General features: G+C 44.9%; 1 protein-coding gene across 3 annotated transcripts; it reads right to left on the bottom strand.

Moving 5' to 3' along the window:
• Window positions 1–6,077: 6,077 nt before the first annotated feature.
• Window positions 6,078–35,939, bottom strand: NR4A3 (nuclear receptor subfamily 4 group A member 3). Of its 3 annotated transcripts, XM_050890738.1 has the most exons (8): window positions 35,599–35,939; window positions 32,815–32,994; window positions 29,291–30,177; window positions 26,939–27,068; window positions 25,803–25,975; window positions 20,256–20,455; window positions 18,878–19,056; window positions 6,078–9,161 (listed from the first exon to the last, which is right to left on the bottom strand). In XM_050890738.1, the coding sequence occupies exons 3-8, from the start codon at window positions 30,173–30,175 to the stop codon at window positions 8,899–8,901; spliced, it is 1,830 nt and encodes a 609-aa protein (XP_050746695.1). In that variant the 5' UTR covers window positions 30,176–30,177; window positions 32,815–32,994; window positions 35,599–35,939; the 3' UTR covers window positions 6,078–8,898. The 3 variants fall into 3 exon arrangements, with proteins under 3 accessions (XP_050746695.1, XP_050746696.1, XP_050746697.1); XM_050890739.1 differs by lacking the exon at window positions 35,599–35,939 and having other exon boundaries at window positions 32,815–33,035; XM_050890740.1 differs by lacking the exons at window positions 6,078–9,161; window positions 20,256–20,455 and having other exon boundaries at window positions 18,994–19,056.
• Between the last annotated feature and the right edge of the window lie 25,009 nt (window positions 35,940–60,948).

The raw sequence follows: 60,948 nt of genomic DNA, 5'->3' as shown, positions 1-60,948 counted from the left end.
CAGGGATGGGGCATCCACAACTTCTTTGGGCAACCTGTTCCAGTGTCTCACCACCCTCACAGTAAAGAATTTCTTCCTAATGTCTGATATAAATTTACCCTCTTTCAGTTTAAAACCGTTACCCCTTATCCTATCACTACACACCCTGACAAAGAGTCCTTCCCCATCTTTCCTGTAGGCCCCCTTTAAGTACTGGAAGGACACAATAAGGTCTCCCCGGAGCCTTCTCTTCTCTAGGCTAAACAACCTCAACTCTCTCAGCCTGTCCTCATAGGGGAGGTACTCCAGCCCCCTGATCATCTTTGTGGCCTTCCTCTGGAACTGCTTGAGCAGGCCGATGTCTTTCTTATGCTGGAGGCCCCAGGCTGAATGCAGTACTCCAGGTGGGGCCTCACAAGAGCAGAGAGGCAGAATCACCTCCCTCAGCCTGCTGGCCACGCTTCTTTTGATGCAGCCCAGGATACAATTGCCTTTCTGGGCTGTGAGCACACATTGCCAGCTCATATTCAGTTTTTCATCCACCAATACCGCCAAGTCCTTCTCCATAGGGCTGCTCTCAATCAACTCATCGCCCAGCTTGTATCCATGTTTGGGATTGCCCTGACCCAGGTGCAAGACCTTGCACTCGGCCTTGTTGAACTTCATGAGATTCACACGGGTCCACCTCTCCATATTATTACATAGTAAATTAAATGTCTATAAATGATCTTGATATACTTGAATTAAAATATTTTGCATGATCTTTGGACGTTCACAGAACTTAAGCTTCTGCGAACAGAAGGCTTGTACTCCACCTTGAGCAAGATATAGCATCTATCTTTAAAAGTACCTTGACTGGGAAGATGCAGCTAAGCCTCCGTACCTTTCCTTACTACTTTTGCACATGCTGGTGTAGAAACCAGCTGGTTGTATTGAAACTTGGATTAATCTGAAGTGTAAGAAGTGGAGCTTAACACAAATGCGGGTAGGGACTGCAGTTACTTCTTAACCGGCTGTGTGCAGAGGTGTAAGAAAGGTGGCTGTAGATCAGAGAAGGTACTAACTGAATCCTGAGGACATGGGGGAAAAACCTGTATACATACTGAAGAAGTCAATTGTTGAAGTAAGATATAATGACAAATGGATAAAAGCGGGAACATTATATGGGACTGCACTGAAAACATTCCAAGTTGCCAACCCTAATTAGTGTTTGTGAAATCCCTGACTGTTGCCATGGCAATAAATGTGATACCACAAATGCAGCATTCTGACTTCTTCACAGGATCAAGCGAAGTTGGAAAGGAGCAAATCCCTGTGTAAACATCAATATCGTCAATTAATTAGGAAACACAGCAAGATAAATAATAAGACCCCATGAAAGGTAAATTAATTTCTGTTTTCTGTCTGCTACATTTGAAAGTTTCCCCAGTATCAAGCCATCTCTGTAATTCACTTTTGTTCTACAGTAGTGCTTAATCACAGACCACAGTGGAAGTTATTGTGGAGGGAGTTTTTTAATACATTACTGCCATGGTTTAACCCCAGCCAGCAACTAAGCACCCCACAGCCACTCACTCACTCCCCCCTGGTGGGATGGGGGAGAGAATCAGAAGAGGAAAAGTGAGAAAACTTGTGGGTTGAGATAAAGACAGTTTAATAGGGAAAGCAAAAGCCACACACGCAAGCAAAGGAAAACACGGAATTCATTCACCACTTCCCATCGGCAGGCAGGTGTTCAGCCATCTCCAGGAAAGCAGGGCTCTGTCATGCGTAACAGTTACTTGGGAAGACAAACACCATCACTCCGCACGTCCCCCCCTTCCTTCTTCTTCCCCCAGCTTTATATGCTGAGCATGACTCCATATGGTATGGAATATCCCTTTGGTCAGTTGGGGTCAGCTGTCCCGGCTGTGTCCCCTCCCAACTTCTTGTGCCCCTCCAGCCTACTCACTGGTGGGGTGGTGTGAGAAGCAGAAAAAGCCTTGACTCTATGTAAGTACTGCTCAGCAATAACGAAAACATCTCTGCATCAATCCAAAACATAGCCCCATACTAGCTACTATGAAGAAAATTAACTCTATCCTAGCCAAAACCAGCACAATTACTTAGCAAGTTAAAGACTTTGGGTTAATTGAGATATTTCAGCTACTTAAACACGTTTCTTTCTTTAAATGTCACTTAGCTTCTTTGTTTGTTTGTTTGTTTGAGATAAAATTCCATCTGAACAAGCCCAGAGTGCTCTGTTCTTTTAAGAAAAATTAATAAACAATCTGAAATGGAGCAGATCATCTTGAGTGCCATCACATGGCACGTACAGGACAACCAGGTGATCAGGCCCAGTCAGCATGGATTTATGAAAGGCAGCTCCTGCTTGACTAACCTGATCTCCTTCTATGACAAGGTGACCTGCTTAGTAGTTGAGGGAAAGGCTGTGGATGTTGTTTACCTGGACTTTATAAAGCCTTTGACACTGTTTCCCACAGCATTCTCCTGGAGAAACTGGCTGCTCATGGCTTGGACAGGCGTACTCTTCGCTGGGTAAAAAACTGGCTGGATGGCCAGGCCCAAAGAGTTGTGGTGAATGGAGTTAAATCCAGTTGGCGGCCGGTCACAAGTGGTGTTCCCCAGGGCTCAGTATTGGGGCCAGTTCTGTTTAATATCTTTAGCAATGATCTGGCCGAGGGGATCGAGTGCACCCTCAGTAAGTTTGCAGACGACACCGAGTTGGGCAGGAGTGTTGATCTGCTTGAGGGTAGGAAGGCTCCACAGAGGGATCTGGACAGGCTGGATTGATGGGCCAAGGCCAATTGTATGAGATTCAACAAGGCTAAGTGCCAGGTCCTGCACTTGGGTCACAACAACCCCATGCAACACTACAGGCTTGGGGAAGGGTGGCTGGAAAGCTGCCCGGCGGAAAAAGACCTGGGGGTATTGGTCGATAGCCAGCTGAATATGAGCCAGCAGTGTGCCCAGGTGGCCAAGGTGGCCAATACATCCTGGCTTGTATCAGAAATTGTGTGGCCAGCAGGACTAGGGAAGTGATCGTCCCCTGTACTTGGCACTGGTGAGGCCGCACCTCGAATACTGTGTGCAGTTTTGGGCCCCTCACTACAAGAAAGACATTGAGGTGCTGGAGCGTGTCCAAAGAAGGGCAATGAAGCTGGTGAAAGGTCTACAGCACAAGTCTTATGAGGAGCGGCTGAGGGAACTGGGGTTGTTTAGCCTGGAGAAAAGGAGGCTCAGGGGAGACCTTATGGCTCTCTACAACTACCTGAAAGGAGGTTGTAGCAAGGTGGGTGTCCGTCTCTTCTCCCAAGTAACAAGCAATAGGACGAGAGGAAACAGCCTCAAGTTGCGCTGGGGCAGGTTTAGATTGGATATTAGGAAAAATGTCTTCACCAAAAGGGTTATCAAGCGTTAGAACAGGCTGCCCAGGGAAGTGGTTGAGTCACCATCCCTGGAGGTATTTAAAAGCCATGTAGGTGTGGTGCTTAGGGACATGGCTTAGTGGTGGACTTGGCAGTGTTAGGTTAACCGTTGGACTCGATGATCTTAAAGGTCTATTCCAACCTAAATGATTCTATGATTCTATGAAAATATTAAACAATGAGAAAAAATGGCATTTTTTTGCCATGGTCTTGTCTCTTGCATGACTTCAGAATCTTGTACTTGACACTAAAGTAGTTCCATTATACACACATAAGTATCTTGCCATATACATAATATCTATTTACAGCTGGAATGCCACCCTTCTTTTTAAAGAAAATCCTTGCTTTTGTGAGTTTACGTCAGAATCATGATCTCGTCCGACTTTCACAGCCATGTCACAACTTCATGTATGCAAACTTCTTCTGTAACCAAATGCAGCCAGAATATCCCATATTATGAATATTAGAGTAAAGGTGTCTAACGTTAAAAAAGAAAACAGAAGAAAAATTGCTAAAAATGTTTCCATATGGTAAACAAGTTTCTTTTTCTTTTATTTGACAAATCACTGTAATTCTCACAAACATAGGTCTGGAATAGAGTTCTAAAATATGTCTTCTGCTGCTAAGAATTTGATTAATTGACTCCCCATTTATTCAATTACTGCATCAATATTTTGTCATTTTTAAAAGTTAATCTTTTTTATCCATTAGTAATTATTGTTTAATCCATATCTTGCAATATTCATAATGGTTGGTTTCATTAATTTTAATAAAGAACAGCTAAATATCTCTTTTCTAAATACTATCTAGTTTGTATCACAGCTTAGCTCCAAACGTGTGATTGACCAGGATTTTGATGACATGGATGACTTATATATGCAGGGTAAACAAGATCAGTTTGAATATGTGGGTTATTTTGAATTTTTCAATGCTTTTATCATGTTTGCATAAAATTCGATACAGTGGCAGCATAAATTGCCCAGGGAAAGAAAAGGAAAACAAAACAACAGCATTCACTGGACGCTAGCTCAGTAAACAAAAGTTTTTATTCCCAACTCTGTGACTGAAATGCTGTATGCCCTTGCGCATGGCAATCTACTCCCTTCTTCCTGTGTTGCTCTTCTTTCTTTTTCTTTTGTCTATTTGGACTGGAGCTTCTCCTGGGTGGGTACTGGAGGTGCTAATTAGAGTAGCTAGCAAAACGGGGTCCTGAGCTCTGTTGTGGCCTCTAGGTGTTGCTATAATACAAATAATTAATCAAAATACATGTTTCATAGTGTCCGTAGAGGGAGTTGCCAATTTTTGTCAGAGCCAGGCTTAATTTTATACAATTAAACATCTCTCTCACTCTCCCCTCTCTGCAACATAACTGAAATTTTAGCTTTGTATATTGGACAAATGAACCTGAATGTGAAAAGTAAAAGTAGGAAAGCTGTAGAAAGAGGTTTGACTCACCTCTAGTTAAAGCTGCTCATTTTGAGGTGCCTTGGTGCCAGCCTCCTGTCCAAGGATGGTCTCTACTAGAGGAACCTGCTATTATATTCCTGACTCAGCCCAACCTTCCACTGCCAGAGTCAGTCATTGGGCATCACATCCCTTTGCGAGGACTCTGCCACTGATGTGGTTTAGGAGTATAAGCACATAAGGCACACATAAGGACACAAGTGCAGGTGATCTACATCAGGACACAGTTCTGTTCTCATGTCTAAGGACACAACTTATGGCCCCTGAAGTAATTACAAATTGAGATGCTTGTGAGTTTAGTGAGGATAAGCTTTGTCTTGTAGGGTGAAAATTCAGACCCTGGTGCGGGTTGGTCACAAGAACTGCATGTTTTGCCTAACAGGGCACTATTATGCAAAACTCATTGCCATTATCATTAACAATTTTAAGATTCGTAGTTTAATTTTAAAAATAAGGCATAGGAAAAAAGCAACAAATAATTTGGAAGAGTTTGAGCAACCTTTTGTTTTGTCACATTTCCAAAGAAGGATCTGCCGATCCTGCAGCCCGCCACAGCACATCATTTGATGTAACCTCCAGCCGAGCAGTTCCTGCAGAAGAACAGCTCTCGTGGAGGTGTGCCGGAGCCATCAGTACTTATGGTGATACCCAGAATAGTGGCAGATGCCTCTCAAAACTGCATTTGTTGAAAATGCATTTGTAGCCAAATAGTTTTGTCTGGCAGGGGATAAGCGATCCCTCCTGCAAAGCAAGGGCACAGTAAGGAAAGAAATTGGATGCACATTTAAAGAAAATACTGCAGGTGCCCACTGGAGTGATGTCTTACCGGGATTTACTGACACAAAGGGGCAGAAGATGGGACCAGAGCTCTGTCTTCTTTCTAGCCAGACATAGGTGCTACCGGACCACGAGCCCTATAGCCATCCCCTCCCTCCCTTGTGGCCGTCATCATCTGTGAGTTAATTACAATCCCTTCCTGGCATGGAGGAGAAGTACAGTGAGGTGCAGGTAGTCTCTCTGCTCTGGTCCGTATGTAGTTCAATGTCTGGGACAACCACGGTCTAGCTCTCAATATCTAATTGAGATTGCATAACCAAATACTGCAGGTCTTATTGTATTTATAGAAAAGCTATTTTAATCAAAAGACTAGCCATTAAATTGCCAGTGTTCTTAAGCATGCTTCACCAATTTTTCCACTTTTAAGACTCAAGTAGACAATTTTTTTAATGTTTTATAAATGATAAAAAATTCACATCAGATTTTAACAGAATTAAGCATACTTATTCAACACACATCGGGCCTCTGAAAAAAATGTTATTCAATTTAATAATTTTAATTTACATTGTATATGTACAAGAGCATTTCTTTCAACCCACAGGTTAACACCACAAAAAAAGAAAAAAAAGGAAGAAAAAAGAAAAAGAAAAAAAGTACTGCGGTTAGCGGAGTGAAGAAACTCTTGAAACACTGTTGTTTGAAATAAAAGCAAGGCACTCTCCCTTAACACCTGATATATTCCTGAATTCTGCCTAGACATAGGCATGTTCACACTGAGAGAGCTTTAAGAAAAGTAGTAGATTTATTCTGCGTTAACTCTTTCTTTTACCACTGTGACCTGTCACTGGTTGTACTCTAGGATGAATCTGTGTATTGAAGGTGACATGAAGGACAATTCCACAAATGACGGGATTTGGGAGAGTATCACAGTTAAGACTATCTATGGAAGACTGGAGGACACTGGCTACGTGAAATCTCACACGGGGCTCTGGACCTGCTACCTCCCACTCACATTCCACTTAATAAATAAACCTTGCTCAACAAAAAAGCAATTTTACTGTACTATGCTGATTCGCCTGAAAATTCTTTGTAAGGGCCCACTTGCAAGAAGCGCCTGCAAGCCCTCATCTGGCTGGTGCTCAGCACCTGGCAGGATTTGTCCCTAGATAAAAGTCATTTCTCAAGGGACCTTGTGTCTTACACAAGGAGATAAAAGTAAACATACTTTTGGATTTTGTGTGTGTATGTTTTTGTATGCGCACATGTGTGTGAGTGTATATATATATACGTGTATATATATATATTTAGTATATACAAAAGCAAATTCAGTCAAAATATATTTGTCTTGCTGGTCAGGCTTGTTACAGCAACCTACAAGAAACATTAGCTTCTCTGATATTTAATTACGCTATTATGTTTGCACATAAGCTTAAAAGTCAATACAAAAAGCAATACTTTTCCAAATATTATCTGCAGGTAAACCGGAAATATTAACTATAGTGATTAGAAGTCTGTTTCCCTATTGACACTACTATAAATCTTGATATAAGAATAATTTTTTCATAAAAGCACATCCAAACATAGTAAGTGATAAAATACCAGATTACTATTTGAAAACCATACAGTGACTCGATATCTGGGTTATCCTTTGCAGCAATTAGGCAATTCATTTGGCATCTGTTTGATTGTATAATTTAATTTCCATATAAACAGCATAGTTTAAAAAAAGACAAAAGCTAGAATGTTTAAAGCTAACAAAAGATACAGTGACATCAGGTTGACATTCAAAAATTTCCTTAGCAAAATGACCAACAAAATTTTGACTTAATACAGTGCATATAAAGTTTTTTAGAACTAAACTTTTTAAATATTATTTGAATTTAGCAAAACATGAGCAAGATTTTAATATCAAAGTGCTAAACAGTACTGCCTTAGAAGTCACTGCAAATAAACTGTAAAATAACTCTGCTTGTGATTTGACAGATATTTTATATACAAATGGTTAATAAAAAGACACGCGCACACACACACACGCACACAAATATAGGTATATACATATATATATACACATTACATATATATGTATATAGTTTTCCAACTGGTGTATCTGAGTCAGTGTGAACACCCCATTTAGTTATCATGTGTAACAGGGCTCCCATGAGCTGGCAGTCATTGCAATAAATACAGGCAAAGCCATTACAATATACCATGCATACAAACATTTATACAAATAAAGACACTATGCAACAAATTATTTCATATTAATATGGCATCAACAGTATAAACATACAAAAAGGAGTACGAACACGGAATGTTTAAACGCAGCCCACTATATCCTTCCTAGCACTTACATTCATACTATTTTACAAGACTTGCTTGTTCTTGAAAACCATCTTCTGTCTGTTTACTAACTAGTCGCTTATGTTAGAAGTCTAAAACTGAACTATCCCTGATGCTGACCCTGTATGCTCCAATCACTACTTACTCGGATTTCCTTAGCTAAGGAACAACTGAGCCACAATTGCTCCCGTGTCTTCCACATACATTTGTCAATAAGTCGCGCTACATGGAATCAAGTTTGGAAAACTCTGTCAGGTAAGTTAGTGCATGTAATTTTCTCACTTGATTTCTTCCGTTTGTTTTCATAGTAAAATAAATTAGTTAATAAACGAGACTTAGTAAGACAGCACTTTAAAAAATTGCACTTGAACATGGGAGCTAACAGCCATTGTCATTTTGCTATATTTGATTTGTATGAAATGTTCAATTGAATGTACTTTGCTAAAAAAGTGAATTTTTGTTTAGATTGTGCTGATGTATGTGCCCTTGATGCAGGAAGTATGCTAAAGGTATCCTCACAAAACACATACTACCCTGGCAAACAACTATTTGCTGTTCTTGTTTTCAAACACAGCCTCTACAATTTCATTCCTCATATACCATGAGGTGTTAGACAACAGATTTAAAACAGTCATGTTAACCTTTTACTGCTGCTGGGATAGCATTGTCCAAAAGTGCCATATTAGCCATTTAAAAAACCCAAATCACACAAAAGAAAACAAAGAACACAACCCCAAACCAGTAAGCCAGTAAGTTTCAGGCCTCAGGTTGTAAGGACAAAGCGCCAGAAAAGACCTCATTTTAGACTCGGAGCTGCTTTTCTGTTAAGTGAGGGCAGAAATGTTAGCTGTAAGTCACGATCCGTTTGCCTGCTCTGGTGGGCATTTGCCTTCCAGGAGGGTGGTTTGACTCAGAAGGGTAAGGTGTCCAGAAACAGCCTGTCGATAATGGAAGGGGCTGGCACCAAATCTTCCAGTTTCAGGTAAAAGATGCGCTGCAGTCCCAGTGTGCAGAGAGAACGCAAGTCAGCCAGAACACCCAGTACCTTCGGCTCTGCAGACTCAAGCGGTTGTCCTTTGTTTTGGCAACTGAAACTTAAGTGATCTTTCAAACTGCTTGTGATCTTGTTGCATAGCTCTTCCACTTTCTTTGGTTCTTTTAATCCATGTCGTTCTGCAAAGCGAGAGAAAAAACACATCAGCATCCCTACCACAAATTGAGAGAACTCTTTTTCTTCAGTGTAACCCAAATCCATACTCTGGATCCATACTCCACACTCCAAAAATGCTTTGAAAGTATAAGATTTCTCAGAACAGCTGGGGTTATGCAATGTCAGTTAACCTTTCTGCCACACAAAATAAGAGATGGCAAGTGCCCTTTTCTCTTTAGCTGCTAAAATAGGCGGCAGAGATGCTCAATTATGATTGACATTCTAGTACAAGGAGTCCAAGCATCCTGCGTATCTCGCATAATTTTCGTGATATGAGACAGAATTAATTGGGCGATTTTCCAGCAAAACTACCACAGGAGGTGTTTTGGAGATTTCCATGCTTCCCCACCAGTTGTGAATGCTCAATAACTATGGCAACCATTATTTATTCAGTGAATTCAAGTGGCGATCGATATCCTTAGCCAGCTCCATCAACGCCCGGCCTAGAATTCCACCAGGAATTTGCAGACACTCTTATAAGAAACTAAAGCCACCTTACCACCCTTTGTTATTTTGGTCAGCTGCTGCTTTTTAGTTTATTCATCTTTAAAAGGTCTAAGATAAAAGAAGCCTGGAAGTTAACTCTTTTGCTCTGAGTGAGCAATGCCTAAAGTGAAAAGGCTGCTGTGTTATCCATCACAAAAACCTCAGCATTCCTAAAAGGAAGGGGAGCTGGGGTTTGTCCCCCTTCAAATAGCCTTTTAAAATACTATAACAATGTTAAACGCATCCACAGTTCTTTAAGCATAAGTCGAATGAATCAGATTTGTAATTCATTAAAAGCAGGCTCTTTACTGGTACACAGGGAAAGAATTTTGTGTTGTCTGCTATCAAGATTTAGTGGATAAATGGATAAATTAATACAACATTTCAGAACAATAATCTCAAATAATTTTGTGATGTTTTGATTTGACTTTGACTTTGAAATTTACAGGTAAGTAAGAACTGGCTTCATAGCAAAGTCATAATAATTTACACATGAAATAGAATTATACCAGATAGGGCAGTCTAAGAAAATGCAGGTTAAATTAATTTTAATCAACTAGACATATAAAACCAGTGACAGCAGCGGACGAGGAGTAATTGTGGCAGTTCTCACGTTTGATGCATTTGAAGTCGTCTGCCTTCCCTGGCCCTCTCCCCCATCCCTGGTAGCCACGGGCCATATTGTGCCCATTGCCCCCAAGTCTTGTTCCTCTACTCGAGGAGGAGCAAGCAATAGATACTTTCTCTGTCTGTCCCCTAATGAACAGTGAAAAAAGTACAGTTGTCTTTACTTCCAGAAGCAGGCGTAATGTCTGTGCAAGGCGCAGTGGTGCCTTGCCCAGGCATGTGTATATAAACTCCTCGCTGCCTCCCCTTACCACCTGTTTTGGCTAGATGTTCTTGACAAACCAATAAAACAGATGGGATTCAATGAAGGCAGTCAGAAATGTAAAGGTCTGATTTTCCACTGATATTCACCCATTTTACACTTTTTTCAACTCTATTTACTTAGGTGGAGCTAGCTTCTGAAGAATACTGGTTTGGGATCAGAATCAGAGATGTGCAGACGTGTACATCTCTGGCCAGAAGCTACTGTGCTCTATCATTTAAGTACCATCAATCTGCCCTGTTGCTTCAGAGCAACACTCATCCAAGCAGTAACATCTGCTTCAGACATCTTTTTCACCTTGCAGGAATTAAAAACCCTAGGTATTCTAAGTGCCTTGTTTACATTAAAACACGAGGAGTCAATGAATATTTAAAGCCTTTCCAGTAAATGGTGTATAGTGTAATTATGTAAGCCTTAACTATACAGGTCACTGAGAGTAAATACTTAGGCAGATTCTGCCATTAAAAATCTTGGTGGATAAATATTTTATACAGGTTTGAAAAGCTGTAGTGTTTTTTTTTTTACCACTAGCCTACTGAGAGAATCTGCAGGACACTAAATTAATCTTGCAGTCTTTGAAGAATTCCCATCTTTTAATCTGTTTTGAGGTTGTTTCCTGGCTGTGTAAGTGAAGATATCTTTATAGATCTAGGGAGCTCAAATACTAGAATGGATCCAAAACCTGACTACAAATTACCAGAGCACATTTTTAAACCAACGCCTCAGTAGGTGTGTACCTTGCTGCAGACTATGGAAAATTATCTCTGGCTCTGGAGCACACAGAGAGTTGTTAACATTTCCAGTCAGAACTAAACAGTCTTTGTCTCACACTGACAAGTTCAGAAGGTTTCATGAACAAATAGTGTCTTTGGTGGCTAGCCATGAAACATACCAATGCAAAACACAATACATGCAAAAATTATAATATTAGTAGCCTTACTTTACGTAACAAAATCATGGAAATTCAGAATTAAGAGATACACCATCCTTAAGCTGCTCTCTCATGCTACAATATTAAAGCAATCTCCAATAAACCAAACTGTCCTCTCCTGCATGAATTGCCATGCAATGGCCTTTGCTACTTGCAAATCTCTACAAAGGTAATTCCTCATGACTGGAACTGCTTCAGGGGTTTTCAGTCTCCAATCCCTAAGGCATCCCTTGTGGACCCATAGAAAGTCAAAGCCATCTATGTGGAAGTCCTTCCGCTAGTAAAGTGCGTGCACTGGCACTGCCATCACAGTCTCTGGTGTTAGCATCCAACTAGTTTCTGGGGAACATACTTGTATAAGAAACAGCTCCTCTCTTCAGTGGACTTGGGGAGTCTTGGGTCTAATTTACTCAAAGATTTAAAATTAATAGGGTTCAAATAGCAGGAAGCACATTTTCTTGCCTTTTGCACACAGCCAGTCCCATTTGCACAAAGAAAGACCCACAGCCTTTCTTATTTAACCTAAAGGGAGCAGCACGAGGCACCTGTGGTAAGTGTGTGCACTGGCACTGAAGCTGATGGCCTCTAATCATTTGCTGTCTTCCACAGGATGTTCTTATCCACACGGGAATGATAAGGCCAAGATTTATCCCAAGAAGGACAGCTAGTCAAAATGGATAGATTTTCTCTAACTGATTGAGGAGGTGTGTAAATATTATTGTATTCAGACTTTCTTATAATGACAATTAAAAAGGCATGGGTAAAGTGAATATAGGATTTCTCAGCTTTGTGTTTTAGGATACCATTGATTTTTGCAAGAAAAATGGTGATTTATGGCAAAGATGCTCTCCATAAGCCTGTCAAAATGATTCATCAGAAGTCTTGCCTCTAAAGCTCTGCAAACTTAGCAGCTCATCCTGGCAAACTGAACGCAGCAAGTTTTTTACACCTTTCTCCTTTTCCCAGGAATCTCAATGCGATTCTGTGCTATAATTACGCTGATCAGCAAAAACTTGATAGGAGGAAAGCAAAAGAGCAGGCAAACTCATCACCAGCTGTGCTAGTCCTTCTTTCCCTAATCTCTGACATGGGGGAGATTATGCCAGGGCTAGGGAGACTGAGCGCTACCTTTATGAGAAACACCTCTCAAAGAGCACAAGTATTTCAAAGACCTTGAGTACCTCAAAGACCCTTGGGCTCTGTGCCAAGGTGACTCTGTCAGGGTGGGTCAGTTTTAGCATTAATTCATTCTGAGGTGTCAATCTGATCAGAAACGCAACAGATTTACGCTGCAGACTTGAAATAGGCCTCTTGATTGTCTCGGTTTCAATATAGTTATCTGACTTTCTCTTCCCCCTTCACAATCCTCTTCCCCTTCCATAACTCAAATAAACACAAGGCGCAGTTGCCTACAGCTTTCTGGTTGTCTCTTCCACTCTGTTACACAGCAAAATGCAACTTGGCAGATCCAAGAGTCTCCTTTCCTGTTGCAATCTGGCCCATACTCATCCTGCCTAACGCTCAGGCACTTCACAAGGGTGCCCAAGCTAGGAGCGCAGGCTTCTCAAGCTCTTCCTAACATCAGTGGAAGGATGGGCATTTTTAGAAGATAATTACAATTTTAGGTGGATGAATCATCTTCTGGAGGGGCCCTGTATTCTCCATCAGCTGTGCAAGGTACCTAAAGTCAGATGAGCTGAATGACCACACAGGACATCATAGTTTGCTCCCTCCTTTAAGAAAAGCACAACGTGACACAGAGACTGCAGGTTGCTGTAGAAGGAAAGAGTTCTTGCCTCAGCAGAAGGGTGGGAGTGGAGAAGGAGGAGTGAGTACTTCACTTTGATGCTGACAGTATTTCTTTCGGCAAAGTGGCGGGGGGAAGGCAGACAATGCAATCTGGAGGTTTTTTTTTTTTTATAACTGGCTCTCCTACACTCCTCCAGTCTGCCACCTGCTTGTATGTAGACCCAGCACATGAAGCACCCACTCCGGAGGATCCTGGCAACAGAACTGAAGGATATCTCCTGCTGAAGAGTAGGTGACCCTCCCTTCCATAGGGAAGTTGGACAACTTCATGCTCAGACGGGAACTGCAGCAGCCAGAACCTTTTTAGCCAGACCAGACTCATTACTATTTCTTGGTGTGACTGATGGTGCTAAAAATTGTGTTTGTAAACTGGAACGGAAAGCCCAACAGCAGGAAGACAAACACAAACTCATAATTAATTGAAACATCACAATATTCTTCAGTGTTCTGGTGCCAGCCTAACAAAGCATTAAGAGTGTGAAAAAGCTCAATATATACAGTGGTTCTGGGCTGGTCTGTAACACACTAAAAATAAAACATATGCTGAAAGAGCTTGGTTGAATGAGGGCTAGAATGCTCTGTACTCGGCAGCATCCCACTGAGAGTGTCAAGTGGGCAAAACAATAATATTTTGATGTGGATAGAGAAAGGAAGAGGCAGAGAGGAAAAGCGAATCAACAAGAGAGAGAGAGAAAACGCTAGCAGTTTTAGAGCAGGCAGAAATTTGAGGCTAAATTAGAGTGTGCCCTTGAGATGATCTGCATTGGACTCTCAGTCTTTATATTTTCACACTGTTAGAAAAACTGTAAAACAGCATTCTAAATGGTCATTTGGGAAGTTAAGGAAGCATTTTCAAGAATAGGCTGAGCTAATATCTGGTCTACTCTGCAAAACTTCATCATCAACACTATCCAGTCCAGCATGGAGTGGTTGTGCAGGAACACTTGTGATCCATGCAACACACTAAACTGATAGAAATCATCCATGTGGAACTAAGGACAGAACCTGTCCCAAGATGACCAGCATTTTCTTTCCATGTTGGCACTCTTCTTTAGCTCATTAGACCCTACATTCCAACAGAATAAGTGACCCAAAGAAAAAGAACAGGACAGAACTCATTTCTTGCTTTCATGGGGATGTGGGGTGAGTGTCATGTGTTGTTTCCTAACTAGTTTCTTCTGGCTGATGCTCAGAGCGTCGCTGATGTGCTCTGGAGGAAGTTGTGTCCAGCCCTTCTTAACCAACTGAAGGAAGTAAAAAAAGAGAAGAGAGACAGAGAGAGGAAGATCCTAAAGGAGTACCTTAAAGAAAAAAGATGTGCTTTGGCATTGCAGAGTTTTAAGTTAACTGTTTGCAAGCCACCCATGATAAACCAGATGTCACTTTTTTCATTTTGGGTGCTCTTTCAAGCTGATGTCCTATCTGAAAGGACTTGAAAATTCAGCAGCAATCTGACATGATGCTTTTCCTTCTAGGCAACATACTTCAAATTCCCAGGAAGCATAAAATAAACAGAAAAAACACAAATATATGGACTTTCTAATGGATTATACAATGCAAAATATTACAAAATTTTTTCCTGTTTGTTTTATGTTGTGCATACCTGTAGTTTTACTCAAAGCAAGCAGTGAATTAGCAAGTATTGTGATACTCACTAGGTCTCCTGTCGTTCTCTTCAAAATTACTAAACAGAATGAATGGTCACATATGCCTATAACCATGAATCCTATGCTGTGACCTGCCAGTGTGGTTGAGATAGGATATGGAGCTTTGCAGCTCCAAACAAGTCAGCAGGGTTAGTTAAAGGGCACTGGAACTCCTGAGGCTGCTACTGGGGAGCTGACTTGACATCCTAAAATGAGAGAACAGCCTTCAGTATCTTGGGACACTGGGAACAGTGGAATGTCTTTTAGCCTCCAACACTAATTTTTACATTTATTCCCTCTTCCTTCACTGGGAGAGAGATGTTAGCTCTCCTTGTCACTTTTGCAGAACAGAGAGAGAACATGTGAGAGAGAGTAGCGACTTCTCTTACTTTTCTCCTTCAGCAATACTGCCAATGACTAGTATACAGGAGGGTTTGTTTTCTAAGAGCACGTCTCTGTTTGGGCTATGGAGAGCACTCACGAAATCAAGAAGAACAAACAGGTCATTCATTATTCCCAGGAGCACTTCTCTTCCCAGAGAGACAATTCTTGAATTTGGTGCTACCTAAGATGCTGTACAGTAATAAAACAAGCTATGACTACTATAGAACACTGGATTGTTGTCTTTTTCTTTTTTTGGTTGAACCATCAAGTCATGAAAAGTTGACTAATGCAAAATAAGAACTGGAGCAATTTGTATAGTAATGAAGAAAATTTTACTCAAGCCAGCATTTTGGTTTTGCAGTGTTGCTAATAAAAGCAAATAACTAGATTCACAAAACAGAGCTTTCCTACTGCTTCCTATCTTGCAGCCCAATGACATGGATATCCATCTGGGACATGGGAGATTCGTGGTCAGATTCCCTTCCTGTTGGAATCAGACCAGAGACTGGGCCTTGGGTGTCCCTCTGAGCACCAGCTTGTCCCCAAATCATCATACACAACAGCCATTCTGCAGCCCGTGAAATATGTCAAATGGCCTCAACACAAAAGACAGTGATACTCAATAGTCGGACATCCTGTGTTCCTGGAAAAGGTCACTCTCTCTTGCTCTGACTCACAAAAAGGGCTTGAACCAGGGTTTGCTAACTACCCATTGCCTCCAACAGTCCATTACAGAAGAGAAGAGTACCTTCTCCAGAGATAAAGAATGGCACCTAACACACCCACCTAAATCTAAGCCAAGCCTCAAAACAATGCTTAAAAATGTTCAACAGATTTCAGATTTCCAACACTTATCTTTATTATTTTTTCTCTTTTGTTGGGACTAGATGAAAAGCAGCACATGGCTTCTCATACTCAAACTGTAGGGCAAAGACAAGAAGCCATTTCTCATGGGATGCAATACCAGAGGCAAATCTCAAGGCTTTCCTGAATATAAAATTTCAATATGCTATCACTGAGAAAGACTCAAAAGAACGCTGCCCAGCAACATTTTGTGCTGCAGCGCTCTCTTAGACATAATTACCTGATTTCCTCTTTCAGGTTTTTTTTAATATCATTCATCGTTATACAATACCATCCATTTTCAGGTGACCACATTTCTGGCTGAGTCCCTAAGTCAGCTAGCTGCCCTTGGAGATGTGAAACCTGTGAATATAAATCACTAGACACAGAAGCTTTGGTCTAATTTAGATTGCATGAAAGTATACTCTGTCCTTAAGAACAAATTGGCAGAGATATACTGGCCTCATGAAATAAAATAATAAGCAGAAAACTACATTTATTTTAAGCACCATCTCATACAGGTGAGAAAACCAAGAAAAGCTTGACAAATGCAGAAAACCTTAAAGCTTTTATGGACAGAAATGCTCTCCTTTTAAAGGCAACTGTTACTTCCATTTGTTTAGAAACTTTGGGAAGACCAGCACAATATAGTCAACTCCTGAAAGGGTTGTTATCAAGGAAAGGAAGAAATGTGGGGTGTTATTAATTAAAAGACATTTCTATGAAATATCTTAGGGTGACCTGAGACAGCCACTGGACAACTTCGACTCTTTATGTAAGGGCAACAAAACACTGCCTAACCGAACAAAGAATTACCATGTTAAAACAGGGCATGGGTTTGTAAGGAGAAGAACTTTTCTTCCTATACAACAGCTTTTTCTACATTCATATAGACAGTTTGCAGGGGATCCTATTAATCGACCTGCATCCTCTCAGTCAGTCCTCTCCTCGTGCTTATGAGGAAGATAATCGAGAACAAGCTCCATCTATCTGTGTCTATCTAAAAAATACATATCTAATATATAGTGAATAACCTAAATCAAGGATAAGTGCTATATATATATGTGAGCATATATGCCTCTGTATAAATATATATGGAGAGAGACAGCACCTGTCCTTGATTTATAGATATATAAATGCATACGCATATATATATACATTGTATATGTGTACACACACACACATATATGCATTTATAATACATATATGTAAGTACGCACGAACGCATGTCTGTGGATGCTTATACATAGGAGTCAAAAATAAGTTGGGAATGTTCCTTCTCACTTTAACATATCACTCATTTTGAAAATTTTTCATACAGAACAACTCCAATGCGTTCTTTTGGACTTAAGAGTTTTATCAAAGAAACTAGAATCTGGACCTTAATGAACCCTTTCCAATTGCAGAAAAAAATGAACAGAAATTAATTAAAAACTTAAAATACTTCTCTTAAGAAGCAGAGAGTTAATGCTAGAACATGTATACACTAACCCTTCACCCAAATGCAGGAAGGAAGCGTACCATGTAAGTGCTGAGGCCAAAATCTTGGCCCCACAAATGGCAGCAGGAATTGGCCAATTTATAGTTTCTATATTTGCCATTGAGTGTTTTATCTCAGTGTTTCCCAAGCATCATCTCAACCTAGGTAAAATGAAGACTGCAGCTGATATTGTTGAGGCCACCACCTGCAAACTGGTGGCTGCCTGAAATGCAGGAGGAAATCAATATCCATCCCAGTGGAGCTTATAGCGTCTCTGGGAAGATCCAGCTCAAGGCACACTGAAGCCCTGTCCCACACTGATGACACAGTTGTACCTTTATACTACCAGCTTTTCTGAAATGAGCGTGAGGCTCTCAGTAGAGATGACTGCTGCTCTGACTTCTGCTGTATGGTTGTCAGACACCCTTACTCCCAACCCTTCCTGCTTCCATCAGCCATGCCTCTTCAACTGCAAGAAGCCCAAGCTATGCAGTGTGTACTTCAAGGAGCTTTGTTGTTTCGGGAATGAGAAAATTACACTTTATAAGGTTATGCTCCCCCATTTTGTATTTGCTGGCCAGATTTGGCAGATTCTGACATTAGTTTCCTGCTGTTCGGCCCAGCAGGCAGAAGGGGTGATATGGTCACATGCACACCCAAAAGCTTTTGTATAACTGCAGAAGAGGATTTTTTCTTACTATTCTCCAATTTTCTCTCCCAAAAAAGCAGTACCTGGAGTAGATTGGCTACCAAAGCAGCCTGCCTGCCCTTGTGAAGCACTCTTTCTGGTCTAGCTATCTTGCTGAGAGGTGAGCTATACTAGCTGTATGGCTTCTAGCTCTCGAGCTACGCTGATACTAACATTCCTACATAGAAGACCTAGCTCTGGTCATTTCATTAGGCTTTTCTGGGAATTCAGCAAGTATTTTGATTGTTTTTGTAGGAGCTACACAATTTGCTTGGAAGCAGTTTGCTTTTTAGAGACTATTCCAAGAAAACAATGAAACCGTGAAGAAATAGAGAGTTAGATTACATTTTAACAGGGGTACCTGATGGCCTAATGTTAGTCCACAATTTCGGTACCGTCATTACAATGCTTAAAAATCATACTCACTTTAGCCTGAATATAGCTAAGTTAAGTGAAATTGCTTGAATCTACATTAAAGCAAAGCACTCAGTCCGAAGCTTTCTATTAACAAAGGAGCACTTACCTGTAATCATAGTTAGAGCTGATAAACTTGCTAAGGCTGGGATATCAAGGTTAAGGCTCTTTAAGTTTAAGGAAAAGTCTTTAATAGAGTCGAGCCACTCCCCAAATCCACGAAGGCACTGAAGTCTATGAAGCACAAGTCCACTGCAGAATACAAACTTATCCTCAGCAGTATCAGACCTCAAATAAAAATAATTGAAAAAATTATAAATGCATCTTCTACTTTACAGCAAAATGCATAACCAGTATTGAAGTGTCTGTCATTTAAAATCCAAGGCATATTATCCTGAGACATATGTGGGCATTCACATTTGACAATATGCTTCTCCCTTGGGGCCAAAGTACAACAAACAAGCTTCTATGATTGCTTACTTGGTAGAGTTATAAGCCTGAGGTTAGCTGTAGCATGTGGTGTAGACTGTCTAATTAGTTAAGATTTTGGTCCTGCCCAAAGGCATAAACAGAGAAGACATTTTACATTAAATACTGTATGTTTGAACCAAAGGAATACTAAGTGAGTGCATTTTGAAATACAAAACTAATAAAAACTGGAGAAAGAAGAGATTCTGCAACTCTCAGCATTTACTTAATCTCATCTGCATTTTTCAGATTGTAAAAACTGATAAGGAAAAAACAATGGAAAATACATGCAATAAGGCACCACAATATACACAACATCATAAACTCTTCTACATGAAAACCTGTGTATAAGAGAGAGATTACAGCCAAGCTGTCCTCTCCTTCCCCTCCCCACTGCCAATATCCCTGTTAAAAAACGCATGCAAAGGTCATTTTCAACCTAAAGAAACAAGGCCATAATTCAAATCACCAGTCTGGAAATTTCCCAGTCCCTGAAAGTGTTTTTGGTAAAGTGTCTTAACTAGTGCTAGACTGACAAATAGCATCTCACTCTATTAAATGACTTGGTATTAAGAAGAAAAACAATCTGAACAAGATTTTAAATCTTCTTCATCCCTTTCAAAAACAGATGACAAAGATGTGCATGCGCAAAAGAAGGGGGAAAAGCTTTCATACTGAAGGTGCTTTTCTATAGTTTATACTGATGAGTATGAAGCAAACTTGCTCAAATAGTACCTGAGGATCAATTTTGATTACTACGGAAGAAGAGGACAGGGTATATCAAATAAAAAGAAGCACATTAGTGAGACCTATGCTCTCTTTTTAAATCACTTTCTTGTTTTTTCTGCAGTATAAAACAAATTAAACACCGTATCCTTTGGATGCAGACATTGCTGATGTTTTGTGGGTTTTTTGGTACAATTGACAATGTTCAAAGATAGCGCCATAATTATTCCTTAAAAATATGTAGATGGATGATTTTTCACATCAGCTTAAGAGGAAATGAAATAAATAGTTACCTGATGGAGAGTCTTAGTACAAACAGCTCCAAAAAAGCTGATTCTATGAGTAATGTCTGATCTTCTTTTGGGAGGTCAGTAAATCCTGGGATTTTTTCTGCCCAGCCTCTAGTTATGTCAATGGAGGCAGTCAGAAGATTATAGAACTGTTGTACATGTTCTGCATCTGTGCCTGCAGCAGCCTGATCAGTGGAACAGTACTAAAATGAAAGCCACAGAAAGCAACGTTATATGCATTTAAGGGCATTCTGTGAAACATACGGCATTACTTGCCCAACAACATTTCCTTCTGTGGCAAAGCTGGTATTATTATCAAAGGCATAATAAATAGGTCTACATCTATCTACCTATTTGGCTACCTACAGGCGTTTTGCTATTCAGATGTATATTGTAAAAATATTTCCACACGTATAGAAATCGTTTAAAATTTATAAATAAAATATAATACTTATCACATTTTACAAGTACCTATATGCTATTAGTAAACAGAAACAGAAACCTGGTGGGTAGGATAATTTCCATCACACTAGAAGAGGAATACTATTTAACTTACTACAATTAAACACTTTTCCCATTGATGAGTTTGTCTCAGTATGTCCAAAATGCAGATTTCTTCCAAAACCTCTCAAACTGCATTTTATCTGACAGTGATAGAGACACCTAAGATAAATCATGTTTTATCTGACACATGCAGCATTGCTTCATTTGAATACAGAATTGGTTCAAAGTAAACCAGCTGCCCCATATCACCTCTTATCCTTCAAATAGAAGCATTTAAGGTTCGGGAGAACCTATTATCCTTCTTATGCGGCCATAACTCTTCCAGACAACTGTTCAACAGGCTCAGCTTGCTTAGCTTCCCCCTGACCGTCTGACAGGTCCCTCCCCGCTATCTCCTACTTCCTCACCAGTGGATCCCTGTCACTCCCATGACACTGCTCTCTCTGTCTTGGCAGAAAATACAACAGGAGCTTTCGTGGCTTAGTCCGATTCTGTGCTTGGAAAGCGCTGCTGGTTTTCTGAGCAGGAACTGAATAATTTGGGATTTATTGTAACAACATCCTTGCCATCAGACATCTGGTGGGTTATTTCTGGGAGAAACTTCACACCCGCTCTCTCTCTGGGACTCAGCCAAGGAAAGGTTGGGGGGGTGTCCATGGCTGAAAGAAGTGTGCACACCCTTTGAAAACAACTTTCCACGTGCAGCTAGGGCTTGAGTCCATCAGCCTAAAGGTCTCCCTAGCAACTCCCCAAGCCAGAGTGGAAGCAGGAAGACCCACACCTCTTTCCTGATCAATAACAGTGGGCTGGCAGCCTGGGAGGACCTTATTACAGGTGTGCCACTTGGGCTGCAGATATCACCCAAGTTGCTAACTGCAACCCAAAAGTCACCTCTGTGCAGGAAAGACAGAGGGGGGCTGCAGGCAGAACTTCTCAGGTAGGTGTCCTGTTCTCTGCCTGTCCTAGTTGGAGCTGGTTGCTGTTGGTAGGTGAGGGATGAAGGACAGCGTCAGAGTCGCTGATTGATTGGAGAACCATAGCAATCCTAGAGACCTCTGGCCGTATCTGGGGTACCGGTGCTAGCCCTGAATGACTCTGTTCTGCTTACCCAACACTAACTGCACGAGTTTCTCATGGTAAGCTCCAGCTCACATCCCTAGTCAGCTAGTGAAACACGTGCCAGCCCTCTTATAAAGTTCATGTGGAGACAAATTCCGCCCCAGCTACTCCGAAGGATCCTGTGACAGTGAAGCAGGTAGAGGCCAAAATACAGAGTGCATGGGGAGCAGCGGTAGAAAAATCTGTGTTCAGTCCCCCCATCTGAATGGAGCAGTTGAGGATGCTCAAGCAGCACAAACTAACTACTCCTGGCACTGGACTGCAGCAAGATGCGCTGGGGTGATTAGTGGGTAGAAAAAGATCATATGCTTTTTCAGAGACCTTGCATGTTCTGGACCCTCTTAAAATGAAGCTGTGGAGCAAGCCAAGACAGTGTGCATCTTGGCTCTGGGAGATGTGCTTTGCCGCGCAGGGGCTGACCTATGACTCCTTCTTTCTACATGGGGAAACCAAACAGGCTGATGGAAACTCCTGCCTCACCATAGGTACTGTTAAGGCAAGACACATTCTTGATCATTTGAGCACTGAAAAGGAAGGAAAAGAAGAGGAAAAGAAAAAAGATACTACCCTAAGTTCATTCTAAATATAACTCATCACAAGTCAGCATAATTATGCCAGGTATTAATTTGTTCCCAATATTTATAAAACAGTCCTTTGGCAAAAGTAAGGCAAATTTTAAAATTTTCTAACGAAGCTGAATGCTGCATTATGTCACATAACTGTGAATGCTACAGTATGATGTACCCCACGTGGGGCAATTAATTAAATTAAATGCATCTAAAAAAATTGTAACTTGTATTTATTGTTACAGTTTAGCCCATGAGAGCAATTTTAGAAGAAAGGTAAAAAATTATATGGAATTGTGTAATTTTTAGCTGCTGTAGTACGTCACTGCTCACTGCAAAGAGTTAGCACTTACAAAGAATAGCTAAAATAAAATATTATTTACCTGTAACAGACTTATGACTATATAAGTAACTATAAACAATATGTATGGTTCTGTTTTATGCACCAAAACCTGTGGGTTTTTCCATGATTATTTCATTGAGAAGAGGTGACATTTGACCTAACTTCTGACCAAGACAGCTGGTAAGCCTGCCCTTGGTCAGGAGGCCACGGTACAGAAGGGCTCAGATCTGCATTTCTTAACCTGCCCTGTGCAAACTGGAGGCACGCCGGGAGAAAGCCAGAAGACAAAGCTCTGCCTTACTCCCTTCCTCAGAGCTCCTTCGGGAATTAAATGAAACCCGACTGTTACTCAAGGAGGGGTGTGCATGCGTAGCAAGCAACATTAACTAGTATGGTATATCTAAAGAGATTTGGAAAGCCTGATGTTGGGGAGCCTGACAGCACGACCTAGCTCTACCCTTTGCCTGCTTTCATCAGACCTTCATCAACTGCTACAGCTGCAAAAGCCTAACAATCACTTCTCTGCACAGAGGAGAAGCTATGCTTGTTTTTCCAAAAGCCTCGATATTTGCTTAATTTTGTGGCTGGGGAAGGGGAGGGATTATTACCTAAATGCTGCACTCTCCCTCCAAGAAGGCAACATTTCTATTTAAGTTGGTGGTTATTCTGCATGAATAAGGACAGCAAGATACAGGGTCTGTTTCTCATCTCACTTATAAGTGTAAACTCGTGGAATTGTACCAGTAAAACAGGTGTGAGACCGGACTGCGGCCCTTGGCCTTTAAGGAGTTCATAAACCAAATTCTCTTCCTAGCAATTGCTTTTTGAAACCCAGTACCTAAATATACCATTGCTGTGGACTGGTAAGTTAAAACCAGTGCTGAAATGAAAAGCAGCCATGTTCTGAACAGAACCGGTTCCAATCTGTTTTGGTTTAAAATTCATAGCTTACGTAATTTAGTTTTGTTTTTGTTTTTTGGGTTTTTGTGTGTGTAGGTTTTTTTGGAGGGAAGGGGTACACATTCCTCTCTGAAACTCTTATCAGTATTTTTAAGACAGTCAAGACATTACAGCTTGTAAACATGAAGACCATGCTAAACATTAAGGTCGTGTCTGCATAAGTGTTAGGACTGACTCCAAAGCCAGGTTTCCCGATCTACCCGTTCGTGGTGCTCGGCAAGGTCACAGCCTAACTGAATGTGCCATAAGTTAGTCTTTACAGGTACAGGATTATTCTTCAAAGGGATTTTCTAGCATTGCAGTGTGTTTACAGCGTATTTCACTTAGTTAATCTCAGTTTTTACATAGCATTTTTTTCAGATCTCCCTTAACTTTTCAAAGTATAAGGTTTATGAAAAACATAAGAATCTACTAATTTCTTCTAGCATATTTTTGTCTTTTCCGTACTGCTGAGCATAACAGACTATTATATATTTTATTGTAAAGAAAAACTTAGATATTAATATGTCCTAAAGATAATCATACTTAATCTTTTAGCTACCAAGACTAAATTAATTCACTGTCAATCATATGCTTCCTGTAATGTCCAACAGAATTGTTCAACAATTAGATCTATGGGCTGTTCTCATTAAAAGAGAAATAATTACTGCAGGACAAAGAAAAAAGTCATATAAAAATACACAGTTTTCATTCAGTTTTTTGTAAATGCAAAATAACTTTATATCTATAAATAAATAAATACATAAGGTTAGATACTGCTTTCATGGCCTGGGCTATTATACGCCTACAATTCTGTGGAACCCAGCAGATTTCTGTCAAAGAGCACAGCTCGTCACACACCTCAGTATTTGCAGAATGACCCCCTGAGACATTCTGGGTAAGTTAAAATATGTGTAAATATGGCTAATGCATTCTCCCCCTAAAAGGCTGTCAGATACTGAACCGCTAGATTCTTAATAATAATTTGGAAAATTATATGATTGTATACTTACAGATTAGCTTGAAGAAAAGATGTTACAGCATGCTTAAAATTGCTAAATGATATATGTAAGTATAGTCTAAAATAGAATAATGTAATTTTTATATAATTACAATCAAATATGTTTTAGTATTAAATATTACTTAGCAACAAGTGATAAATGGCCAATGTAGATGTTGTCTGAGTACAGCTGTATTTTTTACAGTCCCAGATTTAATCATATTTCATCAAGGGGAAGGAATTTGATCTTGTTTTTCCTTAGCTGTATTTTTTTCTTTTCCTGTATCAACCTGCCTAAAAATATATTTAACAAGCCATTTCAGTGCTGTATTTTAATAACAATAGAACAGTTTTTTAAGCTTTCAAAATATTCCATGAATATTTAAATGGTGAATATGATACATTAAAGAACAAGATTACAAAAATATATAATCTCTGGTAAAGCTTTGCTGAGATATTTTTTTAGAATTTTGATTTTAAAAGGTTTGTTTTACAAATGTGAGTTTTACTGAAGAAATATTCATGCTGGGGCATCCAAAGCCAGACCCTGGTCCCATTTAAATAATGGCAAAATTCCTATTGATTTCAATAGAAATGGCCCTATCCATGCAGTGTTGCTTTGCACAACCCTTATATCTGAATATTAGGGAAGAGCTATTAGATTTTAGCCTTCAGAACCTGGAAATGAAGATACTGGACATACGAGTACTGCTCCTGAGTTTGGTAGATTAATCGATCATATTGTAATTGCTAGTGTTTTGGCACAGCCTTTTGCAAGAAGAATCCTCTATTTATCCATGCATTTTTGCTTTCACTCACCCATGGAATATACTGCAGATAGATAACTTTGTGATTGAGATCCTCATGATGAATAGTTACTGACACTAACTTCTACTGCACCTCCTTTCCCCTCATTGTCCACCTACCATGAAATGACATGGCTGGCTGGACAAATTTCTACCCTCATCCAAATTTCACATTTAATTTCATTTTAGCAAACTGTCTGGTAAGTAGAAATGCAGTTCACGAATCATTTCTATGATGTGGAAAACAAACAGGCAAAGAAAAGTGAGACATACTCTTGAATAGTCAAGCTCCCTGGGCGTGGAGTCTGTTAAAGCTCGTACGAGGGCGTTCATCATGCTGATGGGAGGAGAAGGCGGGGAGGGCTGAGAGGGTTCTTGCTGTAAGGGGCTCTTTGGTTTGGAAGGCAGCCGACCTCTTCTCCCTTTCAGGCTGTCGGTACGGACAACTAGATTAAAAAAAAAAAAAAAAAAAAGGGAATCAGTTGTGAAGATACCAGCAAACGATGGATCAGAATGAACACCTGCTTTTCTTATGGTGGCCAGCCCAGCAAAAATAAGAGCATTCTCCAGTTTCAGCACATGCTCTTGATGCCTTTGATTGTAAAGGAACACAAATGATACCAAAATTGTGTCAGACCTATGATCGTAAGCAGCAATGTAGCTGCTTACTTAAAGCCCAGCTGTGTTCCTAGTGTTTGTGCTTTGTTTGCAGCACGTCTGTGTGCCCGTGTATGTGTGCCCATGCACACACACACACAGAGACACTCTACTGCTGAAAGAAAACCGAATGTGAAACACAAATTCTAATGTTCCTACTACTGGTGCACCTTTTAAATGGCAGAGTCATTCATTCAAAGTAATTTTAGCTTTCTTGAAGCATTTGAAAAAATATGGTCACGCTATATAGGTTATATTATCCATGTTAGTATTTGCAATGGGACTGCTCACACAGTATTACTCACATACTTAAATATTTGCAGAATTGGGACTAATGAGTTGATCCTGTTTCCATTTAAATTAATTGCAAATTTACAATCAGCTTATGGGAATGAGACAAGATCCTATGTCAAAATGCACACAATCCAGTGCAGCCCCCGGTGAAATAACAGGGGGAAGCCAACAGCATTATCGAGCAACGTTCGAAGTTAATAAAGGAGACATTTTGGCCAGTGTCAAATTATCCTCTTGTGACCTTGCTGTTCTTGAACTCTGGGGTCTAAAGTCTAAATATGATAATATGGGTGAAAGGAAGAAAATCAATACATTATTACACAAATGCACATATTTTGGGGTAAGTTATGAATCCCATCACTGTAAAATTCATTGTAAAGACATCCATGTCCACACACAGAGACATTCATTAAACGTAATATTTCAGTGTCTGGGATAATAATAGCAATAGTCCTTACCTTCTTTAACCATGCCGACGCTGAGACACTTCTGAAACCGGCAGTATTGGCATCTGTTACGACGTCTCTTGTCCACTGGACAGTTTTTATTTGCCAGACAAACATATTTTGCATTTTTCTGAACTGTTCTCTGTGAAAATGCAACAGAAAAATAGTAAACTGATCGTTTCTTGAACAACTTAGAACCTGACAAAATGTGTTTTAATTACAACATGAAAAGCGACAGTGCAATTCATATAATTAGATAAAATTAATTTCCTAACACACTAGCCTGCAGGAAAAACAATTTTATTAGTGTTAGCTGCTGACAATGAAAATCATCTAGGATTGTTCTGAAGCAAGTCTCTAGAGACAGGCAACTTTGAATGATAAAATCATATCTGAAATTACCAGGTCATCACATCTACCTTTGGGGATTAGATTATCTCTGCTTTTAATATCCCTTTGGGAACAATTTTCTACTTGGTTCATTCCCTTGATTATTGCTGACCTTATTAAAATAAAATCAAAATGATCTGCAATGTACTTCTCTTGCTATCACTATTGTTAGTCAAATACCACAATAACTGGTTTGGTTAGCCATTAAAATCATCAGGGAGAAAAATAAAAATACCAGAAATCCCTACAAAATATGTTTAGTTAAATATTCTGGGAAAGTGAACCTGACCTGGGAAAAAAACAGACAGAATTATACTGTAGTTATAGACATTTAATTAACTCTAAAATGACCTTAAAACTATACAATATATTTTAAATTTGTAAAAACCTGGTAAGCCTTGAGAGAATGTAACAAATCCTGATGCAAAAATGTATTATGTGTTTCCATACTTAAAATCAAAGATACATCAATAAATAACTTTTAGCACCAAAAAAAGACATTAATAGGAAAGACATCAGAACAGGAACAAATTTATCAACTCAACATTCAATATTAAATCTTTCACTGCAATTAAATTAATGGATAAATGTTACTTCATAATTTGTGTTCCTTTTCAAATAACAGCCTCAATGTACTAAACATAAGAGACACAGCAAATATTGTTCATTGCGCTTTGGAGCTGAAAACTGTTTAGTTTTGCAGAATAAGCTCTAGATACTGCTCCCAATCAAGGATATGCTATTGATTTCCACAGGGGCAGGATTGGGCCCACAAGAGCTGCTATTTCCAGGTTATTTGTGTTCCCTTTTCTAGCTATATTTAAATAACAAATGAGTTTTATAGGAGATGCGTATTTTACCATGCTGTCAAAGGACTATTATTAAGTAACATTAGCAGCTCTGTCTACAATTAAAAAAAATGTTGTAAGCCCTCCTCCCAACTATTTTTGGACTATTTTTCTTCCCATCGTATCTTTTACCAGAACAGGGACATGACTGCTATCTTTGCAGGAAGGAATACACCAAATCAACCCCAAATGTATCAAATCTTAAACCTGCTGCCCAGAACCATCCTACCAAAAGTCTATGCCAAGTTCTTCACCTAAACAAGCTATTTCTGAAAATAATACTGGAATCTGAACTCAATCTGTTGAAAGGAAATTACGAAGCACCCAAATCTAAGAGCAAAAAGAGAGTATTCAATTCTTAAAAATATAAGCACAAAGTTTCCATGGAGAAACTGCCATGTGTAAGTTATTTGTGTTGCTGTTCAGCTGCAAAGCCTTCTCCGTTACAGAGCAGGCACCGGGACCCTGTGCAGTGCTTAGTCACTGCTCTGCAAGCAGCTTTCCACTGGTGAGGACTCACTGGGCTCCTGAACTGAAGAGTAACGACGAGGCAGCAACCAAATAAAACTAGAAGTGCTTGGGTTTGTCCCACACATGAAACCAGTTTCCTCCTGGCACCGACCCCACAGCCCCCCTCACCCCAGCCGCCCCAGGACAACAAATGGCACCGCTGCCATCAACTAAAATATCAAGCGGACTTTATGATTTCAGGATTTCTTTTCTCGCTTAAAAACGAGGTTTAATTGGAATGAGTGACTGAGTAAAACCCACGTTTGTTGTATTCCAGGTGAGCTTCGCTACGAAATAAATGCAGTTTATAGCTCAGACAGGGGTGACCCATGCTCCGTTGAGGGACGCTGGCAGACCGGAGATGTGGTTTGCCCAGCTCACTGCCACGGCCCTTTCTCAGCCGAGACCGGCTGATCCTTTTATCCTACGGAGGGCTTGCTTTGGCCTTCTTCAAAAACTTTGGGTGGGTGTCCATCCCGCCCTGCTGGGGGGCTCTGAGCTCTAACACACAATGCCCCCAAGCCCCCGGGGGGAGGACCAGGAGCGTGCCGGGGCAGGTGGGGAGGGAGGGGAGGCTGGGGGAAGCGGGGAGGGGAGCAAACCGCAGAGCTCTCACCTTGAAAAAGCCCTTGCAGCCCTCGCACGTCCGTACCCCGTAGTGCTGGCAGGCGGCATTATCCCCGCAGACGGCGCAGGTGCCTTCGCCGGACGAGGAGCTCCTGCTGGGCGGAGATGGGAGGCCGCTGCTGCCGCCGCTGCTGCTCTCACCCATCAGGCTGGAGGTGGCTGCGTTGAGGCCGAGCGGTGAGAAGGCTAAGGTGGCTGGTCTTTTGGCCAGGTGAAGCCCGTAGGAATGGCTCTCCATGGATGCCTGGCTGGCGGCGGGTCTGTCAGAGCCCAGGGGCAGACTCAGGGAGGCAGGGTCGTAGCACATGTGGGCGGCCGCGGCCGGCGTGTGGGGGGGCGAGTGCTTGAAGTGGAAGAGGGGGAAGCGGGGAGGCACGGTCTTCATGGGGGCGGCGTCCATCAGGTGGCCAGGCGGCAGGCAGGTCTGCGTGGGCTGCAGCGGGGGCTCGTCCCACAGGCTCTGGTGAGAGGGGAAGCCGGGCGTGGTGGGCGTGGAGGGCGGAGATTGCTTGAAGTACATGGAAGTGCTGGGCATCGCCTCGTCCGTGGAGGGTGGCAGTGAGGGCTGGTATGGGGAGAGCCGGGTGTCTTCCATCTTTATGAGGGGCCTCTGGCTGGAGGAGGCAGATTGCATTTGGTAGAGGCAGGAAGGCTTGAGCTCGTAGCTGCCAGAGTAACCCTCCATAAAGGTGCTGAAGCTGGGAAGGGAGGTGGTGGCAGTGGCAGTGATTTCGGTACTGCTCAGGTCCATGGTCAGCTTGGCATAGTCAGGGTTCATGATCTCCGAGCTGTACTCCGAGCCATACGCGTAGGTCTGAGCTGCATAATTTGAACCGGGTGGTGAAGGACTATACTGCGCTTGCACACAGGGCATATCTGCAAGGGCAAAGGGGGACGTTAACAACAAGCCCAGCGCGCTGAGGCCGCGGCCCAGGCCCTCGCGAACTTGTTTCCTAGAAGCCTTCCCACATTTCACGGAGCTCAGTTAGACACCCGACTCCCATTCTCGCCTAGACAGGGGACGTATAAATTAGCCTCGAGTCTTTGCCTTTCAACAAGAAATATGCATCGGGGGATCGACTAAGCATTAGGTATTAGGGAGCCTGCTCTCATCTAGTTGCGGGAGCAACTCAAATTTATACCAGTGTCAGTGAGAGAAGAATCCATCTCAAGCTGCCCTACATCTGCTGCTTAATATACATAGGTGTCAATGAGAATTAGATAAGCAGAATGAAAACAGTTTATGGCTCTAAATCTATCTCTGTATGCGTGCAACCGTGCCATAAAATTTTCATGAAGGGTAAACGAGATTATCAAATGCATAGTATTAAAAATTATATTTATTCTAGAAGAAACAACATCTGCAGTGCATGTCAGAGAAACGACTCAAATCACAGTGTTTGCTACTTAGGACTTCCAAACGTCAATTTTGCTTACTCAACTCTGGGCCTTTGAAGCATGTTTCTGGTCAGCTAATAATTTAAGGTTGCTGTCTAACTAGTAGTTTTAAGGCTTATCTGTGGTAGAACATTCTCCTAAAAAAAGTGGGTGGTACAACATATCCTTAAATTTGCAAAAAAGTAAGAGAAAAAGTATGTGGTATTTCTGTTTCTGTTTTTATGGGAAAGCAATGTTGAGGCTGCTAATATAATTGTTTTTGTCCATTAGTCATAAAAGTTAATGTGGTTCACTGATAGCTGGGATGATTGAAGCCACACAGTGCCTGGCTATAAAGATTTGATTTTTTTATTCTTTTACTTTTCCCACTAGTCTGCTATTTCCTTTGCTGCTTTCAGGAAATAATGGACCCAATTCTGCAATCCATTTGAGGTTTGCCTGACTAAACACTGTGAGATTCTAGCCCAATATTTGCAACCCAAACTAAAAGTGGGTGGTATGTTTTGGTTCCACAACAGAGGAATAAAATGCATAGATCAGTATAAATTCTCTTGTAAAGAGAAAAGTAAATATGGAGAAAATGTGTATCAAAATTAAGTGCAGTTCATCTCTTCTTAATCGTGGTAATTTATATTCCAAAAGCACTTGAGAAACAATTCATACTAAAAAAAAAAAAAAAAAAAGCTGTGTTAAAAATAATGGAGTTTTCCTCAGTATTTTAAGAACTCCACTTACAATTTTAAAATTTTCACTTGAGCCTGTCATGGAGGAATTCAAATAATTTGTGTTAAATCAACTTTTAATTCTTTCCTGCCCGCTTTGCAGATAAACATATTTAAACTAAGCACCAGATTTCAATTACTGTACTGTCACAAACCATTCAGATCTTTCTTCTTCTCAAGAAAACATTAAAAACTGAGAAAAAAATAGTGCTGTTTTCTGAAATTAAGACCTTCCTGCTCGTAAATCCAAATGCTTAAAGGAAAAAGCAGGACAACCCTTTCACAAGCCTTGCCTCCCAATGTTATTTATGTATTTTTCTACCGTTCTCTTTTTTCCTATCAATTTCTGTCCATGCCATTCCACGCACACACATTTCATGGCAAGTCCTATTACTGTCATTTGTTAGTTTAAGGACCGTCTGTTAAAACCTAGTGTTCAGTGCTTAATCAAACAAAAAGGGAAAGAAATTCCTTCCACACACCTCCACTGAGAACTGACTGAGGAACACAACTGAGCGACTGGACAGACAATGTCACAAGTGGACGTGTTGATACACAGCCCTATAAAGGAAAAAGGCTTTTTTGCTAGCTCAGAAAATGAGCAGGAGTTCAGGGAAACAGATCATTATGCTTTTTTTCTGCATTTTTCTGAGCATGACAGGGTTACGTCACTGAATTCTGTGCAAAGTGGAGTAAGAAAACAGAAGTCTAAAATGAGTCTGACCTGAGGACAGAAAAAATATCCCTAACGTAAAGGTCTGGTCTCTCCTGGCTCTGCGGGACTCCTCCTACCTCGCCCTTTGCCAGCGCACTTGACTGACTAATTCTAACCCCTACTTTTCCACTTAGGGCACCAATATTAATTACCCTGCAAAGTAAATAACCTGGGATTTTTTCTTCTTTACCCAACAATATTAAAAAAAAGCCCCACCGGAGGCGCACTGAAGAGCAACCTGCCATCAAAGCCCAAATGGATGGGTAAAAAAATCAGGGTAGGGACATTCAGAGCTATTACCTTATTATTCTGCTGTCGTTGAGAGAGCTTGACACACGGGGTGCCCACTTAAATGCCAAGCAAGCTGCCCGCCTCACAGGGACGCTACCAGCTCACCCATTTTCCCCTTAAATCTGGCACGTCTTTGGCTGGGGGCTCGCAGCCCCCAACGTGCCCAGGCACGCCACCGCTAAAAGCCCTGTGAAACGCGGGCGCTGCCCGGATCCTGTTGGGATTTAAACACCCCGCGGCCCCGGTAGGGGACGTCGGGGACCGGTGATGCCAAAGGGATTCGGGAAGGGTAAGGGCCGCGGCAGGAGCTCTCGCACCCTCTCCTCCTCCTCCTCCTCCTCTCCCGGGAGGAGCCGGGCCGCCCGGCCCCGCGGAGCGGCAGCTTACCTGGCGGGTATCTTGCGCGCTGAATGGTGGGGCTGGAGGTGCGGACGGAAGAGGCGGCGGCGGCGGCGGCGGCGGGCGGCGGCGGCGGCGGCGGCGGCGGGGTGGGTGCCGGCTGGGACCTCTCTGCGGAGGCGGGTCTGGGGCCTGGCCTCGGCGGGGGGCGCTCTTCCGACCCGGGCTCTGTCCGCCGGCGGCGGGGGGGAGAAGGCAGAGTCAGGGGGCGGCGGTGCCCAGCGGGGCAGAGGGGCGCCCCCCACGCCTCCCCCCCGGCGGAGCGCCTCGGGGGGACGTGGGGGGACCTTCCCCCACGCTCGCACGGCAAGCCCCCGCCTCGCCCCACGGGTGGGAAGGGGGAGCCGGACGGGGAGCGCGTTTCTGCCGGCTCCCGCTCCCTCATCACACAAAAGGCAGAAAGCACCGGGCTGGGACAGCGGGGCCGCCGGTCGGTTCTCCGAGCAAGGAGCCTGGGAAAGGCAAGAGGAGAGCCCCGGGCGGGGGTGACTACAACAAGAGGCGCAGCATCCCCGTGCGTCCACTTCCCCGCGGGAACTTTCTTTTTTCGGGGGGGGGGGGGGGGGGGGGAGGGACCGGGGGGAAGCAGGCAGGAAGTTTCTATGCGAGGTACCGGCCGGACTTGAGGGGTATCCTACCAGCCCGGTTAGCCTGCGGCATCTCCGGGCCCGGCTCCCCGCGCGGCTCTGCCCCGCGGGACGCCCCGCGGCCACCATCGCGGGCACGGGGGAGGGAGCGCGGCCCCGCCGCGTCCCCCCGTCCCGGGGAGCGATCTGCCCCGGCCCGCCCGGCGCTGCCAGCACGGCCGGGGGCTCCGCGGCAGCGCCGGGGATGCGCGGCGGCGCCGGCCCCTGTCCACGGGAGCTGCTCCCCGGCGACTCTTTCTCCCGCTCCTTGTCTTTTTTTTTTTTTTTCCTGCCTTCCCCGCTCCCCTCGCCTTTGATATCCCCCCCCCCCCCCCCCCAGCTCCCGGGATGTTAAGTGACTGTCAGCTCATCCCTTTCTCTCCCGAGGGTTTTGTTCCCTCCCGAGCTCCTGCGAGGCGGCTTCCCGCTCGGCGCGGAGCGCCCTAGGGCTCCTCTCCCCTCCCTGAGCCGCCGGTTACCTAGAGACACTCGCTGCGCTTTTAACCATGCAACACCCCTCCGGACTGCAGCCGCCCGAGCCAGGAGCGCAGAGCCGTAAGGGCTGTAAATTAGGAGGAAATAACTACCCTTGTCAGAGCTCTTTTCTTCCTTCGTGCACTTTACATTCAGCCCCGAGTGACACCCCTCCCCACCCTGTAATACGAGGAGGAAACCGTGAAATACTCCATTGTGATTGTGACTTCTTCAGGCGAGTTTCGAAACCTTCATTTACCCGGGAGGGACCGCGGAGGGGGAAGCTCCATTGAATTAAAAAGTTTCGAGCTCGATTTCCACCGCCGGTTAGCTCGCGATTTTTTGCGGGGGGGATCGCCCTGAGCCGCACGGTCACTGCAGCAAATATCCACGAGCTCGCGTGAGATTCACCTCCGAAGAAACCGTCTGGTCTGGTTTAGTCCATTGTTTTTTTACCGGGGCTTGACTCCAGCATACAACGGTCTCCACGGAGGAGAGAAAAATAGGGCGAAGAATGTAATCGAGTGAAGCGGCTTGGATAAAAGTTAGCGATTCATTCCCAAACTTTTTTTTTTTTTCCTGGAGAAAAAAATCCGATCCCAACACACCAACCCCCCTACAGAAAAAGCGTTTTCCGCCCTTTCCCTGGGAAATATCCTCGCACGGAATCCATCGTCTCCAAAAATTGCAAGTTAAATAATAGCGTTATTAACTAGCCGCGCGAAGGTGAGCCCCATCTCCGCCTGGGACAGACTATCGCGATAGTGCCGTCCCGATAACCGTCCCCCGACATAATATCACAACCCAGCGCCGGCGCTTTCTCGCCTCTTTCCAAGACTGAAACTTCTTTCGCAGCTATTAAGGCGAGAAGGCAAAAGCGAGAGGCGCCGCGGGGGCAGGGAGCGGGGCAGCGGCGGCGCAGCCCAGCCTCCCCGCACGGTACCACCCGTGCCGGGGCACCGCAGCCCCTCGTTACCGGTTCTGACCTCCGAAGGGAAAAGTGCACATTTCCGAGGAGCAGATGCTGGGCAGACGTGCCGAGCAAAGATCCCGTCTCATTTCAATACAATATGTCACATTCCAGCAATTACCTCTTGGGCGAGCTCTTTCGGGCTGCCGAGGGGGGCTGCTCTCTCCCAAAGTGAGATTAGATCAACCTGCCCCGCCGTCCCTATTAGACAGCTCCAAGTTGTGCAAACAAAACCACCTATTTCCCAAGCGCAGTTAAAGCAAGGAGACAAATTACTGCCATTCATCACCGGCGCTGTAAACTCCCCGCCGCCGCCGCCGGCAGCATCATTTCCATGACAACAACTAGCAGAAATACCTTAGTACCACCGGCTCCGGCTCCCGCTCCTCTCAACCACAGCCCTCCCGTTTGCGAGGGGCGGCGGTGCCCCGGGCACGGCGGGGGTTGCTGAGCCGGCAGGGAGGCTCGGAAGCCGAGCGGCAAATGAGCATCCACGGGGAGGAGAAGGGCGGGGGGGGGGGGGGGGAGAAGGAGAGGGAAAAGTTTCAGCGAGAGCCCGGCACGGCAGCGCGTCGGCTGAGCCGCATCGCCCGCCGCCGGCATCTCCCGAGCATCTACCCCGGCGGCGCAACTTTTTCACGGAGTGGGGACACGTCGCGTTGTCCCTCTCCCTCAGCCGCTCCCGCTCATTCATATACGTACTCGGTTGCTGTGGAGGTTCCGTCTTTACATCTAGTTTGTAGGTGCCCGCTTCCTTAAAGGCGCATGTAGGCGCTGTCCAGCGGCAGGACCCGAGACACAAAACCCCGCAGACTCCCGGCGGCTGCAGGTCCGGAGGGTGCGTTATCCCGAGGCATGGAAAAGGATTGCAAAAGCCTGAGGAGCCAGGAGCCCGTCCCCGGGCGGAGGGAGGGAGGGAGCGGGCGGGCGGGCGAGGGATGCCGAGCCGCCGCCGCCGCCGCCGCTGCCGCGATGTGCCTTTGTGTGTGTGTGCGGCGGGAGCCGGGCCGGGACCTGAGCCCGCGTCCCCGGTGCGAGTGCCCCGGGGTGCGCGTGTGCCTGCGCGAAGAGAGGGGACGGAGGCGCCTCTCTGCGCTGCTCTCCCGCTCCCTCTCTCTGAACGTCATTTATGTGAGAGGAGCCCTAGCGGCCTCTCCATAGAGCGGCTGGAATGCGAAACGTCAATAGTGACGCCATGGGAGCCTGACGCTACTGACCCCCCCCCCCCCCCGCCCCAGTGTGTGCGCCGCGCTCCCGCCGCACCGCGCCGCGCCGAGCCGCGCAGAGCCGCGCAGAGCCGTGCAGCGCCGAGACGCGCAGCGCCCAGCCGCGCAGCGCGGGTGAGGCGGCTGCTCCGCGCCGCCGGCAGCGGGACGAGGTGGCCGGCCGGCCCGGGGCCGGCTGCCCGCGGCAGCCTGGCGAGTCGCTCCCAAGACAGATTAAACTTATTATTATTATTATTATATTATTATTATTTATTATTATATCGTCTTCATCATCGACAACAGCGATCGTGTTGTGTTGTTTTGCAAACGCAGCAACTCTTTACTGGAGTGGTTCACGGGGAAAAGAGCTTTGCTTGGTTAATTAGTGGCACTTTCAGGAGGAATTATTAAAGGTTTCTTTTTACTTTTACTTTTTTTCTTTTTCCCTTTTTTCTTTTTCTTTTGTTTTTCTCTTTTTTTCCCTTCTCACCTTTTTTTTTTTTTTTCTCTTTTTCCCCCTCTTTTTCTTTTGAAACTTTCCAGTGCGCAGGAGCAAAGAGCAGGTTGTGGAAGGTGCCGCTCTGAGCGGGCACTCGGGCGAGCGGCCCTGAGAACGTCCGCGCTCCCGCCTGTGTCTGCCTGTCTGTGTCTGTGTGTCTGTCTGCGTCTGTGTGTCTGCTTGGGGCACCGGGCCTGCGGCGGCTGGGTCCTCCGCCGCCTCCGCTGGCGGCAGCAGCAGCCGCCCGCCGCCGTGCCCGGTGCTGTGTTTACTTCCGCTGCCGGCAGCCGGGCCGTTTGCTATTGTCATTGCGGCCGTTATGGCCGTTACTGTGCTTGTGCTTCGTACGGAGGGGCTCTGCGACACGAATTCTACCGATGGGGGCCGGGACGCTGCGGGACCGTGGGCGAGGGGGGCGCCCGGCTTCGCGCACGCCTGCCGCTCCGAGGAGGAGGGACCGGCGGAGGCGGCGGCACTTTCGCTTTCCCCGCTCGGGGCTCGCCGCCTCCCGCTCCACCAGCCTGTCACCGGCACCGCCGCAGAGCACGCTCCCGCCCCGGGCGGCGGGGAGGGGAGGCCGGAGCCGGCGCGGGCCTCGGCCGGCGCCGCGGACCGGCGGTCCGGTTCGGAGCGGAGCGGCGCGGCGCGGGGGCCACGTACGGGCCCGGGATCCCCTTGCCGAGGCGGCGGGGCCGGCGCTGAGCGCCGTCCCCCCGCGGACGCCGGGGCCTCCCTCCCGGGCCGGCGCGGCTGCCAGGCCCCCGCTCCCCCCGCGGGGGAACCCGCCGGCCGCCGGGCTCCCCGCGCGGCGGCTCTTCCCCTCCGGACGCAGCCAGCCCCCGGCGGGGCCAATCAGCGCCTCCACGTCACCGCGGAACGCCATCCTCGTGCCGCCGCGGCCAATCCACGCACAGGACGCGGCGGGCCCCGTTCGAGGGGCGGGGCGTAGCGGGCTGACGCACGGCAGCCGCGTCATTGACGCAAGCGGCGTTGCTAAATTTAGCCGCCGGGCCCCGTGCAGGGCGATCGGGATCGCGCGGGGGAGGGGGCGGAGCCGGAGCCCATTGAGCGGCGGCGGCGGCGGGGAGGGCGGGCGCGCGGGGCTATTTTTGGGCCCCCCGGTTGTGATCCGGCCAAACCAAATATAGATGCGGGCGGGTATTTATAGCGCCGGCGAGTCCCATTGTCGTGGGGCCGCGCCCCCGCCCCCGCCCGGCTTCCTCTGCGCAGGGGGTGGGGTGCGGGGACCGCCCGCCCGCGGGGACCCCGACGAGCCCACGCAGCCCCCTCCCCTCCCCCCGGCTGCCCCCCGCGATTCTCCGGAGGGCGAAACCCGCAGCCGGCCGCTGGCGGGGGGCGCCGGCCCCGGCTCTCGTCCCCCCCCAAAAAAGTCGCGCCGGGCCGCGCTTGGCGGCTGGGCTCCCCCTCCCCGTGGTCGGGCCGCCGGGTCGGGGCAATTGCCTCGGTGCAGCGTGCGCTGCTTTCCCTCCCCATCCCATCCCTGCCCTCCCCCAGGCGAACCACTTGACGTTCCCGAGCGGCGGTCAAACGCCCGCTGCGGGGGGCGGCGGAGGGGCTGGAGCCAGGATCCCCCCGCCCCCCTCGTGAGGGACACGCGTGGAAGCGCGGGGTGTTTCCGCGGCGGGGGATGCCCCGCTCGGCCGCGGCGGGGATACCCCCTGCCTGACGCAACGGAGCGGAGCAGGGGCGGCGGCGGGCGCGCATAGCGCGGCGGTGACCTCATGGCAGAAGCGGCGGCTGGTTGGGAGTCCTCCCCCCGCCCCCCCCCCCCAAACCACCCTCCCCCCCCGCCTGTTGAGTAAGCGCCGGGAGAAGTGAAAATGCCATGACGGGCCGGTGCGCTCATCCCCGGGGCTGACACGCCGCGAGAAGGGAGATTCCCTTTGATGCCGCTGCCGGCGTGGGCGGCTGAGGGCAGGGGAGGAGCGAGGGTGGCACTTTCCGCCCGCCGCTCACCCCGGGCACCGGCCCCGATAAAAATACTCCGCTTTCCATGCTGTCATTTCTCCTTTGCATCTCGGCCTCTCTGCTGGGAAAGGGACTCCGCGGAGCACGGCCGCCGCCCGGGGCCGGGCCCCTCGCCCCCTCCGGGCGGGCTACCCCCGGGGTATAAAGTCCCACCGTCACCCCGAAACTCGGAGCTCCGCACTGAGAGCGTGCGCAAGCACGAAATGTCGGAACCAGGTGGACGGTCCTAGAAGCCGTATTGCCCTCCCCCCCTCCTTCTCCCCCCCCCCCCCCCGGGTACTCCGTGCAACTTCGCAGCTTCCTCGAGCTGTTCCTGTCTCCCACGACGTGAAAATATCGTCATGCAAGAAGGCTAAAAAAAACCCCAACAAAACCCACCCCAAACCCGGTGGCAAGAGTGTTTTGAAAGCCTTTAAAATAATCTTCAAGGTGCTATTTAAAGAACCGCTACACAGGAAACGGGATATTTGGAGAAAATGGTTTGAAAGTGGCGTTTAGAGTGCTAAGCGCTTCGGGGAGATGCGGGTGCTGCGTAGGGAGCTGGGCGCTCGCTCACCACCCAACCAAAGGCAGCAGTTTCCTCCGGGGAGAGCACGGTCTGCTATTCTGCAGTTCCTTACGAAATGAGAGGTCACTCACTATACGCTGCGTGCTTCCCAAGCGGCGAAAAGGAAGTCCTTCGTGCAAGGAGCTCCCAATCTAAGGATAAACGCAGGGGTGGAGGGAGAGATAAGGGGACAGGAACAACACGAGGCAGATTGTCTAACTGGTGTGTACATGTTGGCTTGATTCGCTGGAGGCGGCGGTGCAGGAGCGAGGGCCAGAAGGATGTCGTTCCTGGGGCTTATTGGATAACTCAGGATAATCAAGCCAGGCACTGGAGGCTGTGCAACGAGGGGAGGAAGCCTACAGCAATGTGAAGGAGGCCTTGGGAGAAATAAAGCTCCAGGAGGTGGGGAGGGTTGTCGAGGGACATTTGCCGGGTGATGCCAGAGTTGGGGAGACTGAAGGTTACACGGGGGCACGGGGAGCAAACAATGTGGAGAGGCTGAGGGGTTCACTTCTAGTGCCCATCCATGCATTTGCATTTATGGCCAAATAACTTGACGACAACTCCTTATCACAATTTGCAGTTGACTTCTCCAAGACCAGAGCTTGTGCAGTCCAGGCCAGTCTTTAGGCTGCAAACTTCTGGGACCAAGGCAATGAAAATGTCACTGGTTTTAGGCTTTTACTGCAGAATTTAAATACCCAAGTCAAAAAACACAATCCAGAAATCCTGACCAGCTGCCATCTATCTGGAGGCACCTAAATTCAGTAGTGCCATAGAAGTGCTCTTTGGAAGGTCACCTAGGCCCACCTCCTACTCAAAGGGTATCCCTCTGTATTACCTACAAATTGCCCTATCTTCCTCCAGGATGTAGACACCAACTGTTCCTCTGCCTAAATGCCGCCTTCTAGGAAAACCCCAAAAGAGGAGTCAGTTGGTGCACCCAAATTACACGATAGCTCAGTAGTTTCAGCACCTGCACAGAAAATAGGACATCCAGATTCACATAGTTTGTCTGGGGCAGGGGGGTGAGGGTGGGGATGGGGAGAGTCAACCTACATTCCCCACCTCCCAGGAGACTGCTGTAATCCCTGCATCATTCTGGGTGGCATCTCACCCACCCGTTTGAAGTGGTGAAACCGCTTTCGGGCTTGTGTGGAAGCACTGCAGTCTAGTGCTTCGGGCTATCTGCTGGGATGGAGGAGATCTGCCTATCCGTTCCTGCTCCAAGGACAGCTTGTGTTATTTTACGTTAAACACCTATAGTATAAAAATACTGCCATGGCCTTACACGAACTTTCTTTTTGGCCTGATTAATCCCTTCCTACTGAGCATGACTTCTATAGTAAAAGCTCCCTTTCCCCTCCATACCTTCCTAGACGGTCAATAACCTGGTGATGAGGCCATTCTCTGAGATAACGGTCGGCGTGGATTTGAGTCTCTTTAAGCAGAGAAAGGAGCTGAATCCCAGACCTTCTGTTTTCTAGGGAGTGCTGTAATTGACAAAGCTACAGAATCAACAGAAGGTAGCACCCATCTTCTTCCAGCTGTGTCTTTGAAAAAGCTCCTAGGTGAGCATCTTCAAGATGGGTTCTGATACCCTGAGACTTTCTGCAGTCCTAAGCTACGTATCCTTACTCCAGAGGGGTGGGATTTGGGATGTGGCCCCTGTCAACTTGTTGCAGGTAGTCTGTTTTGTACCCTTTTCTCACCCTGCAAGCATGCGAAGAGTTAGATGATTAATTTGGATTTCTGGATTTCTTTCTGCAGATGGTGCACTAAAGAAAACACTGCAGTTTTTAATCTGGTCACGTAAAACCTTGTTGGATTTAGGTCTGAGTCAGAATCCTACCCTTCAGAGGTATCCTGCCATTCAGAAAATAAATGTAACAGGTTCTGGTGTTGATCAAGGTGACTAAAGTCTTGAAAACAGGATGTGATCCTGGTCAAAATGACACCTAGCTGAGTCTGGACAGCCTGGAACAGCAGCTCTGCCTCGGCTGCCTTACATGGTTAGGCCAGCAAGTTTCTCTGTGTGAGGTAGCATGCTACGACAGGTAGTCAGGACACTCAATTTATCACCGCTGTGTTTCCAAACTGAAAGAGGAACTCATCCCGCCTCCTTTGCTTGAAAGGTGCCCTTGTCATACAGAGGTCATGATGGGGAAGAGGGGAAGGCCTAGCTTAGCTTTTGGTGGTGTGTTTGGCAGGGTACCCCCTGCCAAAACTGAGTCCTAGTCTTGACTAAATTAAGTCCCAGTCTAATCTAGCCTGCCGTCATACTTTTACAGTCAAAAGTTTATATTTTCTTTTCCCAACTAAAGAAATGGTCGGGTGGTTGATGCTCAGATTTTCCAAGTGACTATAATTGGATCAAGGCCATGCACTGGAAATTTTTGCCCCAAAGGAAGAAATTTTGAGAAAGATTCAAATGATTCAAACCCAGTCTTTTATGAATGTTAGAAATATGCGCAGTATGCTTTGTTCACAATAGCTCTGTTTTCCCAGACAGAAGCTCCACCAACTGGTGGAATTGCCCTGGAATTCTGCAATACCACAGATGGGGAGGCTTGAATATTCCTGGACTGACTCAGCCTGTTCACTTTGCCTGGCTTGTAAGACAATAGGCGATTCTTTCTTGCTCATGGAGATCCGAAATTAAAAGTAAAGGAGGTCGCATATTAATGAAAGGAACGACTGCCTCTCAGACAAACCCACAGACCGAACTGTGATCTGTTGAGAGTATAATTCCTACAGCCCACGTAAGAGCTGATTAGGAATGGGAGAAGCCAGGACAAGACAAGGTTCAGACATGCAAGCATAGCAGATTATTAAATAAGGAGATGAAGAAGCATTCAGAGGGATCTTAATTTAAGTACATTAATTATGTAATAATGAAGCAGCTTTAAACTGGATTTATCATGGATACACAAGAACTACATTTTCCATTGGCCTCGATTCTTTCAGAAGGACAATCTTATTTGATTGTGTTCACTTAAAGAAAAATGAGAGGGAGGGAAAAAAAAAAAAGGTCGAGCTCATCTTATCCTGGGCAAAGATCTTGAAGAGTGTAATGTTTATTACAGAGAGATGGATTTTAATGAAGGATCAAGGCCATGGGGCTGGTTTATAAACCCCAAAAGTTAATATTTTTTCCCCTCTACCTTATAATTAATAAAATAATAGCAATTATAATTATTATTTTGTAAGTTTTTTTCCCATGGCTTCCTTCTGAGCCCTTCATTTATGAATTTCATTCTTGGCTGGATTGTCAATCTCTATTCCTAAGGAGGAGTCTCTTTACTTACCACATGGAGTACTACACAAATGCAACTGTATCATTGTAAAGAAAATAATCATTTATACCAGATAATCATTTAGGCTTGCTCAGCAGGCATTGCCGTTCTGGCAGACTAATACTTTCTGTTCGTGTTGACAAAGGATGGCTCCTCAAAAGCATCAACTTGTTATTTATTTACTTTTCCTAACATCTTTCTATGAGCAGAACCTTTTAAATTCCATCTGTTCTTATTACCTCATCTTTCTGGTTACCCTGTTCGTTTTACTCCTAATGATCTCCAAACCATTTATCTATGTTACCGGGCATTGCGTTTCATTTACTGTCTCTCTCACCTCTTCTTGGACTGCATTTTCTTTCCTTCCTACTATTCCCCTGTCCGTTTCTCTCCCTTCTCACGACTGTGCTATCCGAACCGCCCATTTCCAAGAGCCATCGGGCAGCAGTAGGCTCAGCTAGGGTAGGACGAGGGGTTCGAGGAGAGGTCAGTGGGAGAGTCCAGCTGCCAAGACAACCGACTGTCCAGGTTTTGCTTTTTGCTTCGTCTCTGTCCTGGCTTGTGCCTTTGCACAACTCCATCTACCTCTGCCTGCTTTGTTTCCCCATCTGTAAAATTACAACAGGGGATTGAGGAAATAAAGGCACAGAAATGAAAACTAATTACTATTATTGTTTATGTCTTATTAACGCACAAGGCCTCAGACCTCTCAATGGCAATGATTCCTTTTTTTTCTTATATAAAGAAATGAATAATTTACCCAAGAAGATCTGGACTATTTCTTTCAAGCTTATCACATCTTAAAGATCAGAAGTGGGCTCTAGTATCACATCACAGGTTAAGAGAATTTAAGCATCAGCTTTCTTCACTTATGACTAAACCTTCTGGCATCTCTGAATCAGCTGAGACAGATACACTGTTAGAGTGAGCTGATGAAATCAGTCCATCTTTCCCTCCCTGCACTGTATATGAAAGACCAGACCGTGGTGTATGTGCTCTAGGCCTGAACTTAACGGCCCTAGCTCTGGGAGTAGGGTGATGAGCTCAGAGTCTAGTCTTTGGGGTTGTGAAAATCATCTTGAAATCTGAATTTGAGTGAAACTGGCAAGTCATGGCTGCCGGAGCCCATAGCGGGCTGGAAGTGTCATACCTGGAGCTGCGTTACGTGTGCTCCTCTGTGCAGCCCTCTGGAGATGGCGGGAGTGAGCAGTGCCAAAACAAACTTACAAACAAAAGGAGCAAAGTGCGCTGAGTGCAGGTGTGCTGCTGTTGGACCAGTTTAGGGAAGCTGGGCTGTTCCTCTTCTACTGAAGAGGAGGAGCCTGCTGCCATTTCTGCAGGAGAAGCTGTGAGAAAGGCGAGGGAGGATGCTATTGCCTCACACTCTTCAGGAAAGCATTTGAGCTTTGAAATGCATCTTGGAAAGTCGATCTTGAAAGCTAAACCAAAAGAGAAGCTGAATTCCTGACTTTGTTCCCTCCCGTTTCAAGGAGGCAAGGAACTTGACAGTCTCACCTGAGTATAATTGTATGCTAGGCAAAAACTTACAGGTGGAGTGCTATATGAGACGGTGATGTGGTTCGAATAGCAAAAATTCAAAACATCAGGAAGTGGAAGTCAAAACCATCTAAGTACAGATTTAGAAAACAACCATCGCTGCTTCTGGGGCACCTAGAGCAGAGATCCCAAATTATAGAAAGGCTACACGTCTCAATGATGGAGACGAGGGGGAGAACGACAGAGAAGAGAGATTCCACGCCTCGTCTTCTGCTTGCTTAAGTTATCCTCCCTTGAGTGTCTGAGCTTCGCAAAGGCAAACAGGAAGCACCGCAGTGGAACTGAAAATCAGTGGAGCTGCTCGCCGCTGCAGCAGAAGGTGCATGTGTTTTTCTAGTAAAAGGACCTCCCTATTTTCAAAGGAGCAAAGTCATAATAGAGTCTCTCTAATTCCTGTGACTCTGAAAGAAAAGACCAGCAAATGTGTTTGCAAAGACTCCTTAAAGTCAGCATCGTTCTGCGTAGTTTTGGCCAATCTCAATACTCTGCCTTACAGGAAGGGAAGGGAATGTTGTGAAGCAAGAGAATTAACGTTTGAACAATCTTCTACTTTTTACTGGGATAAGTTTTGTATTTTTATAAGAAATTTGATGGGGATGATGAGGCAAAAGCTTTGTCATGTTGCAGTTAAATTTGGCAATAGAAACTAATACATAATTAGAAGTTCCGGGCAATTTAAAAAACAAATCTCATTCCCATTTTCTCTTTCCTTCACCAAAGCTTTCATGTGCTGAGTGCTAGAATAACTCTGGTGTTTTCACCCTACCAGAATTCCCCACTGATCATTCCGCGCATTTGTGGTTCCATGCAAGGGGGAAAAAAGCTTCCTGACATCTGTTCTGAATTAGGTATCTTTCCCTATTATATTTCCCTACTTTATTGTTTTTGTTGTTATGAAATAGTAACTTAAATTTGCAGTATTTGTACCCTTAAGAGTTTAGGCCATTCCCTTTATTTTGCTGCTGCTCCATGCTGCTCCCAAATTAAGACAAAGAAATAGTATCCTGTTTTCAATAGATAAACACCGCTGAGCTTCACCTTTTTATCATTCATTACACCTTTTCCTAGCATGGTATTTTCCAATGACAAGAACCCAAAACACTATAATAAACAGGCTTTTATTAAAAATTATGTCATTTCACGATCGCTTCCTTTCTAGCTGCTCAATTGGCTTTTTAATTGCTTCGCCATATTACAAACATTTCCGGAGGGCTCCACGTTACCTGCGGATTTTGTGTCACATCAGCATCCTCCGTTAAATTCCATCAACTTTTCACTTGCGCTGATAAGCGTGCAAGGAGCGCGCTGCTTTTAGATTTCTAAACTTCACCGGCTGAGCCGCCGTAGCCTCCCCAGCTACCAAGTGAAATCCGCTTGCTCCTATTTTACCGTGTCACGCACGGCTAGCAGCGAAATCCAGTCGGGGTGAAGGAACCGGTTGTTCCCAAGCAAGCAGCCGCGGAACGCCAGGTGTGACTGCCTGCTTCAAACCCCTCACCCCCAGCTTAGCGGAGGCCTTCTCCAGAAACTCCCTTATTGCCCCGCTTCTCCAGGGCTCGCCAGCGCTACAGGACTTGACCCGGGGGTGAAGCCTTCAGGCGGGAGAAGGCCCCGCAGCCGGCCCCCCCCCAAAAAAAAAACTCCCGGCGGCAGCGCGGAGCGCGGGCAGGTGACGGCGGGTGCGGCACGCGCGCCCGGTCCCGTGACGCCGCCGGCGGGCGTGGAGCCCGGCCCGCCGCGCGCCCGCCCAGCTGAGCGCCGCGTGACGGCGGCGGCGCCGCCAACAGGTGTCCCCGCGCCGCTGCCGGGACCGCCGGGGCACTCCCCCCCCCCCCCCTCCCCGCGGGGGTGACCCAGGCCGGCCCCTGGCCCGGCTCCCAGGCCGGCAAGGCTGCGCTGTCACGAAGAGGTTTCCCCGGGGATAGACAAGCCGGTGGCGGGCAGCGGGCCGTGGCGCTCCGCGTCCCCTGCTTACAGCGGGTCGCTCGAACGGGCATCACCGCACGGCGGCCGCCCGCTCCAGCGGCCGGCCCGGGCAACAGGTTCTCCTGCGTCTTGCTTCCCCTCAGAGCGGGGGAAAACTCAGGGAAGCCTCTTTGCAACTTTCAGGAGAAGGGGACGAGGCTTAACGCTGCGTTAAGCAGCCCTCACCGAGGCGGCCCCGGCTCGGGGGCACCGCGCTCCCCCAGCAAAGCCGGCACCCGGGGGCTCTACGGGCGGCCGCCGTTAGCCGCGACGCCTCCTCGGCACCGCTTGCACAGGGGACTCGCTGACCTCGCGCTGCAGCAGCTTCGCCGCGGCGGAGACCCGCTCCCCCCACGGGTGGGGCCGCCGCGGCGGGAGGGGAAGAAGCGTTTTGAAGCTGCCGTGGGGCTGCCGGGCCCCGCTCCTCGGCCCACGCACGCTGCGGGAGGAGCCGGCCCGGCCGGGGCTCTGTGGGCAGAGCGGCACTACCAGGCCCGGGCGGCGACTCCGCTTCCCAGAAGCCCAGGGCCGGCTCTTACGCCTTTATTTTCCGTGGGGTTTTTCCCGGGGATGGGGGGGGAGGGGAATCCCCCGCTCGGCGCCCCGGCCGCAGCCCCGCACCGCCTGCCCGCCCCCGTCACGCGCTGCCACCGATCAGGCCGCGCGCCGCCCGGCTTTCCCCGCTCCCCGCGGGGGCGGGGCCGGCCCGTCACGTGACGGCGCCTACGCCGCGCGCGCGCGGCCCGGCCCCCCAGCGCGTGCGGATGGCAAAACAAACGGCCGGAGCACCGCGCGCCTCCTTTTTTTTTTTTTTTTCTCTTTTTTTTCCCCCCTCCGCCTTCTCCAGCTATAAATAGCTCGCGCCGTGCGTGTGTCACGTTCCCATTACGTACGCCTTACGCTGACGCACGGGGGCGGTGCGCTCCGTGACGTCAGCACGTATCCGGCCAATCTATAAATAAACTTCCGGCGGCGGGTGCCAGGGGCGGGCGGGCGCGGGCCGCGGCGGCCCTGCTGCTGATGCCGCCGCCGCCGCCGCTGCTCCCGGGGGAGCGGCCGGCCGGGCCTGTTGCCCTGACGACCGCAGCCTCGTTTCCTCGAGCGGCTGCTGGGCGGCGGCGGCGCCGCGGGGGGCTCCAGGCCCGGAGCTGCCCTCGCTTCTCCGCGCCTCGCTCCGCTGGGCCCGCGGCCTGCGGTGGGGAGGAGCAGCAGCGCCCGGGAGGCTGCGGGCAGGCCCCGGCCGCCCGCCCGCCTGCCTGCCTGCCTGCCTGCCTGTCCTCCGGCTGGAGGGGGCTGGGAGGGCGGGCCTGCTCTGGCGGTGCTTAGTCGCTGATTTCATGTCCCCCGCCTCTTGCTGAGGTGGTAGCGCGGCGCGGCTCGCTGTGCACGTCCTAACTGCATACTTGTAGTTCGTTCCCTACTGCTAAGGCGGTAGGTTTTTCGGGGCAGGCCAGGGTGAAGGCGTGGCGCTGTCGAAGGGTGTGCCCGCAGTGATGCGTGGGGTTCCTCTCAGCTGCGGAGGGGAGCCGCCTGAGGCGCTACCCTGCGGTGCCCATGCCTCGGCCCCGCTGAGTAGGGGAGCTGCGTGCCAAAGGGCGCTCCTTTTAGGAGGGGTGAACTGCATTCGAACAGCAGGTGATGCAGCCTTTCCCCTTTCTCCTCTCACCCGGCTGCGTAGCAAGTCCCGAGCTGTGGCTGTTTGCAGCCATGTGTTTTAAATCATTGTTTGTCCTCAAGTGTTGACTCTGAGTTAGTAATTCAGTAGTTGCTGTGCAGTCGGCCCAAGTCCATGTGCAGTAGAGATGGAGTGCCTAGCAGAAACAGTAACTTCAGCAACCCTCCTGTTCTAGTCTAAGATCTAGATCCTGGATAGAGTTTCAGGGAATCTGTATATATTTTGCTGGTTGTTAGAAATATAGGTATTCCCTGCTACACAACGGGTGTGTCATAGGCTTAGCTGCAACCATCTCCTAGGAAGTAGGCAATGCTTTTTTTGGATCCCTTTAGGTCAAGGAGGGAAGTGAATGTCGTGCTCTCACAGCCTAGACAAGTGCTCTAACCACTAGTCTGCTGTGTAGAAGTGGCTGTGATGGCTGGTGTCAATGTTGTCAGTATGTATTGGGCCCCTCAGGGCTAGTGGGGGTAGCAAGATCATTCATTTTGCAAGCAGCTGTGCTGGCTGAAGATGCAACTCTTCCCCCAGTGATTTGCTGCCTTTCCTCTGCCAGAGTAACCGCCCCCACAGCTCTTGAGTTAATGTTGGATAAGTGAGCAGCTGGGTGAACTATACTAATTTTGCCTGAAGCACACTAGGGAGGATTTGTATGATCTCTCTTGCTGGCAGAGGTTTGGACTTGGTTACCTATGGCACATAGATGATGACAGCATTATATGGCAATAATACATTCACCTAACGCAGTGGTGTTTGAAAGAAGATATCTGCCTGTTGCTTTAAGGCATTGGGATAACTTTCTTGTGAGTATGTGGTATCTCTGGGGTTCAGGTGGGTAGACAAATGCTCGGGTCAGTCAAGCTGGTAATACCTATAAGTCTTTGCACAGCAGCGCTAGATGCCCGAGTAACCTCTTCTGGTGTAAGCGTAGGCATGGGCTGCATGTTTGGCTCTCGTGTCTGGGCATCTCACTTGCATCCTAAATGTATAGGGCTAGGTTCAAAGAGAGGCCTGCTTGATTGGCTGAACAGCCTCTTGAAAAACAATTCTGGAAAAAGAAATCCAATTCTAGTACTCAAACTGTTGCTAAATAGTGTGATAATTAAATTGTTGCCTGGTTTTGATTGTAAGCTTTCCGGGTAGAGGAGCATCACAATTGTTGGCCATCTCATGCCTCTTGTTGCTTGTACCAAGGTGTGTTTTTCTTCCAAAGAGTCTTTGCAAAGCAGTAACAAAGTAAATGTAAATAGCAGATTTACTTAATATAACTCTTATAGTGCTTGGGGTTTCAGGAAATCCAGCCATCTTAATTGTTTTCTAGTGCATGGTATTTTTGTCCTTCATTTTGTAGGTCAACATCTAAAACTTGATTGATTTGCTTAAATTATAGGTTATAAAGTACTTGATGTTACACTTGTCTTGTGTTTTTGTATCAATGGAATTTAAAAAATAACTTCTCCCACTAAAAGAATTAGCCATTTCAGTGGTTCAGGGTTTCCACTGAGTTCTGTGTACTTGGGGAGTTTTGTATGTATTTTCTAGGCCTGGTAGAGTAGACAAATTCATTTCTGTCTTTCTGCAGATAAAGTGAAAATTGTACAACTAGCAGTGGGTTGAATAGTGATACTTGTCATTTCTGATCTCTAGTCAGCTTTCTAGGGCATATTGGACATAGTAATTTCTTAGAGATGTTGGGGCATTTCTTAATCTTGCAGTTTTTTGGAGGTATACCCTTCTGTGATGTACATGGTCTGTTGGAACATCATACAGAGACTGTCAGCCTTCTGGGAGTTCAGATTTGATGGTAATATCAGCTTCAGTTCTCAAGGAAAATGGTTTGCTTCTTCAGTAATCGCATTCTTGGAGAACAGCTCGGTGGTTCTGCTGTTGCTTTACCTGTAAGGTTTGTAGTTTGCTAGAGAATTTTCTTAGACAGCACATGTAGCTGCACAGGTGAGCTGAAACTAGGAGCAGCTGGGTTATCTGTGACCGATTTCCTCTGATGTTTTCCACTGTTGCAAGAGGGTAGATTACCTGTGACATCATCAGTGGGCAGCTGGTATCTTTGCCTCTACCTAGTCATCCCCAAAGTATGAATTCCAAGCCATTGGCAGCTGACTAGAGGCAGGTGAAAAGGATGAAAGGCTCTAGTTATGAGCAAGTGCTCAAACTAACCTACCTCTCTGAAAGTGGTGGAGTCAAGTCACAGCACTGTCTTTCCAGGAACAGTTGACTTAATATTTCCGCCCTGTGATATTTCAAAGAGAACATTGGAGAGAGCTATCGTACAGTGCCACTGGTGGGCAAAATGAGATCTTGAGATGTATTTGACCAAAAACAGTTAGCAAGCTGCCATTAAACTGATCTTGAGGTGTTTGTTAATGAGCCTTGTGCCATTTGATGCCTAAAGGTCTCCTGCAGGGTTCAAGTGTTTTACTAGTTGGCCATTTAAAGGGTTTTGGTAGCCAGAGCACTTGGGTGTGCAGTGAACTCTCTTCCCATGGAAAGAATGGAGTTGGGACCCTTCACAGTGGGCGGAGGAAAAAGCTGACTTTAACACTGTGTCACTTCTCAATGCTGGGTCCCAAGGCCTTGAATTAAAGAAGATGAAAAAGGTGGGAAGTTAGAGGTAATCTTGGTGGGGCTCAACCTAAAACAAACAAACAAAATAGTAGTGACTCTTAGTTCACGTGCATGGGCAGTAATTCTACCAGTGTAGTGACTTGTTTGAATAGAAGACAAATTAGAACAAAGATAGGGCTCAGGGGAAAGCAGAGAAAGATGAATACGAGACAAAGCCATAATGGCTTTGTAGGGTATGGTAATGAAGCAAAAAACTAGTCTCCTTTGTAGTTGCCTCCCCAGGCTCAGATACCTCTTAATTCTCAGTGCTGGGAGTGAATGTCCTCTACAGTGATGCTGTCTGTGATCAGGCTAATTGATAGTGTTTCTATCATTGCAAATGGTAAACAGGAAAAATATTTTTCAACAACGCTTGATCATAAGAAAATCTGATATTAGTATGAGAATATTGTACAGTCTTTGAGTACTTCACAAAAATCATCCTCTTTTGGAATATCCTTTTTTTGAAAGGTTTGCGCTCTAACTTCAGGTGGACTGGGATACTCTCATCAGTGAAGTCACTCCAGTCTGTTTTATAGAATTCAATGTGTCAGATATACTTTTAATAAGAAAAAGAAAAGCATCCTATTTCTTCTGTGATGTATGTCTAGGAGCAAATTTGTTAGTATTTATCTTGAGCAAATTCTTGTTGCTTCTTTTCCAGAAATGTTTCATTTGTTGAAGTGAAGAAAATTAAGTCAGAAAAACATGTTTGGATGGAATATAATAACATGCATGATTGTATTAAAATCCAGTTTGGTATGTGAATTACTAAAAAGTGTGGCTTGGTACAGTTCTTGAATACGATTGTAACAATACTGTGTGTGAGGGTTCCATGTTCTAAAAAAGTTTTAATTGGCATTGTTTTCCTTGTTCCCTTGTTTTTCTTTTCATGAGAAGCAAAAATGGGTTAACTTCATGATTTGAGTGGGACATCATAAGTAGAAGAGCACAAGATAATGTGGTTTGTTAATGTCAGCCTTCAGCTTACGTCTGTGGTCGCACTTAAAAATGCCCTTCTTGGTTTCTCTGCCTTCTGTTCTTCTTTTCACTCTAATCTGTCTTCTGCCTTATACCTCTAGAGTTTCCAGTCTCTGTTTTGGGTCTCCTTCCTTCCACAATAGGCCAGTTCTGGACTTTCCCACTTCACAGTTCCCTAAATGACTAGTTTTGTTCATTTAGGTATTAAAAATGAGTGATTTCATGTTAGCTTTCTAGGGTTTTAATAAAACTTATATTTACTTTTTTTTTCAAGCTGGTCTCCTTGTGGAAGAAGTGCTAATGAAACCTGTTAATGTCTAAAGCATGTGGCTTTTTCTTGTGCTACATTCAGCCTTTTTCTAAACATTTTTTTGACATTTGGTTTTCATTATGCACTCTTCTGCTATTGACTTTGTGTTCAGAACTGACTTCAGTCATGAATAGAAACTAGAAAAGAGTTTTGCTCTGGGATCTGGCATGTAACTGAGACAGAGCTACTTATGTATGATGAGATTTGTGCATGCCTTTTCTTATGATGATCTTTTTTACTAGTGAGTAGATCTTCCCTCCCCCACTTAATTGGTCTGCAACTTGCTCAGTCTTCCATGGCAAAGCCCAAGACTTTTGCACTGGGAAGGAGACGCAAGCCTGGGACATGATCTCTCTCTTCCTCCTCTGAGGAAAAGAATCAGTCTGCCTGTAATCTCCTTAAGGCCTCTAGAGCCATAGAGCAGCAAGTCGTCATGGAGGACTGGTGACTGCTTTCCATTTCCCATTCCCCCCAGGGTGACTGGAAGTATTTGGAGAAAGACTAATCCCCTCTGTTTGAGGAGAGGCAATGTGGTCTTTCTTTGTGGCAGGGACACTGGTTACTATCATGCTAGCCCTTGTAATTCTGTGTGTCAAAGTGATTTGATATTGTATGCATTCTCAGTAATTTATTTACAGAAATGTACTTAGATAAGTTTATTGCTCTCTTTCAATTAATCTAGTACTTAAAAAGTGCATGATGCACTTAATTAACACTGCTTGTGCTTTAGTTATGGAAGAAGTGCTACAAAAGTAATGAAAGGTAGAAATAACCAGTGCAGCCATCTGCAGTATGTTTTAATTTCATTTGAATCTCCTCAGTCAATGATGAGGAAAACCTAGAAGATGGGTGATTGAGGATTTAAGTGATTGTTCTTGGCTGTGATCATTTGGACATTGGGCCAATTATTGGTGGAGATGGTTGGGTAGGGGAAGGGTGGCTGAATAAGAGAAATGATTTGGAAATCATTGTTGATAGAACTTGGTAGGACTGATAAAACAGGAGGAATGGAAGGTAAGAAGTCTTGGTAATATTGGACAAGATCTCTTACAGGTCATAAAGGCTGGAGTGAGTGCATTGGGAGTTTTTTTTTTAAGAACCAGAAGAAAATATGGGAAATGTCATACTGACGTTCTGCAACTCGAATAAAGACTTTGTTTGATTTAGAGCTTGTTTTTGCAAAATTCTACAATGTAGACAAAACCTGATTGTTAACCTCTACTTCTGAGTGATGCTTGAATTCCCCTTATAAAAAAATCAGTTTGTGCATCCTGATATAATAATTGTATAGATGTAAAGATGTGAGCTTGCATGTATGCTTTCACAGGAACAGTAAATGTTTTCTTTTTGAAAACTGTCCTAATTGTTTCTTAAAACTGAAGAAAGGAGTTATGTTAAGTATTAAGCTAAAATAAATTCTTGGCTGAACAGTGTGTGGGATTCAGTAGAGTCATGGATGCATAATTGTACAGATTTATTTATATTTAAACAGTTTCCTGAATTCAGCTTGTGCCTCTTGCCTGTATAAATACTGAACCACTCCCTCCCCCCATAATTTCACAATGACTTTAGAAGCTACGCATCCTTGTGCTCTAGTTGGCTACTGACTTTTAGTAGCCAGTCATATGGTATAGATTTGCGAAGCTGACGCAAAATGGAGCAATTCATCTCCTCCGTAATACAGGCTGCTGAAAGCATATCACCCTGGAGCTCTGCTCGTTGCACTGTAACCCCGCTGAGTACCAAGACAAGTTCAAGGTTTTGGTTTTGGTCTTAGACTTTACAATGCTTGATGGCGATGGCCCAAGCTGCCTGAGGGAACACCTTCTGCAGTCACGGCCGCTCATGACAGCTGCATTCCACTGGAACAATGGCATTGTTGGCGAAATGGGGAATGAATGGGAGAGACAAACTGCTTCTACAGCTAGCCCACAACTGAGGGATTCATTCCTGGAACACATCAGAGTGACTATAAACCTCCCTGTCCTCGGAATTAAGCAGAAAATTCACTTGCTTCAATTTCGACTTTCCACAATGACCAGGGAAAAAAAAAATCCCTAGGGCGTAGACAGGGAAGATTTCAGTTTCTTTTTAAAAAGCCCAAATAACAACATATATAAAAGTATAGAAAAACTAGTGTAAATTTTGTCCACTATTCCTGTGCAGTTTTTTGTACTCTTCCTCATGACTCCTGTCCTCAGAACTTTTCACTCTGCTGGCCAGCAGTAAAAATGCTACTTAGGCTTGTTTTTTGGGTGAGGAAAAATCCCAATCGAAGAGGAGACAATAGAAAGCCAAGCGGAAAAGCAACACAGAAGAATGTTTCTAAAAATTTTAGCTTCATTTTTTTCTGCTTCCCTCTTTCCTCTGCACATCTATTCTTAATATACTTTTTATTTACAGATGTGTTATTGATTGTTGAAATGCAAGAGTAAAATTTATTAACTGTTGCAGGAGTGTTGCAACTGTTTGTGGGACAAGAACCTCACTGATCTGTTGTAGCTTGCATATGAATGAAAGTAAGGAGATTGAATAGCAGGGAGAAAATACCCACTACAGTTTTTTTCCAGAAAAGCATTGGATGATGTTGATGGCCCATCTGGCTGTTGTATTCCTTTTGCTCGATGGTTAAATTTTGGGCCTGAGCCTAAGGAAACTGTAAATCTGTTCTGAAATAGCTAACAAATGGCTCAGTCTTAAAAAACAGAAGTCCACCAAATCATGGGTGTCATTAGAGGGTGACTAGAGACTGAGTGTCTGCGGTGCCAAAGGAAGCTGGTGGGTGTCAGGTTCGGAACAAGAGGAGGTGGTTCTTTGCACAGTGTGTCGCTAAGCTCCAAAATTCCTCGCCTGAGGACATGACAAATACTAGACGTTTGCCTGGGTCCAAGGAGACAGCCGCACGGAAAAGCGAGCCGTCAAGAGTTAGTAGCTATAAAGACACAGTGTGCAAACTCAGGAGTGGCTGAGAGTGGAAAGTCTTCCAGGGCTGTGTTCTGACGCTGTTGCCTAAGCATCTTTTTTTTTTTAGTCAATATTGCACAGAATGCTTGGTTAGGGGGATCACTGATCTGACACAGTGCAGCTGTCTCTGTATTTTTATGTTTAAAAGCAGTCTGAGGAGAACGGGGGGACTGACAAAGCTTACAGAAAAATCAAAACTAAAGCTGGCTGTAAAGCAGTACGGCATATCTTGCAATTCTGCGTGACTGAGTGAGAAAATGGCAGATGAAATTCAGAATTGATAAACGCAAAATAATGCACATGGAGAAAACCAACTAATTATACATACACAGTGATGTGCTCTAAATTACCTATTATCACTCAGGAAGGATCCTGGACTCATTGTGAATAGTTCTGTGAAAATGTCAGCTCGATACTCAATGGAGGTCAAAAAGGCAAGCAGAACAATGTTAGGAAGGGGTAGAAAGAGCAAAAAGGAAAAAAAAAAAAGAAAAACCCATCAGGCTGTTATATGAATCCATGGAGATTTTGAAAACTGCATGTGTTTTGGGCCACCTTATCAAAAGGAAGATAGAGTAGAATTTGGAAAAAACCTGAGCAAAGGAACAAGGATCATTGGAATGGTTTTCATATAAGGACAGAAAAGTTTTTCACCTTAAATAATAGATTTCAGGGGAGAGGGGTTGAATATGATAGCTGTCTGCAGAGGGATAAATGGTGGATGGGCGGACACGGAGCAAATAATTCCTTTCTCAGTAATAAGCCATAAAGGAAAACGAAGTCTTCAGGATGCAAGCTTAAAAACAAGCAAGATGAGGTACTTTTAAAGGAAAAAACTCCAAGCAAATAATTACGTTGTGGCATTTGTTGCTGCCAGTGGTTTGAATAAATAGGTTAAAGCAGTGACTGACAAATTAGCAGGACAGAAGTCCACCAAGGATTACTAAACACAAAGGTGGTGATGCTGCTTCTGGTTCAGAAAGATCTTAAACTGTCTGTGGCTAAAGGGGGATGGTGCTATGTTTTTCCCAAAGTAGTCAGCGTTGGCTGCTGTCAGGGACTGTGGAATCAGTGAAATTGCGGCCTGATGCGAGGAGTGTGCCTTACGTTCTCAGCCCTGATGTTGGGAGTAGTTGCTGTGATGCTCTGTAGTGTGGCTTGTAGCGGACAAAATGTCTTGTTCTCAGGATGTGGTGTGTGCATGTAACAGTTGAGGAGAGGAAGGCTTTGTTCCTGAGTATAAAAAGATGGAAATCATTGAAATTCAATGTAAAGTCATACAGAATACCATGGCCTGGTCTGTTGCCCGCCACACGTTGATTTGATGAGTGATTATAACATCAAAATGTTTATAAGCTTTCAGTAGGCTGTGGAAGATGATCCTTGGGGCGGTCCGAGCTCACATAGTCTCAGGTGCATCTTAGTAATGTCAAAGAGTGTTTTTCAGTTTCTCATTCCTCGCTGCAAAGCCTTTTTTTTTCCCCTGAGTTTGTCTTAGTGATGTATTTTTCAGCCAGGTACCAATTTCTTCACGACATTTAGAGACATGGGAGACGGTGCTAAATTCGAGGTAGCGAAGATCAAGAGTTGGGTATTGCCTGTGTTTTGGTGCTACTGTAGCCAAAGCACTCTCACCAGTTCTCCCAGTCACTTTACAGAAGCCACTTCTGTCTGTGGAAGAGCAGCTGGTCATAACAGCCATGAGAATGGGTCCTGGGGTGGAGAGTACTTATTTTCATCCCTGAAGCCTTTAAAAAACAAGACAGGAATGAAGAAGTTGTTTTTACTGAAATTTCTGTATTGTTAACTTTATGGACTCAGGGAAAAACATAACGACTAAGTCTTGTGAATACATATATGTACAGTATGTCAGATGCATTTACTGGACCACAGTCTAATAATAAAAAGAGAAAATGAAACTTATAAAGTTACTGTTTATTACCTCTTCAAGACTGAATCGCTCACACTGGAAGTGAAAGGAAAGAAAACTACTCTTTCCAATGTTTGTTTGTTTTGTTTTGTTTTGTTTTTTAAAGTAACAGCCTGTACAAAGCAAGTGAGGTAATGCTGAAATACATATTTTCTAGTGCTAGTCTGCTCAGCATCTGTTAGAAAATATCAAGAAGTTGTCCCCATGGAAAGTGTCTCCTGAATCAGACTGAAGGCAATAATAGAGATTCTGTGGTTAAAACTTCTGCCTACGACAAAGTTCTGAGTATTGGTGTTCCAACTCCAATCTTCCAAAAAAAGCACAATAGTTAGATAACTAGGGGAACAGTCCAGATGAGCAACAAAGATGCTCCATGCGAGTCTACCACTTTTTACAATTAATGAACAATCCTAAGTGGTTTTTAACTCTTCAAAATACAAAAAAATCGGGTATATGTATGCTGGTTTGAGTAATTTCTTTCTTCAAGTTACTGGACTGAATTTATTTTTGCTGTACACATAGTGTTATCTCCTGTAGCAAGGTCTTTGCTGAGGGCTTTAAGTGTTCATTTTATGGTTAGACAAGTGATTTTCAACCTTTCAGTTTGAAGGCCCAGAAAAATCTGCAGTGGTGGAGGGAAGAGCAAATTTAAGCCTGTGAGAGTTGTGTTTGTGGTTTTGTGGTCCCTGAGTCCACCAATGCTTTGGGGGTCTCCAGAATTTGAAAGAACTTATTTAGACTCTTTAAATTATGTATATAAAATAAATAAATAAAAACCCCAAACCTGTTCTCTGCATGGAAGCTAGCAATTTATCCCAAGTCTGTTGCTGGCTTTGCCAATAGTTTGCTCTGCACGTTTATTCATACATCGACTAGGGTTTTTCTTCCAAGAAACTGGCTAGCATATATTTGATCAAATTTAATTATGCTGGACAAATAGAATCCGTTTAAGTCTTCCTTCCTGCAATGCTAAGGAAGTTATGAGCTGGTAAGAAAGCTGGTGTTCTGTTCAAATACTACTCCATGAGTCACCAATTCTTCATTATTAAAACAGATGAACTATCTGTGACTTTTTTTTTTTCCTTTTCTCTTTGGTCTTCTAAGAATTTAGTCAATTCTCTTCTACTAGTAGCTTTACTGGTTTGGTCAGTAGGGAGGTCAGACGTGCTGGTCTTTGGCTCTTCAAGCTGTTAAAAATTTTTCATGTGCAGTATCTGACATTTCCAAGAGCTGAAATGGACTGAAATGATAGGTTACGTGACAGACATGATAGTTTTGTGATCTGGGGAAAAGTTCCTTTACATTTTTGGTTTTGTCCTGACCTGCTGTAATACAGGATTCAGCTGACTCCAGGTTTCTGTCCTAGCATTCAAATTCTGCTGCCCTTATAAACGGCTTCATCCCTGTGATAAAAACCCCACAATCCAAACCAACAAGCGAATCCAAAAGGTAGAGAGCTCCTGAGAAAAGACCCAGGTCCCTTTTCATAGAGCTCATTCTGGTAGTCAGCCTGTTGAGGAAGGAGAATGCTTATTAACCTCACGGCATTCTGAACTTATCTGTAAAATGGATTTCTTTAGTAAAAGTTGTCTTTGCTGATCCTTCACATGCAACTCTACCACTCTTTTTTTGAAAATCTGAAGCACAAAGGACTATGAAGTTGCTGAGTCCTTTCTACAGGGGCAAAGGATCAAAGATGCAATGTGCACTTAGACACGTGCACTCAGCATCCATGTTTCTAACACACCCTCTCTCTTTGGTCTGCTTGCTCCTTGACATTTTTTTTCCAATTCTGAGTGGGAATCAAGAGGGCAGGAAGGTGGAGGAGGGATGTGCTCAGCAGAATTGGTTTTCCCTGATACCCTCCTAAACAGGACCTCTGGAAGAGGAACCTTCTGTTTCAGGACTCTGATGCATCAGTAGTGTGATGTCCTGCCTGTGCATTTGGAGGATACCCATTTGGCTTTGTGGTTTCTGCAGGGAGCTTTTGTAAGGAAACAGCTTGCCCAGTGAAGTAGTCTCTCTCACCATGTGTGAAACAACTGGGCCAAATAGAGAAATTTTGCCAGCTAGGTGGAGCTCCCCCACTAAGTTTATTCTTGTCTTGATTTTGTACAGCCTTAGTCACTATCACTGAATCTGTAACTTCATTTAATAGATGGCCAGTTTACAAAGAAAACTAAAATCAAAGTGTAGGAGAAGCTTTCTCCTCCGTGGACTTTGCCACAGGTGGAGGCGAGCACACAGTAAGCCGGGGTTGTACGGATCTGTGCTGTTGTTGAGGCTGTGTCTCTCCATGGTGTTTTCATTTAGTGCAATCCTGGAAGTGCTGGCAACGCTTCAAGTAGTTTTCTTCCTGGATAATAGAATTTAAAACATACCTCCCGATGACTCAAGCATAGCCCACGGGTTACTGTAAGATAAACTTACCACTTAGCTGTAATAAACACCTGTTCATAGCAAAACTTACTCTTCCCCCTTCCCTCAAAGAGTGATTCTCTAAGCCTGGCATCCTTTGTTTGCATACTTGCTGGGTCTCTAGAGAGCACCATATCAAGTGATTTCTGTCTATGTGTGACAAGGATGAGCCTCCCCACTGCAGCCTGAGATGTGAGGATCAGATGACATTCATCGTGCATTTTTATGCTGTCTCCACAGTAAAGAATTTGCAGGACATTTTAGGCATTGATGCAACCACATCATTTTTCTACTAGGCCTTTAGTGATGCTGAAGACACTTAGTCTTCAGTAGTTTTCAGTAAATACATGAAGTGAAGCTTAGTACTTGGTTTTGTTGATAGTTCAGGAAGAAATACAGGATCTAGATTGGCATTTTACAGGGAATTTGTATTTTGGAAAAACACAAATGCTTTGTTGTGCCTGTGAGGAGAGCCTAATGTGTATCCTCATCAGTGTTCAAAATAGCGGGTCTGATTTTGCTAAAAGCACGCATGGGGTCAGTTACTGTTGCTCAGCTGCTGAACAGTAATTCATTATGCTACAGTAATGTGTTTATTGTTTGCTGTGATACCCATATGCTGGAGTAAAACGTTATGGTTCTGGATTTGAAATGTAATAAAATAGAGCTAGTAAGAAGCTAATTTCTTTTTCCACAGAGCTACGTTTTGAAGTAAAAGTGAACTTTTTAAGGACCATACTGAAGTATAATTAAGTAAAGCTTTTGGGGAAAAAAAAAAAGAAAAGGAAATAGTGAACAAATAACTATGCAAATAATCAAAGACATTTGTTTGAAATGGAATTTCTCCAACAGAATTTTACGTATATGTGTTTCTGCTGTAATATGACACTAGTCTGTAGACTTCTGTATGATCATGTATGGAATATATTCAACCACTAGCAATTATTGTTTCAGTTCACCAAATAACCAATTAAAAGGAGAAAATCAGTACCATGTTGTAGCATTAATAATGGCAGTAGAAGAGTTTTAGATTGAGGCAAGTCCTTTTTTTTCTGAGGATATGCATACATTAGTCTAATGCCAAAATGTCTTTAATTCCACCCTTAACAGTGTGGGAAAAGTTTAAAGAGTTTGAAAAATCCTTTTAGTTCAGATGAAGGCAATCTCCGAGCTACCTGCTGACTGATTTCTGAAAAACAGTGCTCTGGGGAGTAGCAACCTTCCGTCAGTTAATGTCTCATGTTTTAATAAGTAATGGTGGCACATATACACATTTTATCACAACTTACGTAGAACATGGAAGACAAAACACTAGAAGAAGGGAGAAATTTGGAGGAATCATCAGAAAGTCATTTTCACATGCCTGACTGGAGCGGTAACCACATTTATGATGTTGTGGAAAGAAGGATATTTCAATGCAATGCTAATTTAATTTTATAATTAGAGAATAGTTTTATCATGAAACCAAATCTATTTTTATATATTTGCTATTCCAATTACATCGGAAAATTGTTGACCCTAAAACCTATGTCATTGTTAAAGCTTAGCAGCCTGTCTATTTATTTACAATTGTAATTCCATTCACTTATTAACTGAAGATTTTTTAGCATAGTGTGTAGAGTGACTATATTAAGTATTCTGTGCATTCCCATGACACTGTAGACCTAAGCTGTGCAATGGTGACTTTTATTGTTTCTTATAAGCACATCTAAATTTTGGAGGAAGATGAGGGTTTGGGGCCTTGGTCTCAAGGAACAGATTCAATCCTCTCTGCAATCCCAAGTGCGCCTTTCCAACTGATGATTTTGAGCTAAGGAGTGACCTGAGGTTCGTTCAATACCATTGACTGTTGGTTCAAGGCAAATATTCAAAGCATGACCTGCATCAGTGACTCAGTACCTATGCCAGTACTATAGAAAAAGTTTCAGTTACAATGGTGCAGTCACCCTCAGGATTACCACTTAAAATAAAAAAATATTTGCCTTCTTCCTCAGTAGAGCTATGCAAGAAGACCTTCATGTTCTGGACATAGTCACCAGAATATGTCAATACAAGTGTTCTACTTTTCATAGAATGGAATCACAGAACTGTAGA

Source organism: Gymnogyps californianus, chromosome 2 (genome assembly GCF_018139145.2).
Source record: "Gymnogyps californianus isolate 813 chromosome 2, ASM1813914v2, whole genome shotgun sequence".
Lineage (NCBI taxonomy): Eukaryota > Metazoa > Chordata > Aves > Accipitriformes > Cathartidae > Gymnogyps > Gymnogyps californianus.
The sequence above is the reverse complement of the archived record's forward strand: the minus strand, read 5'-3'. Positions and strand labels throughout refer to the sequence as shown.

Coding starts and splice junctions, on each gene's coding strand:
- NR4A3 (XM_050890738.1), bottom strand. CDS start 30,175: ATGCCCTGTGTGCAAGCGCAGTATAGTCCTTCACCACCCGGTTCAAAT. Junction 27,069..29,290: donor GCTGCAAGGGCTTTTTCAAG/GTGAGAGCTCTG, acceptor GCATTTTCACAG/AGAACAGTTCAGAAAAATGC. Junction 20,456..25,802: donor GGGAGCTTGACTATTCAAGA/GTATGTCTCACT, acceptor CTTTCATTTTAG/TACTGTTCCACTGATCAGGC.